Raw genomic sequence first — 72,089 nt, forward strand, 5'->3', positions numbered from 1 at the left:
CATGTAAGAATTAAAGATTTTAAAATTAAAAAAAAAAAAAGACAGAATGATATAGATTCATTTTCAAGGCAAATCATTCAGCATCACAGTAATCCAAGTCTATGCCCCTACCACTGTTGCCAAAGACGTTGAAGTTGACTGGTTCTATGTACAACACTTTCTGGAATTAACTTAAAAAGATTGGAATGCAAACGTAGGAAGTCAAGAGATACGCAGATAATAGGCAAATTAGACTTTAGAGTACAAAATGAAGTAGGCGAAAGGCTAATAGAGTTTTGTCAAGAGAACATGCTGGTCATAGCAAACACTCTTTTCCAGCAACCCAAGACATGACTCTACACATGGAGATCACTAGATGGTCAATACTGGAATCAGATTGATTATGTTCTCTGAAGTCAAAGATGGAGAAGCTCTCTACAGTCAGCAAAAACAAGACCTGGAGCTGACTGTATAGAGTTCCTTCCTGCAAAATTCAGGCTGAAAATGAAGAAACTAGGGAAAACCACTTGGCCATTCAGGTATGATCTAAATCAAATTCCTTATGTTTATAAAGTAAAGGTGACTAATAGTTTCAAGGAGTTAGATCTTCAGAATACCTGAAGAACTATGGAGGAATGTTAATAACATTGTAAAGGAGGTGGTGACCAAAACCATCCCAAAGAAAAAGAAATGCAAGAAGGCAAAGTGGTTGTTTGAGGAGGCTTTATAAATAGCTAAGGAAAGAAGAGTGAAAGACAGGGAGAAAGGAAAGTTATACTCAACTGAATGAAGGTTTCCAAAGAGTAACAAGGAGAGATAAGAAGGCTTCTTCAGTGAAAAATACAAAGAAATAGAGGAAAACAACAGAATGGGAAAGAGTAGAAATCTCTTCAATAAAACTAGAGATGTCAAGGGAACATTTCATGCAAGGATGGGCACAATAAATGATAGAAATGGTAAGGAACAAACAGAAGCAGAAAAGACTAAGAAGTGGTGGCAAGAATACATGGAGAAGAACTATACAAGAAAGGTCTTCATGACCTGGATAACCACAATGATGTAATCAGTCACCTAGAGCCGGATATCCTGGATTGTGAAGTCAAGTGGGCCTCAGGATGCATCACTGTGAACAAAGCTAGTGGAAATGACTGAATTCCAGCTGAGCTACTTAAAATCCTAAAAGATGATGCATTCAGTATGTCAGCAAATTTGGAAAACTCAGCAGTGGCCACAGGACTGGAAAAGGTCACTTTTCATTCTAATCCCAAGAAAGGTCAATACTAGAGAATAATTTAAACTACTGTATAATTACACTCATTTAACCTACTAGCAAGGTTATGTTCAAAACACTTCAAGCTAGGCTTCAATAGTACATGACCTGAGAACTTCAAATGTTCAAGTTGGGTTTCGAAGAGGCAGAGGAAGCAGAGATCAAATTGCCAACATTTGCTGGATCATGGAGAAAGCAAAGGGATTCCAGAAAAATATCTACTTTTGCTTCCTTGACTATGCTAAACCCTATGAATCTGTGGATCACAAAAAACTGTGGAAAATTCTTAGAGACAGGAATACCAAACTACCTTACCTGTCTCCTGGGAAGCCTGTATGTAGGTCAAGAAGTAACAGAACTGGACATGGGACAATGGACTGGTTCCAAACTGGGAAAGAAGCAGCAACAGAGGATGAGATGGGTGAATAGCACCACTGACTAAATGGACATGAATTTGAGCAAACTCCGGGTGATAGTGAAGGACAGGGAAGCCTGGCATGCTTCAGTCCATGGGGTTGCAAACAGTCTGACAGGACTTAGCAACTACACAACAACAAAATAACTGAGTCTGTTTAGTATACAGCAGAAATGAGCATAACACTGTAGATTAACTATACTTCCATGACTGGTTCATATTGATGTTTGGCAGAAACCAACACAATATTGTAGAGGAATTATCCTTTAATTAAAATTATAAAAAATAAAAAGTGCAAATAAAAGAGATGTTAGAGAAAAAGAACAAAAGGGACTCAGTTGCTTCTAATCTCTTGGGTCTGGATATACACGTTTGATTATCAGGTAATCAATATAAATCTGAGCTCATCTACACTAACTGTCCAGAAAAACCGAGACATTCCTGTTAACTCTTGTATGTCCTCCCTTTTAAAAGAGGACAGAACAGACTCTTCCCCAAGTAGATTAACTTAATATGGAATGCTAGTTTTAAGGCTATTTATATAAAGTGGATTGTAAAGCAAAGACAAATTTATAATGCAGTATCTTTCTCATCAATCTACAGCTACTATCAGCTACTTTTTGTAACCTCAGGTCCAAGTATTTTTGGCAGTTATAAAATCAGACATCTCAGTGGGGCCAGGATTGTGACTAAAGCCAGAACAATGGTGGGCAGAACAATTTAACTTGAACACAGGCCAGAGAACACACCAGCTTTTAAAAAGAAGGTGAGAAGTTATCAAGAGTCTTGAAGCAAGCCTATGTCACAGTACAGTATGCCATCTCCACTGGGAAGATGTAAGAAGGGTCATGGTATAAAAGCTAGAGTCAGTGTCCCAAGTTCCAACCAGGGCACTGACATAGGAAGAAATTCAAGTTAAGCATAAAGCTTAAGTTAGACATGAACTTGAGGAAAAGAGAAGAGAGTTCAACTAGGGAAAAAATATACCAGATTTACAATATTATTATCTTCAGCAAAGAAGTATTATTATGCTTAACCTATAGTCAAGACTGTTGATGCTTTAAAAGGAAATTTTTGCCTTCTGAATGGATTTACAGCAGCTTTTCCATTATGGGCAGGTATAGGCAAGATTTACAGTTTGTGTGTGTTTACTCTCAAAGGTTTTTGGAAAAAGGGCAGTTGCTCATATTTTTAAATTGATAGGCTGAGTTTTGTTTCCTATGGTTAAATAATTGCAATGGATATAATTCCGTATGAATTGCAAAGATGGACATTTTAAAATAAAATTGTTACATCACAAATTCAGCCAGTGAAATCTAATCAACCAACAAAGTGGATGTTGACCATAACCCACTCTAAGAATACATGAATAACTTCTGTAAGAGTCAGAAATTTTATATTGTTCATTTTTCTGACTGAACATATATTTCAATGTTATTTCCTCCAAAGAATTTCACTTAATATGTGTTTATGTCTGAAAATCTTTTTATTAACTACTCCATCATACTTCTCTACAAATATGTATGTATAATATAAATTGTGATTAAATGTTTTAAAATTTTATTACTTTATAAAATATATTCTGAGTTGGATCATAATTATATTTAGCACAAAATTGATCATGAAATAAATTACACACTTCAATAACTACTAACTACAATAAAAACTTATCAGAGACCCCCCTTAACTACATTATTAGAAATGATAAATGCTTTCTTAATAGATTCATGTTTTTCTGGCTGTTATTTATTGCTCAAATAAGATAGGATTCAGCATTAAGTTTTCTGTACTAGTTCATTTTTGTAAAGCATTGAAAAAGTTTACTCAAGAAAAGAACTGAATTGAAGTGAGGAATTTTGTATGTGATTTGCACTTGAATTTTTAAAATATTTTCTGACTTATATGACAAAAATCACTTTTTAATCTACTAGCAAAAATTAGCTTTAAACAATCTCTCAGCTCACCACTTGGCTAGGTCCTTCTTAAATTTTATTGAGAAAAAGATACTGTGTCCTCACAAAAATATTTGTTACCTAATTTTTACAGTCATTCCTTTCTCAGGTGATTTTCTTTTTTTTTTTGGATGCTGTAGGAGAAGGCAATGACACCCCACTCCAGTACTCTTGCCTGGAAAATCCCATGGACGGAGGAGCCTGGTGGGCTGAAGTCCATGGGGTCGCTAAGAGTCAGATAAGACTGAACGACTTCACTTTCACTTTCCTGCATTGGAGAAGGAAATGGCAACCCACTCCAGTGTTCTTGCCTGGAGAATCCCAAGGACGGGGGAGCCTGGTGGGCTGCCGTCTATGGGGTCACACAGAGTCGGACAGGACTGAAGCGACTTAGCAGCAGCAGCACCAGAGTAATATAGCTCATTAACATTAGGGGTGGGTGAGAAGTTGTCTTTTATAAATTAGGATGAGAGCTGAGAAAGGAAAATCTAGTCACTCCTCCAACAAGAGGAGGATTCTCAAGCAGGTCATCTCCAGAAAAACGTACCTATGAAAGTTGAAAGTACTTATGAAAGTATAAACGTTGAATAACTGGAACTGGTTTACCATAAACTATCCATGATCACAAACCTTTTGGAAAGCCTTCTCATACCCCCAGGGATTTCAGTAGCCCAGCTTGCAGGCACTTTTTTGGACTGTATCCATGGGCAAGGTCCTCTGTGGGAGCCCTTTACTTTTCAGTACTCTGATCTTGTTGTTTGTTGCTAAGTCATGCCCAACTCTCTGCAATCCCATGCGCTATAACTCACCAGGCTCCTCTGTCCATGGGATTTCCCAGGCAAGACTACTGGAGTGAGTTGCCATTTCCTTCTCCAGGGGGAATCTTCCTGACCCAGGGATCAAATCTGTGTCTCCTGCTTGGCAGGCAGATACTTTACCACTGAGCCGCTGAGGAAACCCCGGGTTTCCAGGTAAATTCTCTCACAACACGACCTCCATCTTCTGTTAGAATAAAATCTTCCTCATTAATACAAAACTTTGAAAATTCTCTCAAGTTCTTAGCTGAATTTCCTCTAGAAATTTAGCTGAGAGGTTAATAATTTCCCATAGTCTATTATAGAGTGTTTTTTTCAGCCTTTATCTAGATAGCAAATCAGTGATTAATTTCACAGGGATCAAATATAACTTTTCAAACAGACAACTAAAGAATAAAAACTGACCCACAGTAGCAAAATTTCATCAAGAGCACAAAAATCCCCAGGAGTGGTTCTGTTTAACCCAGAAAGTTTCTTCATTTTTTTTCATTTTTGGAAAATGTATTTTAGTACTCTCCTAGACTGCTTACACTCCCTTAGTTGGCAACGGCTAGCCAGGTGCAACTTCTTTAATATCTAATGATATTAGTATAATAGTTGAGGTCAGAAACTCTTAGGTCGAACTTCTGGAGACAAAAAGTAAATGTATATAACGGTCTAAAAGGAAAGTTACTCACTGAAAATGAAAAACATGGACGTGGAGATGTAAAGTGCTTATGTCCCAGTATTTATGGATTCCATTTGTATCACACATTTTCTCTCTGCTGGATGAGGTGGTCTACTGAGACTCTCCAAAGTGCTTCGCATGAGATCTAAGAAAGGGCTGGCTGTTTCCTATTGCCATGTTGGACATATGTGTCTCTGCATTATGTCACATTCTTGTCACATGCAGCAAGATAACGTGAATTGTAGAAGCATCAAATCTTAGCACTCCAGTATGGCTTAGTGGATATCTAGTCCAATCTCTGCATATAACTGAGAAGGTTAAGGAACTGCCTCTAGATTACTAAGAAAGCTAGATGGAGAGTCGACATTTGACTGCCTGCACCTTATTTGGCCTTTCAATCAGGAAGTTTGGGTCAGGAGAAGAGACCCATTCTAGGATTTCAATTATGATGAGACTTAATATTTAGTTCAGTTCAGTTCAGTCACTCAGTCGTGTCTGATTCTTTGTGACACCATGAATTGCAGCACGCCAGGCCTCCCTGTCCATCACCAACTCCTAGAGTCTATTCAAACTCATGTCCATCGAGTCAGTGATGCCATCCAGCCATCTCATCCTTTGTCACCCCCTTCTCCTCCTGCACCCAATCCCTCCCAGCATCAGAGTCTTTTCCAATGAGTCAACTCGTTGCATCAGGTGGCCAAAGTACTGGAGTTTCAGCTTTAGCATCAGTCCTTCCAATGAACTCCCAGGACTGATCTCCTTCAGAATGGACTGGCTGGATCTCCTTGCAGTCCAAGGGACTCTCAAGAGTCTTCTTCAACACCACAGTTCAAAAGCATCAATTCTTCAGCGCTTAGCCTTCTTCACAGTCCAACTCTCACATCCATACATGACCACTGGAAAAACCATAGCCTTGACTAGATGGACCTTTGTTGGCAAAGTAATGTCTCTGCTTTTGAATATGCTATCTGGGTTGGTCATAACTTTCCTGCCAAGGAGTAAGCATCTTTTAATTTCATGGCTGCAGTCACCATCTGGAGTGATTTGGGAGCCCCCCAAAATAAAGTCTGACACTGTTTTCACTTAATATTAGGTGCTTACAAAATCATCACAAGTTCTGAAAGAACAAGTGTCAGGGACAACTTCCACCGGCTTCCAGAGAATCAGAAAGTTGCAGAAATTATAGAAAACTACCGACAGTGATTGGACACAGCATTAAAACAGGTGAGTTATAAGAGAATGGCGAGGCCACTTCAAAATCTTATAACTGCCTGCCAAAGCAGCATTCATGTCTGCCTGCCACTGCCAGAAAGAAATAATTATTGTTTCTAACTTTCTTTTACCTTCTAAGTTAGGATGAGTGCCTCTCATCAGCAACATTGAATGAGGAAGACTGTTGTTGAGCAATTGTGAGAAAAGTGGTTTTTGGGTTTCTAATACTTGCAATAAATAAGACAGAACAAATAAGGACTGCCAACAGAAAATCTAGCACAATCAAGTCACTGTGAAACTGCAGTCTACCGTGAGTCGTTGTCATGTTTTGGAATGACTGTGTGATCCACTGAATGGTTTCTCTCTCAAATCCATAACTATGGGTTGTTGTCCATGGATATTGCCAGGATGGTGGAAGAAGGGGAATTGTGGAGGTTAGGGAAACTGTGAAATTCCCCACGGTTCTCATCTCTAAGGATCAAAAATATTTTCCTAGAAATATGAAGAAAGAGAGAGAATTGTATTCACTAGAACTCTTCTCACAAAGAGTACATGACCTAGGACAAAATCCTTGTAGAGAAGAGGAGCTCTAGGAAATCAGATTCTAAAGGGACTGCTGGATTTCTGTTTAGGTGGGCACAGTCAAAACCACCAGTCAAAGACCAATAGGAATACACCAGTATTCATAAATTTATGTCTCAGATTTATTAACTTGATGCAGCAGAGGAGACCTTAGCCAGAGAAATTTTAGGCATCTGAGTAAGGAACACTTGAGTGGGGCTTCTTAGAAGGTTTGGGCCTGTGGTGGATGGCTCTGAAAGATTGGGAAATCAAGGCCAGTTCTGATGTGGATGCTGTCAAGAAATACGGACAGTCTAGTGATTGGTTATATCAAAAGTTTTGATCCATAGGAAACAAGATTAGAGTGGGGCTCAGGTCATCATTGATAAGGAAGCAAAAACTGCTCAAAAGGGATGTTAGTAATTTTTATGGTTGCTTCTCAGCCTTGCCTATGTTCCATTAGGAACAGTTTTTTTTTTTTTTTTTTCTTGTTAGTGACATCGATTATGTTGGCCTTGCTTGCATCTGGTTGGAAACATTAAATTTTGTCAGGAACATTGCAGTCTGATCGCTGGCAAGACAGATTCTCATTTCTTCTATCATTAACTGCCCACCTTTTGCTTTGCTGAGTAGGTATGCCGATGTGGAACCAGAACTGAGCTGCTCAGGAAAGCAGATGCTAATTCCTGTCACACTAGCGGCAACGGCACTCATTCCGACATCTACAGTAACGCTGAACAAATAGTTAAGGGAGTTTAGCTGAAGCTCACTAAAATATTTGACCTGCCTGGGACACCCCATACATCAACCCATGTATGGGAAAGGGATATAGTTTTACTAAAAATAATATAAATTTGCTTTCAGCTTCATTAGAAACTGATGAAATAGATCCTTCCAAAATACTATGATAGGCAAATCAGTAAGTAGGATACATGTATTGATGAGAACAAATGTAACTATGAGTATATCCCAGGATAGAAACCTGTAGTATGGATTCTTCCAGAAACATAAATAATGTATATGGTCACTTTTTAAGTAAACCTTGTGAGGTTCTTTATGACCATATCCCCCCTTCTGTGAGATAAATGCCCTGGTTAGCAGGATCTGACTTATGGTATTGGGATGGGGGCGAGGTAGATAAGAGGAGGGGGAGGGCTTATAGATAGAATGGCGAAAAAGCTCGTTCTGTCCTTTCCTGGGATCACTGGCACAGAGCTGGAAGTAAGCCCACCCTCACATGCCCACTCCATTTTCATTGGAGGCAAAAATCAGAAGAGCTGGGAATTGATAGGATGGGAGTAGCACTGTGTACAGATTTAGGCACACTGCTGGGGAGTTTGCTTTACCCTGAGTGGAGGAAGAAACTGTACTGCATGAGGGCTGTGTTTTTATTTGCTGAGATTCAGCTTTGTGAAAACAATGGCACCCACAACAGGGTGCTTTGTGTTAACTTCTGACTCAAAAAACTAAGCTGTATTTGACAAATTTCTGTTCTTTCCTGAACAGACGAGAATAATTATATCTTAACAGGACTGACACTCATTTTCAAGGAGATGTTCTTGTTCACTAAGTAGTCATCAAATATAACAATTGTAGGGAATGTGTTGTTCTTGCCCGAAATTTCAGCAACACTAGACATGCTGCTGTGATTATATTCATGACGTATCTTGTGTAGGTGCCCTCCAGAAATCAGACAAGACCCACACCACACAATGTTGGCTGTAAAAACAGAGGCACTACTTTATCATTTCTGCACTAAAAGTCAGGCTTTACTGAGGTGGAAAGAGAAGGAGCTTTTGAGCAAACGAGTGTCTGATAAATCCTTTATTTTGCCATCTTCTTGTTCTCTGCTCTGTTCTACAGAGAAGGCATATAACTTCTCTGAGTCTTAATTTCCTCATCTATGAAATGGCAACAATAATGCTTACTTCATGGGTTTTAAACATATAGACACTAATCACCTGGCTATATTTCTCTGGGATTAAATTCTTCTTGTTCATGCCCACATTTGTGTTTTGTAACAAAAATCATGTTGCCAAGAAAGCTTGATCTTTGGTTTTAAAACAGTCTCTTTCAAATGACTGTGCTGTCAATTGAGAATTTAAACTGGTTCATTTGCAACATCAAATTTCCCCTTAAGGCGCCTTCTTCTCCTCCCTCCTACCCTCCTCCTTCCCAGAGTACCAGAGGCAAGAAAAAGTTCACGCAGCACCATGGTGGGGTGGGGGGTGCCCTCAGTACTCTCTGGCCTCCCCTGATCACGCAGCACCATGGTGGGGGGGCAGTGTGCCCTCAGTACTCACTGGCCTCCCCTGATCACGCAGCTCCATGGTGAGGGGCAGTGTGCCCTCAGTACTCACTGCCTCCCCTGAGATGTCTTCTCACTCTCAGTCTTTCACCTCTGTGTCCATTCATCTCTGTCCACGTGCCATGATGGCCTCTGGGCACACATGCTCTGGTGACGGGCATTGGTCACAGTTATGCTTCACGCTGATACAGTTACTGCTGCTGGCTGCTCCTACCGTGGCTCTCTCTATCCCCCGAGATGCAGCTTCATCCTCCAGCAAAACCTTGTCTAAGGGCAGCCCTCTGCTACAGGAAGGCCTCCTTTAACTCAGCTGCTAACCAGTGGGTGCTCTGTTCTTGGCTAATTCCTTCACTCCTTTTCAGGGACTATGGCAACTGTCTGAGGCTTCGGCCAGTAAGACTTCCCATATCCTCTTCTGAAGCTGAACACCAACCAAATGGCTTAATAAGGCCCTCAATTTGAGGCCCTTGTGTTTGATGGCATGTTATAGAGCAAAGAGCATGAGGACTGAACCAAAGTTACCTACATTTCCAGATTTACCACTTGTTAGATATGATCCTGAAGAATTAAGGAGAGAAATATTGATCTCTCTACACCTCTGCTTCTTGAGTAAACCAGATAAAAACACTGTCTACTCTTCAGGGTTCTCAGGGTTAAATGAGGCATTGAAAACAAAGCATCTGGTACACAGTACATGATTAATGAATGTTAATTTTCCCTTTCTGTCTTTCCCTAATCAGGCATTGCAAATTGAAGAATAATTCTACTAAAAGTTTGTGTTCTGCCAGATTGGGATTACTGCTGGACTCCCTTAAGTATCTGTTTTTCTTTGTTGATCTTATTTCAGGCTTTAAGGAAACAAATTCAAAATATGTTAATGAAATTGAAGACATATGCCATTCTCACCCAGGGTAATGAAATCAAAGCTCCTGATGAAGCCGAAAACATCTCTGAACATGGATACATAAAAATATCCTATTAAGTGGACTGAAAATTGTTGAATTAATAACTTGTTGGAAGAATGTGAGATAATATGAAGAAAAAAGCTTGGGAAGATGAAAATACAATTCTGATTGCAAGCTGAATCAGTAATTTATATAAACATTTGGGACAAGTTGCTACACCTTAAACCTACATATTTTAATTTTCTATCATCAGTAAACCAAACTAAAAACACCGTATGAAATATCAGATTTTAAGTAATTAAAAAATGTCTTTTATATATATATATATATATATTATGGTAATAGTAATGGTTTAGTTGCTAAGTCATGTCCGACTCTTGTGACCCCATGGATTTATATATATATATATATAAAGAAAGAAAGGAAGGAAGGAAGGAAAAAAGTGTTAGTCATTCGATCATGTCTGACTCTTTGCCCTGTGGGACTGTAACTCACCAGGCACTTCTGTCCATGGAATTCTCCAGGCAAGAATACTGGAGTGGGTAGCTGTTCCCTTCTCCAGGGGATCTTCCCAAACCAGGGATAGAACTCGGGTCTCTCACACTGCAGGCAGATTCTTACTGTCTGAGCCATAAGGGAAGGCCCTTCTATGTGTGTGTGTGTGTGTGTGTGTGTGTGTGTGTGTATGTGTGAGTTTGTGTGTATAGTATATTGTATATTCATATTATGTAGGTAGTACAATTGTTTTGACTTTGTTATTGTGAAATTAAAGGGTTTATTCACCAAGGCTTCCCTGGTGGCTCAGTGGTAAAGAATCCATCTGCAATGTAGGAGACATGGGTTTGATCCATGGGTTGGGAAGATCCCCTGGAGAAGAGGACAACTACACACTCCAGTCTTCTTGCCTGGAGAATTCCATGGAATGAGGAGCCTGGTGGGCTACAGTCCACTGGGTCACAAAGAGTCAGACATGACTAAGCGACTTTCACCTTCACTAGCCCAAATATCCCCTTCCCGTGCTTCACATATTTCTGTTTCTGATGGTTTCACATATGCTACTTCTTCCTACAAGAGGGCCTTTCCTCCTGGCCCATCCCTATCTTTTACCCTTCAAAGACCAGCTCTGAAGCATGCCCTCCATGAGGTCTCCCATCACTGTCAAAGTGACCTCGGTGTTCCCTTTTCTCAGCTACTCTCGCAGTCTTTAATGCCACTCCTCTGGGCCCTGGACACATAGCTATCTTTGTACTAATGCTTGTGCTTGATTAGCAACACCCTCCCTCACTGCCTCCGTCACACACACAGACACTCTCTGTCCTTTTCTATCCATCTAGTTTATAAATTCTTTGAGGGGAAGAAAGATGTCATCTTTGTCTTTTCTAAAGTTCTCAGTGCAGACCATTCTTTTTACCTAGTGCTTGTTTAGGGGAAAGTGGCCCAAGTAACGGAGAAGGCAATGGCACCCCACTTCAGTACTCTTGCCTGGAGAATCCCACGGACGGACGAGCCTGGTAAACACCTCTCCAGACCAGAGGGGTCACAGTGTATGTGGTAGCCAAAGCCCTCAAGGGGGCACTAAAGGACTATTTGTTTAATACCCACCAGCAGAAGTAACTGGGCGTCCCAGGTGGCGCAGATGGTAAAGAATCTGCCTGCACTGACAGAAACCCAGGTTCTATACCTGGGTTAGGAAGATGCCCTGGAGAAGAGAATGGCAACCAACTCCAGTGTTCTTGCCTTGATAATTCCTTGGACAGAGGAGCATGGTGGGCTACAGTCCATGGGGTTGCAAAGAATTGGACATGACTCAAAGACTTACACACACACAGCAAAAGTAATTAATATTTAAGCTTTCAAGTTTTCTCAGATGGTCCCTGATGGAGTGGAGGATTGTGGGGTGAAGAAAGTAAGTTAAATCCAGAAGGTAGAAGAAGACAAACAGGAATTATTTGGAATTTACTTCAAATAGGATCCGGAAACTGGAACAGAAATCAACCACATGATAACTATCAAATGGGTGAGAAAAAAGGAAGTCTATGCAAAGAAAGACATGAAGGTCCTAAAACACATATGTAAGTGCCCAAATTTAGGTTAGTCAAGAGACTAGGTCTAGGCCAAATTGATATTGTGATAACAGAGAGGTAACTCAAAGTATGGGAAACTAAGATGGAAATATGAGTGGAGGGTGGGGGTGGAGGAAAGGAACTATGGTCTGAGTATATTACCCAAAAACTTTGCTAGACTTTTAAAAATTACATTATAACTTGTTTATAAGTATAAGGCTGAATCTTAAGTAAAATGTTAGCAAACAGAATTCAGCATCACCTTGAAAAACTAATGACAATATATTGTGACTAAATGGGGGTTATTCCAGAAATATGTAAGTATAGAAATACATTTATCATACAAATTGATATTACATATAAGAAGTATTACATGATCTTCTCCATAGATTTTTAAATTACTTTTAACAATATCCAAAACCCATTCTAATAACAACACAATAAAATGAGCAATTTCTTAACACAATTACATCTTAATATAGAAATGATTATCCAATGCAGTTTAAAGAAGTGGATAAATTATAGTCATGAAACTTGGAGAAATAATATCATTACCTTTCTAGATATTTTGATTGTAAATCTGATGATTCTGGAAGATTCAACTGAAAAACTACTATAATAAGAGGTTTCAGCAATAAATGGTGGGATAAAGTTAATATGCGGTCATTAATGTACATCAGAAACGCAAGTAACAAAGAAATGAAAGAGGTAATAAAAGAAAATCTCATCTAAAATGGAAACAAGATAATAAGATAGTTGGAAACAAATTTTCTAAGACCTGTATAAAAGCTTTATAAGAAAAACATGAAAATATTCCTAAAGAACACAAATACACGTGTGCACACAAGATTTTTAGTACACCATGCTTTTGAAGAAAAAGACTCAGAATCATAAAGAGTTGAGTACTAAGGTAAATTAATTCAGCTCTCATTAAAATATTAGTGGTTTTTTTCCTTTGAGTTGCTTTTCTCCTGACTGACAAGTAGAATAATGGCTTTTCAAATTTTTCCTTTCTCCCTTTACTGAGTCAGCACTTGGACTAATTGGACTAATTGAGAGCAAGAAGATGAACATGTTCCATCTGAAGGATTTAAAAAGAAATCAGGGAAGGAGAAAGAGGGGAAGAGAAGGAATGATTAAGGAAAAACACAAATGGATTCTTGAGTTCATACAGAAATTGAAACAAGAAAAGTCAGCCAGGAAATCTCTTGGAAGAACAGTGAAGGTATCACTAGCATGCATGATAAAACCTCCATAGTTACCACAGGGTGGGATGTAAATAGAACAGTACACAGGAGAGAACAGAATATCCATGAACAGACCCGAATACATATTAAGAATTTAATATATAATAAAGATGGCATGTCAAATCAGGGAGGTAAGGATGAACTTTTAAATAAATGAGACACTGGTTGAATTCTGGTATAACTGGAAGTCTTTGGGAAGAGTTATCATTCAAGAGGAAAGCACTTAAAATGTGTTTCATAGGCCATCTCATCAGAAAAATTAGTTACATGTTGAAATGCAAATTCTGAGGCTCCATTTGAATCATCCACAGAATTAAATACCTGAAGGCTGATCCTAAGAACTTGCATATTACGAGGTTTCCCAGCTGAGTCTGATGAACATAAGTCTGGGAACTACTGCTTGAAAGGGTCAGACTTGGCGGAAGATAGCACAGCAATGACAGTCTCTTCACCTGCGGGTGGCTGTATCTGTCCTGCCACCTCAATGCCCCCTCCTTTTACCCAAGTAGGTCGACAGCGTTCACCATCCTGCCCTTACCTTGTGGTTACAGTACACGGGGTCGCAAAGAGTCGGACATGTCTAAGCACATCACAGCAGAGCTTTTAGTAGAGCTTGATTTCATCTTATCTAGCATTTGAGCCCTGTCTCACTGAGCATCTGTGAAGCCTTGATGGCAAGATATCCCCTTTCCCTGGAGCCTACCTGTTCCTAATAATGTCCCTTTGAAGGCTAGAAGCAGATTCCCCATTTCTTCCTAATTTGAAAACTCACCTATCTTTTAAGAATGTCAACAAGGTTTCTACTCTCTAAGGAAAACTTCTGAATCCCAGTCTGTGTAGGAAACAGTTAACTAATAGATATTATGTCTAATAAATTTGCCTTGGATTACTCACCTCTACAAGATTCTCTTTGATGGTTTGCCACCTAAGGAAATGGTTTCAAAGATTGTCATCATCATTCAAAATTCTATCACCCTTGGAGAGCAATAATTAATTCCCAGTCTAGAAAATGTGTTATGTTATTCAGTGTACTTGTCAATTTTCATCATTGGGCTGATAAGCTGAGTTTATTATGCTATAGATGATTGATATTTCTTTCAACGTAGTGTTTAATTATAGCAAATATCTTAAGCAAAGTAAATAATTTCAGTTATCAGTTAAGAAGAAATGATTTATAAGAACATTTGTACTACTTTTGGTGGAATGAAACTGACCAGTCATTGACTTCAGATGATCAATCATTCCATTAAAGACTATTTTATAGGTGTAATCTTCCAAAGTCTCATATGAGTTTACTGAGCAAGTACTTTGAGTGAGGCACTATGACAAATGATTTGCATATTTTGGGAAGAAGTTGTTAAAGCAGCTTATGTATGATGCACACACTTTTTCTATGGCATCTGGGGTAGGCTTGAGAGACTACTCTAGGGAAAAGAAGGCAGTTGAATGATTTTGTCCCCTTCTCAATGGACTTCAGATCAAGAGACTGATGATGTTTGCCAGGAGGAAGAGTCCTTAGTGATAATATGTTCTTAGTAGGATGTTCTTAGCTAAAAGATCACTTGAAGTAAATAAATCCAGAATCTATGGATTTATGAGAAAAGACTCCTTGGACAATATCACATAGGCCAAATTATACTCTGGCATACAGAATAAAGGTATTTTCCAACTGAAATGCTCATTGCATCAAATTGTCAACTTACCAAAACTAACTTGGAGCCCTCATTTGTTTTTCTGGGCCAGAGAGTCCAGCTTCAGCATGGGAAGAAAGAATTCAGAACCACGTGGTCTGCCCCAGACCACTCTTTGCTTTCTGCCTCTTTATTGCTTGCATTCTTAGAATGGTTAGCAAAACAACACCAGATGATATTTCTGATCCATGTGAGTTGATTGGAAAACTTGATTTCATATGATAGCACATGTACCTTTTTAATTCTCACAGCTGCCAAGTTGGATATTATTTATTTCATTTTGCAAATGAAGAGTGAAACTCAGAGAAGTTAAGAAACCTACCCGAAGTTACACAGCTAGTTAAGAAACCCACCCAAATGTACACAGCCATACTTACGGCCATTTATTTCTAAGGCTCTCATTCTCTCTAATGTAACTTTTTCTAGTTTAAATATACTATTAGTTTGAGTGTTAAATGGTATTGCCTCTGGAAAGAAGCCAGATGTTTCAAAAGTAGACATAAAGGGCCCTTAAGTCATTTTCAAATTATTTCTTTCTTCAGTGGTAAAACTCCAGTGGTGGTGGCTAAAAATCAGGTTTTACAAACTGTAGGTGAAAGTATACAATGAAACAAAACACAGGAAATCCTCAAGTGACAGTCTCAGAGGGTAGGTTTAGTGGTGTGGGATGGTATCAAAGAATTCATGGCCTTTGTGCAGAGAGATCACCTTCTTAACACTAAACCTATGTTGGCTTAGCAACCTTGATGGCTATGAATTTGAAAGTACCTGAAACAGAGATACAGTCATAGATAGGAGACCCATTCCAGGACAAAATGGGCAGCAGGGATTTTCAAGGTAGTTTAAGGAATTCGCCCAATCCTGCACTATTATATGAAAAAAAAAAAGTTATGTAAATATAGACAAGAGCGAAAATCTGATAATATGAGAACTCTGAACAGTTATACTTAGAAGGACAAGAGAGACTCTACAATTGAACTAAAATCAATAGTTTAGTGCAAGGACATGGAAGATTAACTGCAAATTATACATAATGAGGAACCAGCAATGAAAAGGAAATGCTTTAAAGAAAAATGAGGTTCTAGTGCTGAAAAGAACAAGAACAGACAATTCTCAGAAACAGAAGTGAAAATGGATAATAAAATACAGCAAATCCATAAAACAAAAATTTTATCAAATTATCAATAATTTTAAAAAGGGAAATAGCTTAATTTTTCTCTTTAGGAGGTAAAACTCATAGTGGAGATTTAGCTCCTAGTGGGATTTTAAACAAGCATCGTCTTTCTAGAAAGCAACTGAGGAACATGTATAAAAAGCCTTACACAAGCTTATATTTTTTGACTAAATCTGGCATGAATTTATCTGAAAGAAAAAAACATACCAGGACATATACTGTGATTTATTTATAATAGTAAAAACTGAAAATAGCTGAAAGAAGCAATAAAAATTATTAAACCTAATCATATATCAAAACATATTCAACAGGAATAAAACATGTTCTCTTTAATAAGGTGTGAGGATGTTCCCAGTGTTTTGTTTTTACAATTAAAATAATACTCTATAAAAATATTTTGGTGGCCCAAATAAACAGACTGGGAATATAATTTTGTCTTTTTCCCCCCCTAAAAGCCTCTTTTAGAATTCTTTTTGGGCAATAGATCTTCCAAGATTGGCTTCCCAGAGAATATTCCAATTGCCAAAGGAGACCAGGGGGATAATGCTGCTGGAATTCAGATTTAGAAAAGAATAACAGACAAGACTAAAAAGATTCTTCATTAAAGGAGACTTTCCAATAAAGCACAATCTGGAATTGCTTCTTTATGGAAGGTAAGAATAGATTATTCAAACTTTCATTTGTAAAAGTGACTTTATTAATAATGGCAACAGCAAAATAGTGAAATCCCATGACAGTAATTGGAGTTCTAATACCCATTACTTTAAAAAATGCATGATGAAAATACTTCTGTGAATTCAGTTATACTTTAAATGACTGCCATTTTGTCAATTGCAATAACATTTATTCAATACATACATTTAAAAGTAGAGGCTTGCATATGCTGAGACCCTGCTTATGCCACATATAATCAAAGCCTGTACTAGTATACGAATTCACAGTTTCCTTACAATAATTCCATGACCTCCCAGAGGGAACAGGAAACACGTGCATACAAGATAAACTGAAAAATCCTCTTTGTCTTCTTCTATCAGAAGCACACTAGAGTCAAGATAGTTTAATTAGAATTGGTGTATCAGGAATGGCATAATTTCTGATATCATAGAACATCAGGAGAACGAACTTTGGCAGCTTATGTGGTAACTAATCATTATAGTTGCTCTGTGGCTCTTTTTTCCATCTAGTGAATCAATGTCATTGCTTGCTTCTGAGGACAGGGAAAGGAGAAGCTCAGATACAGCCTTGGACTAATAGCTAATCTGAAGCAATTAATAGATATATATATTTTTCAACTTCCAGAAGCACACTCACCTTAAATAAAGAAGCTTTAATTTATAAGAACAAGTTTAGGGACTTCCCTGGTGGCCCAGGGGCTTCCCGGGTGGTTCAGCGGTAAAAACAAACAAACAAACAAACTCGCCCACCAGTGCAGGAGACTGGGTTCAATCCCTGGGTTGGGAAGCTCCCCTGGAGAAGAAAATAGCAACCCTCTCCAGTATTCTTGCCTGGGAAATCCCATGGACAGAGGAGCCTGGAGGGCTACAGTCCATGGGGTTGCAAGAGTCAGATACGACCACGACTGGGCATGCAGCCCATGCACTGGTGGTCCAGTGGCCAAGACTCCAAACTCCCAAAGCAGGGGGCCTGTGTTCAGTCTCTAGTTGGGGAACTAGATCCTACATGCCACAACTAAGAATTTGCGTGCTGCAGCTAAGACCGGGCATAGCCAAATAGATAAATACAAATAATTATTTTTTTAAAAGAACAAGTTTAAAGGCAAAGATTTTGTTTTGAAATCCAGAGGGACCTGGCTTAGAAAATCAGGCCAAAGCTTGGAGGGCTAAAGCACAGAGTTCATAAAAAAATTAAACATAACATAGGAAGTGATGAAGGACACACATGAGGAGTTTATGGTACAGAAAGGTACTGTAAAGAAAACACTCCTATTTTTCTGGGCTACAGGGAGGATTCGAAAAAGAAAGAGAAAGGGAGCATATTTGTCTGTGTGGACTGCCATAACAAAATATCACAAATTGGACAACTAAAACTAATAGATCGGAGAAGGCGATGGCACCCCACTCCAGTACTCTTGCCTGGAAAATCCCACGGGCGGCGGAGCTTGGTGGGCTGCAGTACGTGGGGTCGCTAAGAGTCAGACACAGGTGAGCAACTTCAATTTCACTTTTCATTTTCATGTATTGGAGAAGGAAATGGCAGTCTACTACAGTACTCTTGCCTGGAGAATCCCAGGGATGGGGGAGCATGGTTGGCTTCCATCTATGGGATCGCACAGAGTCAGACATGACTGAAGTGACTTGGCAGCAGCAGCAGCAGCAGCAAACTAATAGATATTTATTTTCTCCCGGTTCTGGAGACTTGACGTGTAAAAGCAAGAGGCCAAAAAGGTTGGTTTCTGGTGAGGACACTCTTCCTGTCTTGCAGAGAACTACCTTCTCAATGTGTCCTCAGTCAGTTCAGTTGCTTAGTCATGTCCGACTCTTTGCGACCCCATGAATTGCAGCACGCCAGGCCTCCCTGTCCATCACCAACTCCCGGAGTTCACTCAGACTCATGTCCATTGAGTCAATGATGCCATCCAGCCATCTCATCCCCTGTCGGCCCCTTCTCCTTCTGCCCCCAATCTCTCCCAGCATCAGAGTCTTTTCCAATGAGTCAACTCTGCATGAGGTGGGCAAAGTACTGGAGTTTCAGCTTTAGCATCATTCCTTCCAAAGAAATCCCAGGGCTGATCTCCTTCAGAATGAACTGGTTGGATCTCCTTGCAGTCCAAGGGACTCTCAAGAGTCTTCAACACCGCAGTTCAAAAGCATCAATTCTTCGGCGCTCAGCTTTCTTCACAGTCCAACTCTCACATCCATACATGACCACTGGAAAAACCATAGCCTTGACTATATGGATCTTTGTTAGCAAAGTAATTCTGCTTTTCAGTATGCTATCTAGGTTGGTCACAACTTTCCTTCCAAAGAGTAAGCGTCTTTTAATTTCATGGCTGAAGTCTCCACCTGCAATGATTTTGGCGCCCCCCAAAATAAAGTCTGACATTGTTTCCACTGTTTCCTCATCTATTTCCCATGAAGTGATGGGACCAGATGCCATGATCTTCATTTTCTGAATGTTGAGCTTTAAGCCAATTTTTTCAGCACCCCACCCTTATGATCTCATCTAACATTAATTAGTGTGTAAAGACCTTATTAGACTCATATTAGGGTTAGGACTTCAGACTGTAACAGGTAGAGAAGAGAGAAAAAAATTAGGTTTATGTAGAGTACCTCCATCTACCTCCTCCGAGAGAAGACCTGAAGTGAGGTGTCGAGACTATCAGATTATGATAGAAGGTGAGCAATCAGTCATGTCTATGTGATGGAGTCTTAATGAAAGTTCTGGACACAGAGACTCAGGTGAGTTTCCCTGGTTGGCAATCCTCCATGCATACGGTCACACTTCACTGCTGGGAAAGTAACACACCTTAACTGCGTGGGGAGAGAACATGGAAACTCCACTCATTTTTTCCTTGACTGGTTTTAATTTGTATCCTTTCCTTATAATAAGCTATAACTGCTTACAATGCAGTATGAGAGCCCTCCTAATGAATTATCAGTTTCGAGGGTGGCTTTGGGGACTGTCTGAACTTGCAGTTGGTGTTAGAAAGAGGGTGATCTGTGGGGGTTATGCTGCTCTCTTTAACTCTTCATTTGTCTAACTGATGTAGAGGACACAAGAAGAAAGGTACAGATTAGCAGCAAACGGAGAGCTTACTGGACGGCACACTCCTTCAACGTCTTAAGTCCAACAGAGTTTTCTCTTGTGCTTATGAGAGTGTGTTAACTAGAATCAATATGTGTCCCTTTGCCATTCTAAAATCTGAATCTCCCTGTTCCTTCAATAAGAAAACATACACACGCACACAAAACTTTGTCTGTTTACATAGCTAATGCTTGATCAGACCAGGCCAACTGGATGTGCTGGTGAAGGGAGAGCAAGGCCAGATTGTTTCTGTTAATTTTCAAGTTCTCCTGGCAAAGAGAGTGAAGATGACATTAACTCCTTGAGGTAGGACATAATACAGAGTCACTAATGGCAAGAGGTGGAAATAATGATTCAGAAATGGGAGAGGAGAGTCCTTGACCCATTTTCAACTTAACTTTTATGGCAAGGTCCAAATAAAATTTTAAAGCTTCTAGTTTGCAATTGATTACAAATTCCAAAATAATTTTAAAACTAACAGGACATTTCCCAACTCTCCCTAGAGAAGAGTTTAAATATATTTTTTTGCTCTCCTTAGAATGGTAATGTTTATATATTTTTTTCTGTCTACATGAATGGCCCAATTCTTATGTCCCTCACATTCTAGCAAGTAAAGTGTATTTCTCTTAGTCTTGCTAAGAGTAAATAATATTATCATCAGGCTAAATTATGAATTGTGATGTTGTAGTTCTGGATGAAGAAGTCTATTTACTCATTTTCCCATGTCTTAATACAAAACAGTGGGAGAGAGAAAATAATAAACAGATATATATATTTTTAAAACATTTAAATCATTTTAATTTTTTTTTAAATTTTAAAATCTTTAATTCTTACATGTGTTCCCAAACATGAACCCCCCTCCCACCTCCCTCCCTATAACATCTCAGTGGGTCATCCCCATGCACCAGCCCCAAGCATGCTGCACATAAAGATAAACACGAGTAAAAATGTATAAACATGATAGCAGTGAACAGAAGATTAAAATTTAAACAGACTTGCTAGATAACCTTTAGTATCAGGGAACTGTAGTCAGTCAAAAGACATGTACACAAGCTGGGGAACATGACTCTTGGCTTTCTACATTCACCGACCTTCATTGTTTTATTAACCTGTGTTAGAGCATTCAAAGACTGACTAAGAACTGAGAGCATTCAATGATCAATATCTGTAAATCACAAATGTTCGTTATTTTATTATAATGGCAGTGAATAATAGCTGATATCAGAAGCTCTGCTATATACTTTTCCAGGCTTATCTCATTAAGTATTTTTCAATCAAATCATTCAAATCAGTCTAATGATACAGCCTACTCTTTTAGTAAATATGCTGTATACATTCTTTTAAACAAGAACAATATCTGATGATGGTATCACGATTTAATATATAAGAGCTCTTTTGACATAAAGAACAGACTTCTGGACACAATGGGAGAAGGAGAGGGTGGGATGATTTAAGAGAATAGCATTGAAACATATATATTACCATACGTAAGACAGATAGCCAGTGGGAGTTTGATGTGTGATACGGAAAGCTAAAGGCAGTGCTAACAATCTGGAGGGATGGGGTGGGAAGGGGGATGGGAGGGGTGTTCAGGAGGAAGGGGACACATATATGCCAATTCATGTTGATGTCTGGCAAAAATTATCACAATATTATGAAGTTATTATCCTCCAATTAAAATAAAAAAAATTTAAGAGCTCTTCTGCTTTTACCATCTTACTTAAATTTGCAGCTAGTTGTAAAAGAAAAATCTCTCTACTGTCATTTTAATCTCTGGGCTCAGAAAGTTTGATTTCTGAGTAACTAGTCTAAAGTTGTAACTGACAGAGTATAACTTGAATCCCAATCTTCAAACTCTATTTCAAGTGCCAGCTTCCTTGCACCGCTGCTGTTTTTCTATGGGGCTATGAGTCAGGACAATATTAATTGGTTTAAAATTAGTATAGGTAACACACTTTCCTGGTGGTCCAGTGGTTAAGACTTTGCCTTTTAGTGCAGGGGGTGTGGGTTCAATACCCAGTCAAGGAGCTAAGATTCTACATGCCTTGTGGCCCCAAAACACATAAAACAGAAACAATATTGTAACAAATTCCATAAAGACTTTAAAAAATGGTCCATATAAAAGCAAATCTTAAAAACAATAAAATTAATATAAGTAAAGCTCAGCATGTTTTAGTATATAAATCAATGTGTTAATAAGCCCCAAATAACTAAGATTCTACTAGTTATTGCTCCCTATACTTTTTTCTTTTTAAATTAATTTTTATTGGGGTATAGTTGCTTTACAATGTTTTGTTAGTTTCTGCTGTACAGCAAAGTGAATCAGCCATACCTATACATATAACCCCTCCCTTTTGGATTTCCTTCCCATTCAGGTCACCACAGTGCATTAAGTAGAGTTGTCTGTGCTATATACAGTATGTTCTCGTTAATTATCTATTTTATACATAGTATCAATAGTGTGTCAATCCCAGTCTCCTATTCCTCCCACCCCCCCACACCTTTCCCTCTTTGTATCCATATATTTGTTCTCTTCCCCTGTGTCTCTATTTCTGCTTTGCAAATAAAATCATCTATACCATTTTTCTATACTCCACATGTATGCCTTCAGTTGGGTCCCCAGTGAAAAAAGAGTCAACAGGAACATGGAGAAAACCACATTGATCAGGAACTGGTAAGCTTTTTCTGAGTGGCTAGCTTGCTAGACCAGTTTCCATTGCACCTAATCAGTTTTGCTGTTGTATGAAGGCAATGCAGAAAAATATGTAAATGAAAGGGCCTGGAAATAGTCTAATAAAATTTGGTTTACAAAATCAGGCAGCTGGCTGGATTTAACTGGAAGTGTACAGTTTGCTAACCCCTTAGAGTTAAGAGGCTGAAAATAATCTTCAATGGCTACAATTGTGGTACTTAATAATCCATGACATATTCCTGAGAACTGTAAATTTTTTCTAATGTTGTCTTCTAAACATTGCAGTCATATAAGTCTTAAATGGCCCAAACCTTGTGAAATATAGCTACCAATTTCGGGGAAAAGAATACCTTATGAGTAGAAAGCTAAATTACCTAGCTTTAAAATCAGATTTCTGCTAGAGTTTGCCTTTAAAAATCAGCTAGAACATATCACCTTCATTCTACTTCTCTCTTCTTTTTCTTTACCCTGTGACCTAAAGTTTCCTATTGCTTATTATATGCTTTTGTTTGGCATGTTCTAAAACGGACTTAGTAACCAAGCACACTCTGTCCATTTCAATTCTAATTGGGCTGCTCATCAAGACTCTGATGAGTCACTCAAATTATTTTCCAATAACTGCCTCAGTCTCTCTCTGTTTTAAAATTATCTGCTCATATTCTGTTACTGGCCATTTACAGGGAGGATGCCCAGTCTGTACCCAGGGATAAGGATCTCTACATCTCTCAAGATACCATGTGCTGAGTTGTATTAGATGATATTATATTTCTCACTAATATGTGCATATCTTATTTCCTCTATTGGGCTGTAAGCCACTTTAGGGCAGGATTCATTTCTAGCTTTATATGACAGAGTCTAGGGTAGTCTTACTTATAAATACATTTTGAATGATGGTTGGGTTTAATTTAGAGAGACTGTTAAGTGAAACAAGTCAGACAGGGAAAGACAAATACTGTATGATATCACTTATACATGGGATCTAAAAAATAAAATAAGCTAGTGGATATGACAAAACAGACACAGACTCACAGATGTAGAGAACAAACCAGTAGTTGCCAGTGGGAACAGGAAGTATGGGAGGGGCAAGAGACAGGTAGAGAATAAAAAAATAGGATTATTATGGGCTACCCACTCTAGCATTCTGGCCTGGAAAATTCCATGGACTGTACAGTCCATGGGGTTGCAAGGAGTTGGACACAACTGAGTGACTTTCACTTTCACTCCACTCATTATGGGATTATATAAAAGCATGTGTGTGAAACTTCTGAAAATTGTATGACACTATAGAATTTAAAGAATCATTCATTCAATAAAAAGGAAAACAAAAAACATGACACTGAAGGAAATTTTACTGTTTAAATATCAAAACAAAAAAAAAACAACAACAACAAGAGATGGCAGAGAATGCTTTTAAAGAACAGATAATAATTTTAGCATATTCTACGTCCACAGTGCAGGAAAATGAACTGGGTCAATCAGTGTAGGCATAATTTGAGATGTAAGAGACACAAACTTGACACCACTCTCACAAAATTCTTTTTTATTTTTATTTTTATTTTACTTTACAATACTGTATCGGTTTTGCCATACATTGACATGAATCCACCATGGGTGTACATGCGTTCCCAAACATAAACCCCCCTCCCACCTCCCTCCCCATAACATCTCTCTGGGTCATCACCGTGCACCAGCCCCAAGCATGCTGTATCCTGCGTCGGACATAGACTGGTGATTCGACTCTTACATGATAGTATACATGTTACAATGCCATTCTCCCAAATCATCCCACCCTCTCCCTCTCCCTCTGAGTCCAAAAGTCCGTTATACACAGCTGTGTCTTTTTTGCTATCTTGCATACAGGGTCATCATTGCCATCTTTCTAAATTCCATATATATGTGTTAGTATACTGTATTGGTGTTTTTCTTTCTGGGTTACTTCACTCTGTATAATCGGCTCCAGTTTCATCCATCTCATCAGAACTGATTCAAATGTATTCTTTTTAATGGCTGAGTAAAACTCCATTGTGTATATGTACCACGGCTTTCTTATCCATTCATCTGCTGATGGACATCTAGGTTGTTTCCATGTCCTGGCTATTATAAACAGTGCTGCGATGAACATTGGGGTACATGTGTCTCTTTCAATTCTGGTTTCCTCGGTGTGTATGCCCAGCAGTGGGATTGCTGGGTCATATGGTAGCTCTATTTGCAATTTTTTAAGGAATCTCCACACTGTTCTCCATAGTGGCTGTACTAGTTTGCATTCCCACCAACAGTGTAGGAGGGTTCCCTTTTCTCCACAGCCTCTCCAGCATTTATTGCTTGCAGATTTTTGGATTGCAGACATTCTGACTGGTGTGAAGTGGTACCTCATTGTGGTTTTGATTTGCATTTCTCTAATAATGAGTGATGTTGAGCATCTTTTCATGTGTTTGTTAGCCATCCGTATGTCTTCTTTGGAGAAATGTCTATTTAGTTCTTTGGCCCATTTTTTGATTGGGTCGTTTATTTTTCTGGAATTGAGCTGCATAAGTTGCTTGTATATTTTTGAGATTAGTTGTTTGTCAGTTGCTTCATTTGCTATTATTTTCTCCCATTCAGAAGGCTGTCTTTTCACCTTGCGTATATTTTCCTTTGTTGTGCAGAAGCTTTTCATTTTAATTAGATCCCATTTGTTTATTTTTGCTTTTATTTCCAGAATTCTGGGAGGTGGATCATAGAGGATCCTGCTGTGATTTATGTCGGAGAGTGTTTTGCCTATATTCTCCTCTAGGAGTTTTATAGTTTCTGGTCTTACATTTAGATCTTTAATGCATTTTGAGTTTATTTTTGTGTGCGGTGTTAGAAAGTGTTCTAGTTTCATTCTTTTACAAGTGGTTGACCAGTTTTCCCAGCACCACTTGTGAAAGAGATTGTCTTTCCTCCATTGTATATTCTTGCCTCCTTTGTCGAAGATAAGGTGTCCATATGTGTGTGGATTTATCTCTGGGCTTTCTATTTTGTTCCATTGATCTATATTTCTGTCTTTGTGCCAGTACCATACTGTCTTGATGACTGTGGCTTTGTAGTAGAGCCTGAAGTCAGGCAAGGTGACTCCTCCAGTTCCATTCTTCTTTCTCAAGATTGCTTTGGCTATTTGAGGTTTTTTGTATTTCCATACAAATCTTGAAATTATTTGTTCTAGTTCTGTGAAAAATACAGCTGGTAGCTTGATAGGGATTGCATTGAATTTGTAAATTGCTTTGGGTAGTATACTCATTTTCACTATATTGATTCTTCCGATCCATGAACATGGTATATTTCTCCATCTATTAGTGTCCTCTTTGATTTCTTTCATCAGTGTTTTATAGTTTTCTATATATAGGTCTTTAGTTTCTTTAGGTAGGTATATCCCTAAGTATTTTATTCTTTTCGTTGCAATGGTGAATGGAATTGTTTCCTTAATTTCTTTTTCTACTTTCTCATTATTAGTGTATAGGAATGCAAGGGATTTCTGTGTGTTGATTTTATATCCTGAAACTTTACTATATTCATTGATGAGCTCTAGTAATTTTCTGGTGGAGTCTTTAGGGTTTTCTATGTAGAGGATCATGTCATCTGCAAACAGTGACAGTTTTACTACTTCTTTTCCAATTTGGATTCCTTTTATTTCTTTTTCTGCTCTGATTGCTGTGACCAAAACTTCCAAAACTATGTTGAATAGTAGCGGTGAAAGTGGGCACCCTTGTCTTGTTCCTGACTTTAGGGGAAATGCTTTCAATTTTTCACCATTGAGGATAATGTTTGCTGTGGGTTTGTCATATATAGCTTTTATTATGTTGAGGTATGTTCCTTCTATTCCTGCTTTCTGGAGAGTTTTTATCATAAATGGATGTTGAATTTTGTCAAAGGTCTTCTCTGCATCTATTGAGATAATCATATGGCTTTTATTTTTCAATTTGTTAATGTGGTGAATTACATTGATTGATTTGCGGATATTGAAGAATCCTTGCATCCCTGGGATAAAGCCCACTTGGTCATGGTGTATGATCTTTTTAATGTGTTGTTGGATTCTGATTGCTAGAATTTTGTTGAGGATTTTTGCATCTATGTTCATGAGTGATATTGGCCTGTAGTTTTCTTTTTTTGTAGTATCTTTGTCAGGTTTTGGTATTAGGGTGATGGTGGCCTCATAGAATTAGTTTGGAAGTTTCCCTTCCTCTGCAATTTTCTGGAAGAGTTTGAGTAGGATAGGTATTAGCCCTTCTCGAAATTTTTGGTAGAATTCAGCTGTGAAGCCGTCTGGACCTGGGCTTTTGTTTGCTGGAAGATTTCTGATTATAGTTTCAATTTCCGTGCTTGTGATGGGCCTGTTAAGATTTTCTATTTCTTCCTGGTTCAGTTTTGGAAAATTGTACTTTTCTAAGAATTTTTCCATTTCTTCCACGTTGTCCATTTTATTGGCATATAATTGCTGATAGTAGTCTCTTATGATCCTTTGTATTTCTGTGTTGTCTGTTGTGATCTCTCCATTTTCATTTCTAATTTTATTGATTTGATTTTTCTCTCTTTGTTTCTTGATGAGTCTGGCTAATGGTTTGTCGATTTTATTTATCCTCTCAAAGAACCAGCTTTTGGCTTTGTTGATTTTTGCTATGGTCTCTTTTGTTTCTTTACCATTTATTTCTGCCCTAATTTTTAAGATATCTTTCCTTCTACTAACTCTGGGGTTCTCCAATTCTTCCTTTTCTAGTTGCTTTAGGTGTAGAGTTAGGTTATTTATTTGACTTTTTTCTTGTTTCTTGAGGTATGCCTATATTGCTATGAACTTTCCTCTTAGCACTGCTTTTATAGTGTCCCACAGGTTTTGGGTTGTTGTGTTTTCATTTTCATTAGTTTCTATGCATATTTTGATTTCTTTTTTGATTTCTTCTCTGATTTGTTGGTTATTCAGAAGTGTGTTGTTCAACTTCCATATGTTGGAATTTTTAATGGTTTTTCTCCTGTAATTGAGATCTAATCTTAATGCATTATGGTCAGAAAGGATGCTTGGAATGATTTCGATTTTTTTGAATTTATCAAGTTTAGATTTATGGCCCAGGATGTGATCTATCCTGGAGAATGTTCCATGAGCACTTTAGAAAAAGGTAAAATTCATTGTTTTGGGGTGAAATGTCCTATAGATATCAATTAGGTCTAACTGGTCTAATGTATCATTTAAAGTTTGCGTTTCTTTGTTGATTTTCTGTTTAGTTGATCTGTCCATAGGTGTGAGTGGGGTATTAAATTCTCCCACTATTATTGTGTTATTGTTGATTTCCCCTTTCATACTTGTTAGCATTTGTCTTACATATTGCAGTGCTCCTATATTGGGTGCATATATATTTATAATTGTTATATCTTCTTCTTGGATTGATCCTTCGATCATTATGTAGTGGCCTTCTTTGTCTCTTTTCACAGCCTTTGTTTTAAAGTCTATTTTATTGGATATGAGTATTGCCACTCCTGCTTTCTTTTGATCTCTATTTGCATGGTATATCTTTTTCCAGCCCTTCACTTTCAGTCTGTATGCGTCCCTTGTTTTGAGGTGGGTCTCTTGTAAGTAGCATATAGAGGGGTCTTGTTTTTTTATCCATTCGGCCAGTCTTTGTCTTTTGGTTGGGGCATTCAACCCATTCACGTTTAAGGTAATTATTGATAAGTATGATCCTGTTACCATTTACTTTATTGTTTTGGGTTTGGGTTTACACACCCTTTTTGTGTTTCCTGTCTAGAGAATATCCTTTAGAATTGGGTGGAGAGCTGGTTTGGTGGTGCTGAATTCTCTCAGCTTTTGCTTGTCTGTAAAGCTTTTGATTTCTCCTTCGTGTTTGAATGAGATCCTTGCTGGGTACAGTAATCTGGGCTGTAGGTTATTTTCTTTCATCACTTTAAGTATGTCTTGCCATTCCCTCCTGGCCTGAAGAGTATCTATTGAAAGATCAGCTGTTATCCTTATGGGAATCCCCTTGTGTGTTATTTGTTGTTTTTCCCTTGCTGCTTTTAATATTTGTTCTTTGTGTTTGATCTTTGTTAATTTTATTAATATGTGTCTTGGGGTGTTTTGCCTTGGGTTTATCCTATTTGGAACTCTCCAGGTTTCTTGGACTTGGGTGATTATTTCCCCTCCCCATTTTAGGGAAGTTTTCAACTATTATCTCCTCAAGGATTTTCTCAAGGTCTTTCTTTTTGTCTTCTTCTTCTGGGACTCCTATAATTTGAATGTTGGAGCGTTTCATATCGTCCTGGAGGTCTCTGAGATTGTCCTCATTTCTTTTAATTTGTTTTCCTTGTTTCCTCTCTGATTCATTTATTTCTACCATTCTATCTTCTATTTCACTAATCCTATCTTCTGCCTCCGTTATTCTGCTATTTGTTGCCTCCAGAGTGTTTCTGATCTCATTTATTGCGTTATTCATTGTATATTGACTCTTTCTTATTTCTTCTAGGTCCTTGTTAAACCTTTCTTGCATCTTCTCAATCCTTGTCTCTAGGCTATTTATCTGTGATTCCATTTTGATTTCAAGATTTTGGATCATTTTCACTATCAATATTCAGAATTCTTTCTCAGGTAGATTCCCTACCTCTTCCTCTTTTGTTTGGTTTGGTTAGCAACTCTCCTGTTCCTTTACCTGCTGAGTATTCCTCTGTCTCTTCATCTTGATTATATTGCTGCGTTTGGGGTGGCCTTTTTATATTCCGGTAATTTGTGGAGTTCTCTTTAATATGGAGCTTCCTCACTGTGGGTGGGGTTGTATCAGTGGCTTGTCTATGTTTCCTGGTTAGGGAGGCTTGTGTTGGAGTTCTGGTGGGTGGAGCTGGGTTTCTTCTCTCTGTAGTGCAGTGGAGTGACCAGTAATGGGTTATGAGACGTCAAAGGTTTTGAAGTAGCTTTGAGCTGCCTGTATATTGAAGCTCAGGGGTGTGTTCCTGTGTTGCTGGAGAATTTGCGTGGTATGTCTTGTTCTGGAATTTGTTGGTCCTTGGGTGGAGCTTGGTTTCAGTGTAGGTATGGAGGCATTTGATGAGCTCCTATTGCTTAATGTTCCCTGAATTCAAGAGTTCTCTGATGTTTTCAGGCTTTGGACTTAAGCCTCCTGCTTCTGGTTTTCAGTTTTATTTTTACAGTAGCCTCTAGACTTCTCCATCTATACAGCACTGATGATAAAACATCTAGGTTAAAGATGAAAAGTTTCTCCACATTGAGTGACAATCAGAGAGGTTCACTGAGTTACAAGGAGAAGAGAAGAGGGAGGGGGTAGTTAGAGGTGACTGGAATGAGATGCGGTGAGATCAAAAGAGGAGAGAGCAAGCTAGGCAGTAGTCACTTCCTTATGTGCGTTCCTTAGTCTGGACCGCCCAAAGGTATTTACGGAGTTATACAGGGAAGAGGAGAGGGAGGAAGTAGACAGAGGTGGCCAGGAGGATAAGAGAGAGGAATGAGAAGGAGAGAGACAAATCCTGCCAGTAACCAGTTCCTTAGGTGTTCTCCACTGTCTGGAACACACAGAGATTCACAGAGTTGGATAGAGAAGAGATGGGGGAGAAAAGAGACAGAGGCCACCTGGTGGAGAAAAAGGAGAGTCCAAAGGAGGAGAGAGTGGTCAAGGCAGTAATCTCGCTCTCAGGTAAAATTGGGTAGTGAAGTTTGGGTTTTTAAATGTACAAAATTGACAACAAAAACCAAAGAGCAAAGATTAAAAATCTAGAGTAGAGGTTGGATTTTCAAAAATACAATATTAAAGAAAAGAAGCAGAAGGAAAAAGGAAAAAAGAAAAAAAAAAGCCACAAGAATTATTAAAAAAAAAAAACAAAACACCAATAACCACCCAAAGACTATATATGGTGTTTGCCTTAAAAAAAAAAAAAGTCTTTTTTTTTTGAATAGTAATAATAGGTTATAGAAATAAAAATAGAGGAGAAATAGAAGACTCGACTATTAAAAAAAAGTTAGAAAGAAAAAAAAAAGAATGATTTTAAAAATAGTAAAAATATATCTGGCCCTTCTCTGATGTTGTGGGCAGTGTGGGGTCACTTCCAAGGCGGTTCCCTCTGTTTAACTTCTTCTTTATGCTGGTTTTTTAGGCTCACTAGTTCAGTCGCGCTGTGGGGAGGGGGGATGCTGCAAACAAATAGCGCTGTCGTGTGCACACAGTGTCTCAGCCCAGCTGGACCTGTCCCTTCTCGCGGTGTACAAACCACTCTGGCTCTACAATGCTCAGCTGGGAACCGTCTGAGGCCGGCCCTAGGCTGTGTGCACTTCCCCGGTCTAAGCCGCTCAGGTTCGGCGCTCAGGTAGTCCTCAGAGGCACAGATTCGGTTGGGACTGCGTTTTGTGCCCTTCCCAGGTCCGAGTAGCTCAGGAGTTTGGCGAGCGCGATTGCTGCAACTTGTCGCCTTTTCTGCCGCTGCTGCTCAGTTTTCTGAGTGGACCGCTGGCGCCCCTTGTGAGGCAGATGGTGACTGTCCAGCACCCCCAGAAGTCTTAGCAAAGAAGCCTGCTTGCAGTTTGGTAAGTGAAGTCTCTCCGGGTCTGCAATTGCCCCTTTCCAGCCCTTACGGCTCTGGCTGCCTGTCCCTGGCGAGGGATAGTCTGCAGCCGGCTTTTTCCGTTCCGTCCTTTGTTCTGTGCTCGGTCCTAGCGGTGTCTTATGTTCGAGCTTTTCGCGTGGTAGCTATCCCACAGTCTGGTTTGCTAGCCCAAGTTAGATCGTTCTGGTTGCGCGTGAGGCGTTCCTGCCCGATTCTTACAAAGCACTGCAGCCTGGGCCTCCTGCGCGTCCCTGCCTTGCCTCCACTTCCCAATGGCGGATGCAGGCGTCTGTGCTGCTTTTCTGCTGGGGGAGTTACTGTTGGGCTTGTAATCTGTTGGTTTTAATTATTTATTTATTTTTCCCTTCCTGTTATGTTGCCCTCTGTGTTTCCAAGGCTCGCCACAGACTCAGCAGGGAGAGTGTTTCCTGGTGTTTGGAAACCTCTCTTCATAAAATTCCCTTCCCGGGACGGGCTTCCCTTCCCGGGACGGAGCTCCCTCCCCACCTCCTTTGTCTCCTTTTTCGTCTTTTATATTTTTTCCTACCTGTTTTTGAAGACAATGGTCTGCTTTTCTGGTTGCCTGATGTCCTCTGCCTACAGAAGTTGTTTTGTGGAGTTTGCTCAGCGTTGAAATGTTCTTTTGAGGAATTTGTGAGGGAGAAAGTGGTCTTCCCATCCTATTCCTCTGCCATCTTATGACCGCCCCCCTCACAAATTCTTCAATGGAATTGGAGAGGCTAAGCCTACAAAAATGTTGAAAATATAAATAAACATAGTATGCTTCCAGAGGTTTCTTCCAAAATAATGTCTCTAGGGTAAACTAACATGAATCATTAAGCTACATTTTCAATGATTGCTAAATAATAAATGTATCTTAAGTCTTCTGACAAATATTTATTGACAATTACTATGCACCAAGGACTGTTTAAGGCGCTGGATTTATGGCAGTGAACAAAAGACAAAAAAGACTTGCCTTCATGGATCTTACATTCTTGTAGGAAAGACAGACATTGAAAAAGATTTAAAAGGCAGACATTAAAAAAGGACAGTAGATTGTGAAGGGTATCAAAATATGCTACCCCAAACTATGTCAAGTATGCATATGGATTATTTTGAGCCAAAGGCTATTGAGAAGTAGCAGATGCAAGAAAAACTCTAAATACAGGGCATGAGTTTTCCTTTTGTAAAGGAAACTTACATTTATAATGAAATTTCTATTTGTAAAGATGCCTCCCACTCCTCTACCTGAAAGACAAAGACTCAACTTTTATAAATGGAGAAGGCACTGATTTAAGTCTGCATAACAAACATTAGTAAAAAAAAAAAAAAAAAATCCTTGTTTATCATAGCTTTCCTGGTAATCTTCCCCAAAGTTGTCTTCACCACTCAAAAGCCCCAAACCTCTTTTCCATTGTGTTAGTGTAAGATGGTGTATAAGTCCAAGTTCTACCCATGCCTTTTGGGTCACTCATTGCTGGGTGCTCTTGTACATGCACAATGCATGTATTAATAAACTTCCGTTTGCTTTTCTCTTGTGAATTTGTCTTCAGGCAGTCTAATTTACAAGGCCCTTGCTGGGAAACCTAATTTTTTTTTCTAGAGTTGTATGTACTACAGAGAAATATAAGTACAAAAAAAGTAAAAGGTGGTTTTAGGGGAGTAGTGGAATTTACAATAAGCTTGTCAGAGAAAGCCTCACTTAAAAAGTGTCATTTCACTTAAAGACTTGAAAGAAGTGAGGAAGTGAGCCATGCGGTTATCTGCAGAATAGCGTTCTAAGTGGAGGAAAGAGCAAGTGCAAAAAACCTGAGGCAGCAGCTTGACAAGCATTTCCAAGGAATGAAAAGGTATCCAGGGTGGCTGAAGCCTAGTAAGCAGGGAGGTAAAATTATAGAAGTTGGAATCAGAGAGGCAATGGGCTTTCTAGGTCTTTGTAAAGGTTATGACTTTTTCTTTCTGAAAGATATGGAAAGACACAGAGAGTTTTAGGAAGAGGAGTAACATGACCTAATAACACGCAAGGTCCTCAGAAGAGAAGTATGATGTAGGAGGGGACATTGGAGGTATAAGGAGAACAGAGTGGAAGAGTGAATGAAGCAGGATTCCTCAATAGGATCAGTCTGTCTACTGTGTTAAGGCAAATCCACCAAGAAGCTAATACAATGACCTACATGAGAAATATGGTGGTTTGCACCAGACTGGTGACACTGGAAGTTAAGAGAAGTAGTTGGATTCTGTATTTATTTTGAAGGTAGAACGAGTGGAACTCGCTTAAGGTAAGATATGGATTGTAAAATAAAACCAAAGATAATACCAAGGCTTTTTTTGTTTTTACCTAAACAACTGGAAGAATGAAGCTGTCATTTACTGAAATAGGAGAGATGTGAAATTGCTGGTTGTGGAGAGGAGTATATCAGGAGATCCTTCCATACGTGTTAAAATTGAGATATCAACTAGGCATACAGATAGAGATGTTGGAAATATAAATTGATAGAGATGAAAAATGAGATGGATATTTACATTTGGAATCATCAGCATACAGATTTTTAAATTTTGCAGGGTTGGATGTAGTCAACAAGGAGAGAGAGAGTTGGCTACAAAACTTAAGATTATGGAGAAGAAAAATACGACAAACCTCAAGCAGAAATGCAAAGGGAAGTCCAGTGTGGCTATAGATCAAGCTGTGAGAGTTTCAAGGACAGAAAAAAGCTGATCAGAGCAGCCAGGAAGCAAAGTTATCTTTTATGAGATATGTTCATTCTTTCCCTCCTCTTCCTAAAAGACCCTTGCTGATTCTAGATTGGTGGATCTTAACAACTTCTCTCAGTACAAGAGTATAAGACAATAATCATAAGTCTCACTCCAATCACAATGTTGGAAAAGTATTTGGTTTACTTAATTTAGATTATGCTTATCAATTCAACTGGGTTTCCCAGGTGGCTCAGTGATAAAGAATCTGCCTGCCAAAGCAGGAGACACAGGAGACAATGGTTCTATCCCTGGGTTGGAAGATCCTCTGGAGTAGGAAATGGCAACCCACTCCAATATTCTTGCCTGGAAAATCCCATGGACAGAGGAGCTTGGTGGGCTATAGTCCATAGACTAAGAGAAATGGTCACAGGAAGAAACAGTACCGATATGGCTATGGCTTCTAAAACCCAGTCCTGAATTGTATGAAAGTTATCACTCAGCCTACATCAAAATATTTTCCCACCTCAATTCATGATTTCAGGGTTCCAACAACCCTGGACTAGTTTGTAAATTAGTTGCTTTCTATTCGTTGGTTATTTTCACAAAATTATATGTTCTATTAAATCATACTTTTGTATATTTTGAGATTCTGTGAATATTCTAGAAAATTATACTTTTAACATCCTCCCATGACGTGCTGAGAACTTTTGTAGACAGTACATGAGGGCAGAGTGAGGTGCCCCAGAGAACTTAGAGATAAAGGAGACGAGTTTTTCTTCTGAGAAACAAATGACTTAAGTCAACACAAGATTTGAGGAGACAGACTGTCTCCCAGCCACAGAACAGCTCCACGACCAGGGACAGCTAACTTGGCTCAATCTGACATTTTTATATCTAAATAAAAAAGCATCAACAGAACTTGGGGACATGCAGAGACAATGAAGCAGTGCCTGAATTTAGGAAACTTGAGAATTCTAGAGCCATATTTTGCTGTGAGGATAGCATATTTCAGAGGGTCAATCCTCCTTAGGACTATTCACCTCCTTTTACCTTATTCCTTGTTAAAATAGCCACATTCTGATCAGCATTTCAGGGAAGGAGGTGCTTCGAGGTGTAATTGATCCTTTTGGTCCCTGATAAAGGATTATAAGACTTTCTATGAAAGACATACTTGCACTGTGGTTTCCATGGAAGTCTGGAGTGAGGGGCCTTAGTCCATTAACCAGACACTGATAAGCAGCTTGGTGCTGAGAAGTCAAGTTTTAGAGCATGTAGTGCTGAGGATCATGGAGAAGGCGATGGCACCCACCCCAGTACTCTTGCCTGGAAAGTCCCACGGATGGAGGAACCTGGTAAGCTGCAGTCCATGGGGTCACTAGGAGTCGGACCCAACTGAGCGACTTCACTTTCGCTTTCACTCTTATGCACTGGAGAAGGAAATGGTGACCCACTCCAGTGTTCTTGCCTGGAGACTCCCAGGGACGGCAGAGCCTGGTGGGCTGCCATCTACGGGGTCGCACAGAGTCGGACACGACTGAAGCGACTTAGCAGCAGCAGCAGCAGCAGCAGTGCTGAGGACCACAGCAGACTCTGACACCATCATCAAGTCAGCCCACCCAATGAAGTCTTACAGGCAGTCGCAAATCGTCTCCAGGTGACTCACCTTCAGTTTCTCCCCTGCGGCCTTTCTCATCCACATGTAACATCTGTATAACCACTAGGTGAGTTATTAAACTGCAGAGCATTCTGTGAGAGAAGCAGACCACAATTATTAGTGGACACTTAATACAGGTGTGTGGGTCAGTGAATTAATCATTAATTTCCTGTTGGGAAACAGAGATTAAGATATTAGGTCACATGGACAACCAATCACAAAGGCACAATTTAATGATGTCATATTCATGGCCTTTTTAATGGGTTCCCCTAACCCTCTCGGCAGAAAGGCATATCAAAGGCACTTTCCTGTAAAGCCTGTGAGAATAATCTGATGCATTAGATTAATTTAATGCATTCAAAGAAATCCCCCAAAACACATTTGAACTTATTGATTCTGGATCATCCCTCCTTTCACTACAATGCTACTTAATGAAGATTAATAGAACACTTAAGAAAGCACAAAGCAATTTCTTCCAAGAAATGGAGTTAGGTTATCCAATAAGTATTCTTGGCAATTTTTTCATTTTAATGTTTTTTATCTGAGTCTTAAGAAAGGAAAATAAGTAACTTCTTTGTTTTGTTTATTTCCAAAATTCACTGACTGACTCTAAAATGCAGATAGGGTAAAAAAACAAGATGTAAACCAACCACTAAGTCCATAATCACCATCTATATCATCAATCTTTAAATCTTGTAAAAGCATAAAAATGTAAAATGATCCTTTCTCTAATTGTTTTAAATTGCAAAGTTGTATATTTAGGGAAAATGTCAGAATATGTTTACTATCACACCTTGTAATTTAAAAGTTTTTCATATTTATTTTAGCAACATTCTCTGGTATTTGGACAGTGATGGAATAATTGCATTTCTAAAGTGAAAATAAATTAATACAGAAGTGAATAGGACAATACAGCATTTAAGATGACAGTTGACTCAAATAGAAGGATATTTCAAGGTGAATGGTGCCTTTTTAGTCATATAGTTGAACTAAGCTTTCCTTGATTTGGCATAGAAATCTAAACACTCATTCATGATATGGTCTAAAATTTTTCAGGTTGTTTGAGAACTTGCCTATGACTCAAATATGCTGTAATCTCAAACAGACATTCTCTAAACCATATGCTTGTGCAAGGAATTATCAGAGTATTATCACATTCTAATTTTATTAATTGTTTTTAAATGACAATTTTCTTTGTTATTTTCCAGATAGAAAAAATATATATATTTTAAATTATCTTTCTTCTCTTTCCCAACCTCCTTCCTAGATTTTGGATGAGTCCAGATGATATTTTAGTAAATCAAATTACGGTGTTTTGGTTTCAAATATAATCATATTTACTGATCACAAGATTTTAAAATGTGTTTTAATTAGAATGATATTTTCAGTTGTTGGGAAAATTTTAAATTATTTAACAAAACTTTAACACTGAAAAGGACCTTTGGATCTATTTTAATCCCCTTATGTAAGAGGGCAACAAAATATAATAGAAGTTTAGCAACTTATTCTATGTCACACTACAGTTAGTAACAGTTTTACAACTGAATTTAGGTTGTTTGACTTCAACTATCATAATAATGTCATCACAGTATATTTATAAAAATATAATCTTTTTAATTTCCAAATATAATATATTATGAGATATTTTATTTTCCTTATACATTCTTAACTGAATGTTACTTCTAGGAATTTCCTTACTTTTTCACCATCAGAAGCCATTTAGTAAGCTCTGTCTGATGAGTTACTATGATGCCTTGTATTACAAGACCTTGGGGAGAAACAGCTTCCATGATCAATACCCACAGTACCTCTCCTGGGTGGGAACTGTTTTGTAGCAGTGCGCTTAACTTACTCAGTCTCAACACAGAATCAAATATATGAGCATGAGAGTATTAAACTGATTACTGTCTATGTTTCATCCCTAGAAGTGTTCCAAACCATGGTTAGAGCTTAGCCATGGAGCTAAACTGCATGTGTTCTTATGATTCTATGATTCCAACTCAGGAATCTTAGGCTAGTTACAGAGTGTTTTGGTATCTCAGTTTCCTCATCTTTAAAATGGAGTTAATAAGAGTAGTGACCTCATCGTTCTCCATAAATGAATAAAATTAAATATGTATAAATATAAGTAAATATGTATCAAGTTATATGTTGCTGCTGCTAAGTCTCTTCAGTTGTGTCCGACTCTGTGCGACCCCATAGATGGCAACCCACCAGGCTCCCCTGTCCCTGGGAGTCTCCAGGCAAGAACACTGGAGTGGGTTGCCATTTCCTTCTCCAATGCATGAAAGTGAAAGGTGAAAGTGAAGTCGCTCAGTCGTGTCTGACTCTTCGCGACCCCATGGGCTGCAGCTTACCAGGTTCCTCCATCCGTGGGATTTTCCAGGCAAGAGTACTGGAGTGGGTTGCCATTTCCTTCTCCAAGTTATATGTTGAGTATAGTATAATTGCTCAACAAATGTTAGCTTGAATTATCATCATTAATATCATTAATCTGACTTTTATTGCAAAATTTCACAGGTAAATTACTTAATCTCTGCAGAAAATCTGTTCCACTCTCAATCACAGAAAAATCGTAGACTTTCAGGCAAATAGCTTTACAGAATTAGAGTCAAAAAACTGCTAAGGGAAAAATGCAGAAGTATCCCAGTACAGCTGTATAAAGTTATTAATATCAAATCTTTTTTTTTTACCTTGAAGCAGACTACACAAAATGAAACCTGTATTTTATTTTCTTATTAAAAGTAATTGTTCTAGAAGCAATTTGCTACCACTAGCCTATAACTTGGGTCCCAGGCAAGTAGCTTATTACAACGCTAGGCTCTGCAATATGCATTAATATGAGAATCTTTATGGAAAATATATGTATTGGCTTAACCCAGAGTGATGAGCTTTTTAAAAACACATATCACATCAAATATCCCAAGTTATCTATTCAAAAGTGACTCAGCAATATATACTTGGATGAAGTAATAAGTAATTTCCCCTGTAAGCTAACGCACACTGTCAACATACAGATTAAATATAACTTTAAAATGTTGAATTGTCACTAAACAGTTGGGTATTCAGCAATAATGTTAGCTTTCCTATTGAAATGAAGGTAATAATGGATTTTAACCTTAGAAAAAGAGGTAAAGATTGATGAATTAGACATTTTTTTCATAAGATAATGAATAATTACAAAATCCGCAGTGATTTGTAGGATCCTATGATTCTACAAATTGAGAGCACCCTTGTATTATATTAGAGATACATTAATAGATCAAGTTGTCAAAAGTTAATAGAAATGAGAGAAGAAATACATTAGTGTGTCTAAATGAGAGGAGGTTTTAAATTGGAATAGACTGACAGTATCATTAATCCATGACTTTATGTCTTAGAGATCCAACGGACTTGAGAAACTGCTAGAATTGATACTCACAATAGAAGCAAAAATAAGTAAAATACTGTTTCATCTTTTATAATTTTAATTTTTCTGACTTCAAAAGTTACTTTTCTTCTCTTTAAAGTTTAACCATTAGGGAATATTTATCTTAAAATTCTGTTATATTAGTCTCATGAATAAATTTTCAATTATCACAAAAGGAAAAGGATGGTGATTAAGTATGCATTCAAATTATTAACAGTTAACCAAAGTAAATTTATGAGTTCCACTTAATAGTCTGAGGAAAAATAAATGAACATCCTCCTTCTCTGATTCAGGTCAAAGATCCTACTGAAAACTATCAAAAGGAAATGAACTTTATCCACATACTGACCTTGCTTGAGAAAAATCTCTAAACTTTTACAAGCCTCATTAAATTTTATATCATCAGATGACCCCTATTCCAAGTATTGTCAACTCTAAGTGAAAAGCTCTGAATGTAAGAAGTAACTAATTGAATCTTTGGATTCTATTCTAGTTATGAGTAGTAGGTAATAAAATAATTTCCATTTAGCAATTTTTTTAAAAGTCAGATTTGTTGAGGTAAAATTCACATGAAATAAAATTCACTTTTATAGCATACAGTTCTATAAGTTTTGTCAGATGCATATAGCTGCATAACCATCATCACCATTAAGATATAAAACAGTCCTTCCACTTCCAAGATTTCCTCATTTCTGTTTTTAGTCAACCTCTCGTCCTTTCCTCTATTACATGATAACCACTGATTTGTTTTTCTACCCTTATGATTTTTCATTTCCCAAACTGTTTCATAATAGAATCATAGAATATGTAACCTTCTGAATCTGACATCTTTCACTTAGGATAATACAATTGGGATTCATCTTGTAGTTGCATGTATTCATAGTTCATTCTTTTTTCTTGCTGAATAGTATTTTATTGTATGGATGTACTACAGTCTATTATTTGTTTGAGTTTGAATCCATTCCCATTTGATTATATCTTTAACATTTTTGAATTATATAACATTTGAATTAAAATAATGGAGAGATACAGAAATATGACTTATGAAGAAAAAACCCTTGCTTAGTCAGCTCTATCATTTTCTCTTGTATCTTTCTTTATCCTAAGGATAAGAGATCCAACCAGTCCATTCTGAAGGAGATCAGCCCTGGGATTTCTTTGGAAGGTATGTTGCTAAAGCTGAAATTCCAGTACTTTGGCCACTTCATGCAAAGAGTTGACTCATTGGAAAAGACTCTGATGCTGGGAGGGATTGGGGGCAGGAGGAAAAGGGGATGACAGAGGATGAGATGGCTGGATGGCATCACGGACTCGATGAACATGAGTCTGAGTGAGCTCCGTGAGATGGTGATGGACAGGAAGGACTGGCGTGCTGCGATTCATGGGGTCGCAAAGAGTCGGACACGGCTGAGCGACTGAACTGAACTGAACTGAACTGAAGGATAAGAAGTGTCTCTGCCTCCTCCACTCGTGGAGGGTGCACACAAGGTCTCATGTGCACTGAGACCCAGCACAAAGCAGTACCTTCACAGGAACAAAGGCTAGATTAACTAGGGGTCTTAGAGGGCTACTGGGGAGGAGGGAGTTAGCTGTAGCTCACTGCGGGTACAAGGAAACTGGTAGTGGGAGTCCCAGAGAATTCTAATCGGTGTGAGCTCTCCTAGAAGTCTTCATTTTGGCAGGAAGACTCTCCCACGCTGAACAGCCTGCAGGCTCCAGTGCTGGAATGCTTCAGGCTAAACAACCAGAAAGATAGGAGCTCCACCCATCAGCAGACAGGCTGCCTAAAGTCATACGAAGCTCACAGACACCCCAAAACACACCCACTGACGTGGCCCTGCCAACTGAGAGACAAGACCCAACTCCACCCACCAGAGGGCAATCACCAGTTCCTCCCACCAGGAAGCCTGCTCAAGCCCCTGGACCAAATTCACCCAGCAGGGGACAGACACCAGAAGCAAGAGGAATTATGATCCTTCAAAATGAGACAACATAGAAATATGAAACCACCAGTCAGATTTCTCTGGTGGCCCAGTGACTAAGTTTCTGTGCTCCCGATGCAAGCACCCTGGGTTTGCTGCCTGCTCAGGGAACTAGATCCCACATGCCAAAACTAAGAGTTTATGTGCTGCAACTAAAGATTCTGCATGCTGCAACGAAGATTGAAGATCCTGTGCACTGCAACTAAGACCTGAAACAGCCAAATAAATATTAAAAAAAAAAAAAAAAAAGAAATGTGCTTCAGATGGAGGAAAAGATAAGAAGCTACAAGAACAACTAAATGGAGATAGGCAATCTACCTGAAAAAGAATTCAAAGCAATGATAACAAAGATGATCCAAAATCTGAAAAAGAAAAGAATGGAAGTACCGACCAAGAAGATGCAAAATACGTTTAACAAACAGAAGATTTAAAGCACAAACAAAGATGAACAGCACAAAAGCTGAAGTGAAAAGTACACTGGTGGTTTAGTTGCTAAGTTGTGTCCAACTCTTGTGACCCCGTAGACAGAGGAGCCTGACAGGCTACAGAACATGGGATTCTCCAGGCAAGAATACTGGAGCGGGTTGCCATCTCCTTCTCCAGGGCAAAAGTACACTAGAAGGAATCAATAGCAGAATAAGTGAGACAGAAGAACCAATAACTGATCTGGAAGACAGTGGTGGAAATCACTGCCACAGAACAGAATAAACCAAAAAGAATGAAAAGAAATGAGAGTAGTCTCAGAGACTTCCTGGACAGCATTAAATGCATCAATACTCACATTACAGGAATCCCAGAAGAAGAGAAAGAGAAAGGGCCTGAGAAAATATTTGAAGAGATGATAGTCAAAAACTTTTCACACATGGGAACAAAGTCAGCTAAGTCCAGGAAGCTCAGAAAGCCCCACACAGGATAAACCCAAAGAGGAATCCACTGAAGCACATATTAATCAAAGTAACAAAAAATTTAAAACAAGGGAACCGCAACAAAAAGCATACAAAGGAATCTCCATAAGATTATCAGCTGCTTTTTCAGCAGAAACTCTGTAGGCCAGAAGGGAGTGGCATGATATATTTACAAATGGAAGGTTTCTGGTAACCCTGTGTCAAGCATGTCCACCAGAAAGATTTGTCCAACAGCATTTGCTCACTCCAGGTCTCTGGGTCACATTTTGGTAATTCTCACAAGATTTCAAACTTTTTCATTGTTATATATTTGTCATCATAGTCTTGATCTGTGGTCAGTGATTTCTGATGTTACTGTTGTGATGGTTTTGGGGCACCATGAACTATGCCCACATAAGACAAGAAACCTAATTAATAAATGTTGTGTATTTTCTGACCACTCTACTAACTGGCCATTCCCCTCCCTCTGTCTCCTCAGGACTTCCTATTCTTGAGACATAAGAATATTGAAATTAGATCAATTAATAACCCTCCAGTGGCCTCTAAGCATTCAAGTGAGAGGAAGAGTTTCTTGTCTCTCACTTTAAATCAAAAGCTAGAAATAATTAAGCTTAATAAGGAAGGCATGTTAAAAGCTGAGATGGACAGAAACCTTGCACAGAACAGTTGACCAAGCTCCGAATACAGAAAAAAGAGTTATTTTTTTTTTAAAATTTTATTTTTATTTTATTTTACTTTACAATACTGTATTGGTTTTGTCATACATTGACATGAATCCGCCACGGGTGTACCTGAGTTCCCAAACATGAACCCCCCTCCCATCTCCCACCCCATATCATCTCTCTAGATCATCCCCGTGCACCAGCCCCAAGCATCCTGTATCCCTCATCGAACACAGACTGGCGATTCGTTTCTTACATGATAGTATACATGTTTCAATGCCATTCTCCCAAATCATCCCACCCTCTCCCTCTCCCTCAGAGTCCAAAAGTCCGCTCTACACATCTGTGTCTCTTTTGCTGTCTCGCATACAGGGTCATCAAGGAAACTGAAAGTACTGCTCCAGTGAACATCTGAATAATAAAGAAAATGAAACAGCCTTATTGCTGTTACAATAGGAAGCTACCAGATGATTTCATTATGAATGATCCCATCTGCAATAACAACAAATTGATATTTATAAGGCTGATAGGAGGATGCACTCAATACTCTAAATTATTAGTATGAGTTTCATATAACACTCAGCCTTGTAAGTCCAGAGACTTAATGTTATCAATGCCCAGGTTTTATCTGACTTGGAAGAGCTGCCATTACTGATCTAACACACATAAAACTGATAGGTAAGCAAGGATGCTACACATGTGCTCTGGATGCAATGCTCATAATTACTTTGGTTCAAATCACATCTCCAAGACTTGTTAGTATTACATTTGAAAAGGTTTTCTAATCTCTTTGAGTTTCCATTTCCCTGTCTTTTATATATAGATAATAATGACTAGTTTATAGAATTTTTATGGGGATGATGTGAAATGACAAAATAACAAGAAGCAAGGAAGCATCATACTAAAGAACAGGGACTCTATAAGCCAGACTTTTTGAGTTCAGAACCTGTCTCTACTACTTACTAGCTGTGTGATTTTAGGTAAATCATTGAAATTTCTTATGCCTCAGTTTTTCAACTAGAAATGGTGAATAACAATAGTTCCTCTCACTAAGTTGTTTTGATGGTTAAATTAATCAAGAGGCATAAAGTGCTTAGAATAGTGTGCCTGACACATACTAAATTCTGAATAATCATGACTATGATAATATAAAGTGCTGAATCCAGTGTCTAACACATAGGAGGTATTTTTGAGTAGAATTCTATCCATTGACTATATAACTCAAGAATCTAAATGTACAATGAGCTAACACAATGACAGAAAAAATCATGCAGGAGGGAATAGGAGAGGATGCAGATATTTTGGAACAGAAGTTTTCTAGTAATTCTTCTAAAACTTTCAACACCTTGTTTCCCTAAAAACCACTGATAGATAAGGTCATTATCATCCACTGGTTCACTGAACAGTATATAGTTAATGGATTTTGAGATCAGTTAGATTGGGGTTGGTATCAGCTCACTCTTAGTAGCTCAAAAAGTGAAAAATTATTACATGAGAAAATGAGAAATAAAGCTGTCAAGAATACTTAGACAGTCTAGCTGGTTCTTACTTTCTCATGAATAAACTATTGTAGATTTGTTGTTATTTAGTCACTAAGTCTTATTGGACTCTTTTTGCAACCCTGTGAACAGTAGCCTGCCAGTTTCCTCTGTCGCTGGGATTTCCCAGGCAAGAATACTGGAGTGGGTTGACATTTCCTTCTCTAGGGGATCTTCCCAACCCAGAGATGGAACCCATGTCTCCTGCATTGGCAGGCAAATTCTTTGCCACTGAACCACCAGGAAGGTTGCATAGTACACCTGCATTCAGAACATGGGGAACTGTTTGGAAGAATCCAGGTTTTCATGTCCCTCACTAGAATGTAAGCTCTATGAAGACACTTCAATGTCTGTTTATTTCACCTTTGCATTTACAGAAACTAAACAATGCACATAATAGGTGCTCAATAAATTATTTTGATTGAGTGAATAAAAGAATATGGACAGATTTTATTCGAGTCAAGAAAATTTTGTCCTTGGAAATTGCTTAGGTAAAGCACTGCCAGTTTGTGCCTCTTTGACTACAATTTTTCTTGTTTCCGTTGCTCTCCTAACACTATTTTGACTGAGACATTTGTTCTTTAAATATTTTAGTATACTCAAACTGATTACTATGTTACTTGGCCTAGAATTCATGCAATATTTTTAAGAAGTTTTTGCAGATATAGGTCATGATCAGTACTCAGTTAACTGTATAATTTTGCCCTCAGAGTATAAACTTAGTTGTTAGTTTATCAGAGGTAGAACATGTAGGAAAATTACCCTTGTGCTCATTTATAAAATCTACCCTCAACTGTCTAAACTGATTTTTTTCTGCTTATATAACATTTGCATATTGTGGTGGTGCCTTGAAAAGTATTCTTAAATTTCTGAGTGCATGCTTTTTCAGATTTTTCCTGAAACTACCATGTACAAAATGGGCTACTTTTCATCTTGTCACTTTCAAATATCTAACAAAAGAACAAATTTCCATTTTAAATAAAGTAAAATTTGTAACAAAACTGTGTTATCAAAAAACTGATATAAAGAGACATCCTGGGAGGGAGATTCAAGAGGAAGGGGATGTGTGTACACCTCTGGCTGATTCATGTTGACTTACGGCAGAAACCAACACAATGCTATAAAACAATTACCCTCCAATTAAAACATAAATTGAAAAAGAAACATCCCAACTTAGATTTTCCAAGATAAAATAAGTAAAAGTAAATAGGTAGCTAGATCATTTGTTATTAATCTTTAATTTTAAAGTACTGTGGTACAAATTTGTAGTAAATTAACATCAGTAAAATGTGGCAAACGGTATCTGTTGTAATTCCATCAGAGATGGCTAATATGAGGTTAATATGTGTTTTAGCAAGGCAATCAAAGAGCAATGTAGTTATTAAAGAGGAAGCCCTCAAGCTTATATAACTGACTCATATCTATAAGTTTATATTTAATACTTTATGGAGGCAATGAATCAAAGGAAAAAACAATGGTATTTAAATTTGAAACTGCATACCAATGGCTTCTAAGCATCAAGGTTGAAAAGCTTCCAAACAAGGAAATTTTAGATAGCTAATTTAGCAAAAGTAAATCACTTTGCTCTAAACCATAAACAAATACCATACTGTAAATCAACTATACTTCAATAAAATTTTTTTAAAAACCTTCCTTGTCTCTGCTCCCCAGGCCTCTCTACACACAGACATGTTAAACTGCCACTGAATGCTCCATAAAACAATGGAAAGAGGGTCATTGGTGAATGTTGAATATCTGAAATGTTAAATATTTGCTGAATACTCAACCCACTTACTCTACCCAGACTAGAATTTAAGGGGTTTCTCCCAGGAGCCTGTGGGGGACCCAGGCAATGGGTGAAGTTCTGTGGTAATAGAAAAGTGACTCCAATTCAGAGACTGCCTTCAAGTAGCTTATCCTCTGGAAAAGGACAATGGCAGGGACTTCCCTGGTTGGCCAGTAGTTCAGACTTCACCTTTCAATGCAGAGAGTATAGGTTTAATCCCTGGTTGAGGAGTTTAGATCCCACATGCTTGCAGTCAAAAAAACCAAAATGTAAAACAGGAGCAATATTGTCACAAATTCAATAAAGACTTTAAAAATGGTCCACATTAAAAAAAAAAAAAATGCCATTCTCCCAAATCTCCCACCTTCTCCCTCTCCCACAGAGTCCAAAAGACTGTTCTATACATCTGTGTCTCTTTTGCTGTCTTGCATACAGGGTTATCATTACCATCTTTCTAAATTTCATATATATGTATTAGTATACTGTATTGGTGTTTTTCTTTCTGGCTTACTTCACTCCCTTTAATAGGCTCCAACTTGGGGCTGGTGCACTGGGACGACCCAGAGGGATGGCACAGGGAGGGAGGAGGGAGGGGCGTTCAGGATGGGGAACACGTGTATACCTGTGGTGGATTCATGTTGATGTATGGCAAAACCAATACAATATTGTAAAGTAATTAACCTCCAATTAAAATAAATAAATTTGTATTTTAAATAAAAACTTAAAAAAAAAAAGGTCAATGACATACATGCTCATTAAAAAAACAACAAACTTGTAACACTGAGACATGAGTACAAGGTTCCTGTTCACAAACTACGAATTCTGTGTAGAGAGATTTTTTGGAGTGAGGTAAGGTAGGATCCGAAAAGAGTCCATAGAGATGGCAGGGAGTGAAAGTTGATATGGATTTATGAAAATACCAGGAAGGGATAGCGATCTTGTATGGTAACTGCTGCTGCTAAGTCACTTCAGTCGTGTCCAACTCTGTGCAACCCCACAGATGGCAGCCCACCAGGCTTCCCCGTCCCTGAGATTCTCCAGGCAAGAGCACTAGAGTAGGTTACCATTTCCTTTTCCAGTGCATGAAAAGTGAAAAGTGAAAGTGAAGTCACTTAGTTGTATCTGACTCTTAGCAACCCCATGGACTGCAGCCTACCAGGCTCCTCCATCCATGGGATTTTCCAGGCTAACACCCCACTATTTTCTCTCCAACCCTTTTGTCCTCTATGCTTCCCATGCTGGTCTGTACACAATAATTAGCAACATCAATTGATCTTTTTGTCTCGTTCCCCTTTTCTTTGCAGTTGCATTGGTTTTTTAAGCTCCCAACCTAATAGCATTGTTTTCTTGTATGCATATTTTGTTCCACATAATTTTTGTGAGACTCATTCATATAGGTACATGTATCAATATTTTATTTTAAAAATTGTTGAATAGCCTTCTCTTATAGGATACATCACAATTTGTGTATGTATTGATGAGCGTTTGGGCTCCTTCCAACTTTGAGCTATTATATATAAAGCTGTCTGGGAAACAAACTGAGATCATTCTGCTGTTTCTGAGACTGTGCCCAAGTACCGCATTTCAGACTCTTTTGTTGACTATGAGGGCTACTCCACACTCCACAAAACTAATTCCTTGTGGCCAAGGGATTCTTGTCCATGGTAGTAGTCACCTGAATTAAATTTGCCCATTCCCATCCAAATAGAAGGGGGGAAAGTGACAGATTTTATTTTCTTGGGCTCCAAAATCACTGCAGACAGTGACTGTAGCCATGAAATTAAAAAACGCTTGCTGCATGGAAAGAAAACTATGACAAAACTAGACAGCCTATTAAAAAGCAGACATCCCTTTGCTGACAAAGATCTGTATAGTCAAAGCTATGGTTTTTCCAGTAGTCATGTATGGATATGAGAGGTGGACCATAAAGAAGACTAAGAACCAAAGAATTGATGCTTTTAAACTGTAGTACTAGAGAAGACTCTTGAGAATCCCATGGACTTCAAGGAGGTCAAACCACTCAATCCTAAAGGAAATCAACCCTGAATACTCAAGAATCTTCCTAATGCAAGAGACATGGCTTGGATCCCTGGGCATGAAGAGCTCCTGGAGAAGGAAATGGGAACCCACTCCAGTATTCTTGCCTGGGAAATCCCTTGGACAAAGGAACCTGGCAGGCTACAGTCCATGGGGTTTCAAAGGAGTTGGACACGACTTAGCAACTAAACAACAATTGTATAGAGTACAGTAGTACAGTAACTTTATTTCAAGCCCAGGATATACAGAAGCAAGCCTAAAAGCATCGGTATATAGCCGACTATGTTAGGCAGGTACCTAAGTTAACTTTGTTGGACTTTTGAACAGATCAGATTTACAAATGTGCTCTCAGAATGAAACTCATTTGTACATAGGGAACTTACCATATGGAATTTTAGAGCCACTTAAGAAAATTGACTTCCAAAAAGGGGAAGTGACCTGGGAATTGCTACACAGCTGGATATCAACCAAGCCCCTATCTCCCAGTCCTGCATTCTTTACACGTACAACGTCAGTCTATATTTTGAACAAGTGTGAAGTCTATTTTTGCCTCTATTACATTTCTTTCATGGGAAGTTTTATCTTTAACAGAGTCATTTGGTCATATTTTTAATAACCATAGTTTAAAAGTACTCAATCTGAACACAGGCCTTAACTCATTTGAACCACACTTTGTGGTTGTGGTGCAGTTGCACTCTCTTATTTTCACTTTTCTGCATGTTCCACACTTTCTGAAATGAGTTTATCCTGCTCTTATTTTCTTTATCCATTCCTCTGTTGATGTTCAGTTCAGTTCAGTCGCTCAGTCATAACCGACTCTTTGTGACTCCATGAATCGCAGGACGCCAGGCCTCCCTGTCCAACAACAACTCCCGGAGTTCAACCAAACTCATGTCCATCGAGTCGGTGATACCATCCAGCCATCTCATCCTCTGTCGTCCCCTTCTCCTCCTGCCCCCAATCCCTCCTAGCATCAGGGTTTTTTCCAATGAGTCAGCTCTTCGCATGAGGTGGTCAAAGTACTAGAGTTTCAGCTTTAGCATTATTCTTTCCAAAGAACACCCAGGACTGTTCTCCTTTAGAATGGACTGGTTGCATCTCCTTGCAGTCCAAGGGACTCTCAAGAGTCTTCTCCAACACCACACTTCAAAAGCATCAATTCTTCAGCAATCAGCTTTCTTCACAGTCCAACTCTCACATCCATACATGACCACTGGAAAAACCATAGCCTTGACTAGACGGACCTTTGTTGGGAAAGTAATGTCTCTGCTTTTGAATATGCTATCTAGATTGGTCATAACTTTCCTTCCAAGGAGTAAGCATCTTCTAATTCCATGGCTGCAGTCACCATCTGCAGTGATTTTGGAGCCCCCAAAAATAAAGTCTGACACTGTTTCCCCATTTATTTCCCATGAAGTGATGGGACCAGATGCCTTGATCTTTCTGTTGTTCCATGTCCAGTTCTAACTATTGCTTCCTGACCTGCATACAGATTTCTCAAGAGGCAGGTCAGGTGGCCTGGTATTCCCATCTCTTTAAGAATTTTCCATAGTTTACTGTGATCCATGGAGAAGGAAATGGCAACCCACTCCACTCTTCTTGCCTAGAGAATCCTATGGACAGGGGAGCCTGGTGGGCTGCTGTCTATGGGGTCGCACAGAGTCGGACACAACTGAAGCAACTTAGCATGCATGCATGCATTGGAGACGGAAATGGCAACCCACTCCAGTACAGTCAAAGGCTTTGGCATAGTCAATAAAGCAAAAATAGATGTTTTTCTGGAACTCTCTTGCTTTGTCAGTGATCCAGCGGATGTTGGCAATTTGATCTCTGGTTCCTCTGCCTTTTCTAAAACCAGCCTGAACATCAGGAAGTTCACAGTTCACGTATTGCTAAAGCCTAGCTTGGAGAATTTTGAGCATTACTTTACTAGCATGTGAGATGAGTGCAATTGTGCAGTAATTTGAGCATTCTTTGGCATTGCCTTTCTTTGGGATTGGAATGAAAACTGACCTTTTCCAGTCCTGTGGCCATTGCTAAGTTTTCCAAATTTGCTGGCATATTGAGTGCAGCACTTTCAGAGCATCATCCATCACCTCCACTAGCCTTGTTCGTAGTGATGATTCCCCACTAAATCACTGCTGTTCGTGGAACAGTTAATCTGCATCACACCACCCTAGGGGCTTATTGAAAATAAAGATGCTTGGGTCCATCTCCACATCTACTGAATCTAAATGAGTGAGAGTGGATCTTAGAAATCTGCATTGTAAACTCAAGTTTGGGAAGCACTTTTGCATAAACTGAGCTCCTTGGAGATACCTTGCTTATCATGGTATTTCTAGGTTTATTATACCACCAAATAATAGAACAGGGGCTCAAGATATCAGTATTGGATAATGAGGTAAATGAATAAAGTTACATACCTCATGTACTCTACTGTAATATGTGTTAACAAAAGAAGACAACAAAAAATTTCAGTTTCCTTTTTTCAACTTTGCTTAGTCTAGGGAAACAGTGTAATGTTTTATGAAGTCTTCCCATGAGTTTTTCCTCTAGTTTTTCTATCAGAATCCTAAAAAGAAAAATTATTTCAATGAAACATAAGAAAATGTCTCATACTATGAAAATTCTGTATCGAAAGCACTTAACTTGGAATGTCTCTTAGTGAATGAAAATTATTTAGTTCCAGAAGTGCATTACCAGCAATCTGTTGTCAGTAAATTCTAAGAGATTTAGATTTAGCCAAGACCTTTTCCCTTAGCTGGAACAGAAGGAGTTTACTGCAATAACATAATGTTGCAAAATACACTGGCACTGGAATCTTTCAGACATATGTTTGACTCATTTCTGTTTCTTGTTATCTGAAAGTCGTACATTTTCAAGAGCTGTTGTGATGATACTACAGTGTGATAACACATGTAAATAATTAAGTATGGAGCATGTACCAATAAGTTATAATGATTATTTCTAAAGTTATAAATAATATGAGAATAAAGTACAAGTAAACAATTATGTCTGAGAGGCACTGTAGTTTAATAATTGCAGGTATAGGCAAAGATAATTTCAGTATAAAATATTAACTATGTGTGTGTGTGTGTTAGTCACTCAGTCATGTCCAACTCTTCGGGACCCCCGTGGACTATAACTTGACAGGCTCCTCTGTCCATGGAATTCTCTAAGCAAGAATACTGGAATGGGTTGCCATTCCCTTCTCCAGGAGATCGTCTGGGCCCAGGGACCAAACCTGCATCTCCCACATTGCAGGCAGATTCTTTACCATCTGAACCACCAAAGGTCCTTATATAGAAAAATATATGAAGTTTGTAAGCATGATCACTATAATGAACAAATGAAAAAGTGAGTAAAAGTGTAATACTGTCTGCAACCCCATGGACAGTAGCCTGCACCAGGCTCCTCCGTCCATGGGATTTTCTAGGCAAGACTACTGGAGTGGGTGGCCATTTCCTTCTCCAAAAGTATAATAGAGTAGTATAAATCCAAATTTACCAATCAAAGTGTTTTAAATTAAAAGGATTCTGGGAAATAGCTTGAGGTTCATTTCAAGTGCCTGGACAGTGATCATGAAAGAAAGGAGGATATTGCTTAACTTGGCTGAAGATCCTATTCTGGTCAACAAGAACAATCATAACATCAATCAAAACAATTACTGGAATGTGTTGAAAGTTCAGAGTCACAGGGCTATAGAAATCCTAGTAGCTTTAGCACACATAAGACTATGAAGATCTCATAAAGGAACCAAGATAGACTATAGAGCCAAGCTCCACATCACTATGAAGACAAAATTCTGCCATCCATCTTTATTTCACTTTGACTGGGAATTTGGTCCCTGGCTAATGGTGCCATTTACAATAAATATAAGAATCAAATATAAAACTTGGTAATAACTTTGAAGGATTGTGTGATGGAATTAGAACATCTAATAAAACTTTGTGGTCAAATCTGTCTAAGCTTTTCCTTGAAATTTAGTCTTGCAAATATCACATTTTCAAACATCTATTTCAAACTTTCAAAATGTCTATTAGCTATGCTTTGACCAGAAGACTTCCCTGGTGACTCAGTGGTAAAGAATCCACATGCCAATGTGGGAGATGAGGGTTCGATCCCTCAATTGCAAAGATCCCCTGGAAAAGGAAATGGCAACCAATTCCAGTATTCTTGCCTGGGAAATCCCAGGGACAAAGGAGCCTGGTGGGCTACCATCCATGGGGTCGCAAAAGAGTTGGATACAACTTAGTGACTAACCAACAACAATGCTTAGGCCAATTCTACTGTACCATGAAATTTTAATGCCAAAACAATTATATATTGATAGTTAACTGTTTGATTAATCATTTTCTTTTAATCTCTTAGGGAAAGTAAACATATTTTAAGCTTTCAGTTGAATTTATACAGAGGCTAGATGCAGATATACTTTTCGTCTTCTGCATGTAAATTTCCATTTCCTCAGAGAATACCAGATGTGATAGATTGGTCATTCATTCACATGCCTGCTATGTTCTACCGACTTTTCTCTTTCCATTAAGCTTCATTTTAGAAAGTACATGAATGTTGTGTGGAACAGCCCCCACAGAGGACTTCTTTCCTTTCTTCCTCCTCACTCTACCCCATCCCATGGTTTAACTGCAAAAGTGACATGCAAATTTAGCACTGCAACAAATAAATATGTTCTTTCAATAAAACATCATATTGCTTTCTCAAACACACAAGTTTCTCCAGGCCTGAAAATCATCAACTTGATTGAAATTTACATTGTGCTTTAATATTTCAGTGAGAGAGTACCCATAGAGATGCAAAGTTTCTTAGAACTACTGTATTCACACCTCCTCTAGGTCCAAGTTTACTCTAAAATGTTTTCACTTAGAAGCACAATTTAAATTCAGTGTCTCTTATCACAACAATTTCTAACACACTTCAGTTCAGTTCAGTTCAGTTGCTCAGTCGTGTCTGACTCTGCAACCCCATGAATCACATTACACCAGGCCTCCCTGTCCATCACCAACTCCCGGAGTTCACCCAAACTCATCTGCATCAAGTCAGTGATGCAGTCCAGCCATCTCATCCTCTGTCTTCCCCTTCTCTTCCTGCCCCCAATCCATCCCAGCATCAGGGTCTTTTCCAATGAGTCACCTCTTCGCATCAGGTAGCCAAAGTATTGGAGTTTGGGCCTCAGCATCAGTCCTTCCAATGAACACCCAGGACTAATCTCCTTTAGGACGGACTGATTGGATCTTCCTGCAGTCCATGGGACCCTCAACAGTCTTCTCCAACACCACACTTCAAAAGCATCAATTCTTTGGCGCTTAGCCTTCTTCACAGTCCAACTCTCACATCCATACATGACCACTGGAAAAACCACAGCCTTGACTAGACAGACCTTTGTTGGCAAAGTAATATGTCTGCTTTTGAATATGCTATCTAGGTTGGTCATAACTTTCCTTCCAAGAAGTAAGAGTCTCTTAATTTCATGGTCAACACCAAAATCAGATTGATTATATTCTTTGCAGCCAAAGATGGAGAAGCTCTATACAGTCAACAAAAACAAGACTGGGAGCTGACTGTGGCTCAGATCATGAACTCCTTATTGCCAAATTCAGACTGAAATTGAAGAAAGTAGGGAAAACCGCTAGACCATTCAGGTATGACCTAAATCAAATCCCTTATGATTATACAGTGAAAGTTAGAAATAGATTTAAGGGACCTGATCTGATAGATAGAGTGCCTAATGAACTAAGAAAATCATTAGAGTCATAAAAATTTGCATTCAGTATTATGCACTGCAGCATTATTTGTAATAGAGAAAATTGAATGATAAGAAAATGTAAGTAAATTACAGTTATTTACACAATGAAATATTCTACAGCTATTATATCAATGGGCTTCCCTGGTAGCTCAGATGGTAAAGCATCTGCCTGCAATGCAGGAGACCCAGGTTCGATCCCTGGGTCTGGAAGATCCCCTGGAGAAGGAAATGGTAACCCACTCCAGTACTGTTGCCTAGAAAATTCCATGGACAGAGGAGCCTAGTTGGCTACAGTCCATGGTGTTGCAAAGAGTCAGACACGACTGAGCAACTTCACTTCACTTCACTGCATTATATCAATGACTAGAGATAATAGGAGGGTTTCCCAGGTGGCAAACTGATAAGGAATACGACTACCAATGCAGGAGATGCAAGAGATGTGGGTTTGATCCCTGGGCCAGGAAGATCCCCTGGAGTAGGAAATGGCAACCCACTCCAGTATTCTTGCCTGGAAAATCCCATAGACAGAGGACCCTGGCAGGCTACAGTCTATGGGATCGCAAAGAGTCAGATATGACTGAGCACTTGCTCATTCCCACTCAGTGATGGTAGAAAATGTTCCTGTTTTGCACAGCAAAGGAAACCAATGACAAAGCAAAAAGATAACCTACTGTGAGAAATGGGAAAAAATATTCGCAAATGATGTAGCCAAAAGGGGTTAATATTTAACTATATAAACAGTTCAGATAAACTCAATATCAATATATCAAACAACTCAATCAAAAAGTGAGCAGAAGACCTGAATAGACACTTTTCCAAACCAGACATACAGATGGCTCACAGGCACACAAAAAGATGCTCAACACTCCTAATCATAAGAGAAATGCAAATTCAAATCACAACAAGGTATCACTTGACACCTGCCAGAATGGCTGTCATCAAAAAGTACTCAGAAAACAAATGTTGGTGAGGATATGGAGAAAAAGGAACCCTTGTGCCCTGTTGGTGGGCATGTTAACTGGTGCAGCCACTATGGAAAACAGTATGACATTCTTCAAAAAACTAAAAACAGAACTACCATACAGTGCAACAATTCCACTCCTTTTACTGGAAGCAAAACTACTTAAGATCAACCGCTTTGTAACCTACTGCAACAAAATCCACAGAAACTGCAGATGACATTACATTGCACCATGTCTTCTCTCGGCATATATAGCATGGATTATAGCTTCTGTTTCCCTCAGGCTAGAATTTATGGCTTCCCATGTTTTCCCCCCATTGCCTCATGGAGGCTGAGTTGTGACCTTATCCACTGACCGTCCCATTTTCCTGTTTCTCTGTTTCATCTACATTTCCCTGTGCACAATCTAAACTTAGGCAACAATTAAATCAATGATACAACTTTCTTTTGATATTTCACAATCCTCAACAGAATAATTAGTCTAGAAAATATAATTATAATTATATATCGCATACAGTCCTTTTATATGCCAGGCAAATTTTTATGACAATTTTAATATTTTATTATCATTAAATTTTAATATTGTATTATTATTAAAAATGATAATTGTGGAACAATTTATAACCTTAAGGTGATGGATGATTTATTTAAGCTTCATATCTTACACAAAAGTCTCATAAAACAAAAGTAATAAGACAGTCAAAAAAGGAATTTATGGATTCAGAAGAACTACTGTATACTGAGTGCCTGCCTACACTAAACTCATTACCATATTTCAAATTTAGTGAATTTGTCCCCAAATCACACAACTATTGAAAAGAAGAGCCTCAAAATTCAGGCCTATTGATTCTAAAGTCCATCCTCTAAAAAAATAACTTTATGATTTCTCATTTACTGTTTCTGGGTTCAGATAATTACTGTAAGATTTGGGCAAGGAGCATAAGGATCACTTTTACCAAAAACTAAAATCAAGGGAATTGTTTAGTTTACTGTAGGGAGAAGAGACAATCATTCATGTAATTCTTTCAATTACTGATACTTTTATGCAGGTGGAAAAAAAATGATCTTAATGTAAAGTCCATGTTTGTATTATTAATACTAAATTGTTCTCAAGTGTTTATTCATTAAAATGAGGATTCCAAGTAACATAAAATGATGAAACCAAATCAGTTGTTGAGACATTAACTGGACTGTTTTCACAACAATGCAGTGAATTAGGTATTGGTATTAGCTTAATTTTATAGAAAAAGAAACCCAGACACAAAGTGAATTAACTTGACCATAGCTAGTGACTGGTGGACTTGGGGTTAAACCCACATACCCACTTTATTGACTCCCAAGGTGATGATGAAAACTGATCTCAAGTTTTAATTGCATGGAAACTCTTTCATGTAAACTTTAAAAATATACTGTGCTATGCAATTTATGCTAGCTGTTGTTCAGTCACTAAGTCATATCTGAATCTTTGTGATCCCATGGACTGCAACATGCTAGGTTCCTCTATCCTCCACTGTCTTCCAGACTTTGCTTAAATTCATGTCCATTGGGTAATGATAAGTAAACATCTCATCCTCTGCCACCCTCTTGCCTTTAAACTTTGCCATCAACAGGGTCTTTTCCAATGAATCGGCCTCTTCACATCAGGTGGCCAGAGTATTGGAGCTTCAGCAGCAATCCTTCCAATGAATATTCAGGATTGATTTCCTTTAGAATTGACTGGTTTGATCTTGCAGTCCAAGGGACTCTGAAGAGTCTTCTCCTGCACAGTTCAAAAGCATCAGTTCTTCTATGCTCAGCCTTCTTTTTGATCCAGCTCTCACATGACTACTGGAAAGACCAGTAGTCTTTGACTATATGGACCTTTGCTGGCAAAGTGATGTCTCTGCCTTTTACTATGCTGTCTGTTTGTCATAGCTTTCCTTCCAAGGAGCAAGCATCTTTTCATTTCATAGCTGCACTCATCATTCACAGTGATTTTGAAGCCTAGGAATATAAAATCTGTCATGGCTTTCAATTTCTCCCTATCACTATTGCCATGAAGTGACAGGACTAGATGCCAAGATTTTAGCTTTTTGTATGTTCAGTTTTAAGCCAGCTTTTTCACTCTCCTCTTTTACCCTCATCAAGAGGATCTTTAATTCCTGTTCACTTTCTGCCATTAGAGTGATATCATCTGCATATCTGAGATTGTTGATATTTCTCCCAGCAATCTTGATTCCAGTTCATGATTCACTGAATCTAGTATTTCCCATGATGTTCTCTGCATAAATTGCTTCCCTAGTGGCTCAGACAGTAAAGAATCTGCCTGCAATGCAGGGGACCCGAGTTCACTCCCTGGGTCAGGAATACCCCCCCAGGGAAGAGCATGGCAACCCACTCCAATATTCTTGCATGGAGAATCCCATGGACAGAGGAGGCTGGCAGGTTACAGCCTGGAGGCACAGAGCTGGACACAGCTCAAAATTCTCCAAGTCAGGCTTTAGCAATACGTGAACCGTGAACTTTCTGATGTTCAAGCTGGTTTTAGAAAAGACAGACGAACCAGAGATCAAATTGTCAACATCCACTGAATCATAGAAAAAGCAAGAGAGTTCCAGAAAAACATCTATTTCTGCTTTATTGACTATGTCAAAGCCTTTGACTGTGTGCATCACAAGAAACTGTGGAAAATTCTGAAAGAGATGGGAATACCAGACCACCTGACCTGCCTCTTGAGAAATCTGTATGCAGGTCAGGAAGCAACAGTTAGAACTGGACATGGAACAACAGACTGGTTCCAAATAGGAAAAGGAGTATGTCAAGGCTGTATATTGTCACCCTGCTTATTTAACTTATATGCAGAGGACATCATGAGAAACACTGGACTGGAAGAAACACAAGCTGGAATCAAGATTGCCGGGAGAAATATCAATAACCTCAGATATGCAGATGACACCACCCTTACGGCAGAAAGTGAAGAGGAACTAAAAAGCCTCTTGATGAAAGTGAAAGAGGAGAGTGAAAAAGTTGGCTTAAAGCTCAACATTCAGAAAACGAAGATCATGGCATCTGGTCCCATCACTTCATGGGAAATAGAGGGGGAAACAGTGGAAACAGTGTCAGACTTTATTTTTGGGGCTCCAAAATCACTGCAGATGGTGACTGCAGCCATGAAATTAAAAGGTGCTTACTCCTTGGAAGAAAAGTTATTATCAACCTAGATAGTGTATTCAAAAGCAGAGACATTACCTTGCCGACTAAGGTCCGTCTAGTCAAGGCTGTGGTTTTTCCTGTGGTCATGTATGGATGTGAGAGTTGGACTGTGAAGAAGGCTGAGTGCTGAAGAATTGATGCTTTTGAAGATGTTGGAGAAGACTCTTGTGAGTCCCTTGGACTGCAAGGAGATCAAACCAGTCCATTCTGAAGGAGATCAGCCCTGGGATTTCTTTGGAAGGAATGATGCTAACGCTGAAACTCCAGTACTTTGGCCACCTCATGTGAAGAGTTGACTCATTGGAAAAGACTCTGATGCTAGGAGGGATTAGGGCCAGGAGGAGAAGGGGACGACAGAGGATGAGATGGCTGGATGGCATCACTGACTCAATGGACGTGAGTCTGAGTGAACTCTGGGAGTTGGTGATGGACAGGGAGGCCTGGCGTGCTGCGATTCATGGGGTTGCAAAGAGTCGGACACGACTGAGCGACTGAACTGAACTGAAGCGATTTAGCATGCATGCATGCACTCTGCACCTAAGTTAAATAAGCAGGGTGACAATTTGCAGTCATGACACACTCCGTTCCCAATTTGGAATCAGTCAGTTGTTCCATGTCCTGTTCTAACTACTGCCTCTTGCCTTGCATACAAGTTTCTCAGGAGATAGGTCAGGTGGTCTCATATTCTCATCTCTTTAAGAATTTTCCAGTTTGTTGTGATCCACACAGTCAAAGGCTTTAGCACAGTCACTGAAGCAGTAGATGTTTTTCTGGAACTCCCTTGCTTTCTCCATGATTTAAGGAATGTTAGCAATTTGATCACTGGTTCCTCTGCCTAATCAAAACTCAAGTTGGACATCTGAAAGTTATTGGTTCACATACTACTGAAGCCTAATTGAAAGGTTTTGAGCATTACCTTGCTAGCATGTGAAATAAGCACAATTTTACAGTAGTTTGAACATTCTTTGGCATTGCCCTTCTTTGGGATTGGAAGGAAAACTGACATTTCCAGTCCTGTGGCCACTGCTGAGTTTTCCAAATTTGCTAGCACATTGAGTATAGCACACTCATAGCATCATCGTTTAGAATTTAAAAGAGCTCAGCTGGAATTTCATCACCTCTACTGGCTTTGTTCATAGTGATGCTTCCTAAGGTGCACTTGACTTCACATTCTGGGATGTCTGGCTCTAGATGAGTGACCACACCATCATGGTTTTCTGGGTCATTAAGACCTTTCTTGATAGTTCTGTGTATTCTTGGCACCTCTTCTTAATCTCTTCTGCTTCTGTTAGGTCCTTACCGTGTCTGTCCTATACCATGCCCATTCTTGCATCAAATGTTGCATTGATATCTTCAATTTTCTTGAAGAGATCTCTAGCTCTTCCCATTTCATTGCTTTCCTCTATTTATTTTCATTTTCCATTGAAGAAGGGCTTCTATCTCTCCTTACTATTCTTTATTTTTTTTTTTTACAATTTATTTATTTATTTATTTATTTTTTTAAATTAAATTTTAAAATCTTTAATTCTTACATGTGTTCCCAAACATGAAACCCCCTCCCACCTCCCTCCCCATAACATCTCTGTGGGTGATCCCCATGCACCAGCCCCAAGCATGCTGTATCCTGCATCGGACATAGACTGGCGATTCAATTCTTACATGATAGTATACATGATAGAATGCCATTCTCCCAAATCATCCCGCCCTCTCCCTCTCTCTCTGAGTCCAAAAGTCCGTTATACACAGCTGTGTCTTTTTTCCTGTCTTGCATACAGGGTCATCATTGCCATCTTTCTAAATTCCACATATATGTGTTAGTATACTGTATTGGTGTTTTTCTTTCTGGCTTACTTCACTCTGTATAATCGGCTCCAGTTTCATCCATCTCATCAGAACTGATTCAAATGAATTCTTTTTAACGGCTGAGTAATACTCCATTGTGTACATGTACCACAGCTTTCTTATCCATTCATCTGCTGATGGACATCTAGGTTGTTTCCATGTCCTGGCTATTATAAACAGTGCTGCGATGAACATTGGGGTACATGTGTCTCTTTCAATTCTGGTTTCCTCGGTGTGTATACCCAGCAGTGGGATTGCTGGGTCATAAGGTAGTTCTATTTGCAATTTTTTAAGGAATCTCCACACTGTTCTCCATAGTGGCTGTACTAGTTTGCATTCCCACCAACAGTGTAGGAGGGTTCCCTTTTCTCCACACCCTCTCCAGCATTTATTGCTTGCAGATTTTTGGATCGCAGCCATTCTGACTGGTGTGAAGTGGTACCTCATTGTGGTTTTGCCTGACTTCAGGCTCTACTACAAAGCCACAGTCATCAAAACAGTATGGTACTGGCACAAAGACAGACATATAGATCAATGGAACAAAATAGAAAGCCCAGAGATAAATCCACACACATATGGACACCTTATCTTTGACAAAGGAGGCAAGAATATACAATGGAGTAAAGACAATCTCTTTAACAAGTGGTGTTGGGAAAACTGGTCAACCATTTGTAAAAGAATGAAACTAGATCACTTTCTAACACCGCACACAAAAATAAACTCAAAATGGATTAAAGATCTAAATGTAAGACCAGAAACTATAAAACTCCTAGAGGAGAATATAGGCAAAACACTCTCAGACATAAATCACTGCAGGATCCTCTATGATCCACCTCCCAGAATTCTGGAAATAAAAGCAAAAATAAACAAATGGGATCTAATTAAAATTAAAAGCTTCTGCACAACAAAGGAAAATATAAGCAAGGTGAAAAGACAGCCTTCTGAATGGGAGAAAATAATAGCAAATGAAGCAACTGACAAACAACTAATCTCAAAAATATACAAGCAACTTATGCAGCTCAATTCCAGAAAAATAAACGACCCAATCAAAAAATGGGCCAAAGAACTAAATAGACATTTCTCCAAAGAAGACATACGGATGGCTAACAAACACATGAAAAGATGCTCAACATCACTCATTATCAGAGAAATGCAAATCAAAACCACAATGAGGTACCACTTACTATTCTTTAGAATTCTGCATTCAGTTGGGTATATCTTTCCCTTTCTCCCTTGCCCTTTGCTTCTCTTCTTTCCTCAGTTATTTGTAAATGTTCTATTATGCCATGAAAGTGAAAGTGTTAGTCGGTCCATTGCGTCTGACTCTTTGTGACCCCATGAACTGCAGCCCACCTCTGTTCATGGAATTCTCCAGGAAGAATACAGGAGTGGGTAGCCATTATCTTCTCCATGGGATCTTCCGGACCCAGAGATTGAACCTAGGTCTCCCACACTGCAGGCAGATTCTTTACGATATGAGCCACCAGGGAAGACCATGGAACATTGTAAATAAACAAATGAGAAAAATATCTACACAAGCCTTTAATTTGGGCTACATGTAAATAATAATTGAAATATTGTGTAATTATATAAATGTTATATGTTCCTGCTTTGAGAATATTTCAAAATTTATCATCTTAGTAAAAATAAGTATGTTGATTTAGTGGTTCTGAATTTCCAATATTTCTTATTTTAAGTTTCTTCAATTAATTTTAAATTTGTAGGTAGAATATAAAACACATAGGCAAAATCAATACATGACTTTTTTTGAAAAATCTTGGCTATGAATAATTAGAATTAGATTAAAGTAGATTCTGAGGATACTATGCATGTACACACTGTCAATTTTTAGTAAAAGTAGAAGATATATTCTGAAATGACCCAGGAAAGTATAAGGACACAATTTGCAGTAAAGAATTAACCTCAAGTTCAGACAGTGCTCAAGGTTAATATTGACACAGAATATCAAATCGTGATGAATTCTCTTATCATTTTGTTTGATTCTGGAGTGCATCAAGGGAATTTTTTTGCATGATATTTTCTCTCCTGATTTGGGTTTTCTAAAAATCAGTCTAAAGATAAATTTCTGTTTTCTGGGTCAGATGAACTGATGGTAAGGGAAAGCAGTCCAGCTGTATTAAAGGCAAGAGATCAGTGGGGTATTTACATTGTAGTTATCATCAGCCTGTCTTCAGAGTCAACAGTATTTGTGCTTTATACACTCAACCACATTCCCACAGGAATGAACAAGATAGAGAGGTATTGCTTTAAAACAAACTGACCAAAACTGCTATAAGGAAATAGAGGAAACAAAAGTAGCAGTTCCTTTTGTTACTTTTTCTTTGATACCAACACATCAAAAGATATGGCACAACTTACCGTCATCAGTGGGTCACCAAAACAGGGATTTCATGATGGACAAAGGGACCTGAAAGGGGTATGGAATGGAATGGAAGCCATATGTGCTTTTAAAATCCCACCAAAGGGGTTCAGATACACTGCCCAGTTCATCTTAGAAAATGGCTCCGTGAGAAAGGAAATTCTAAGGAGTAAAATTCCATTCATTCAGTAAACAGTCTATAAATATTCATCATAGATAATAATGGCAGTTATTATTGTCACTAATAATAGTGCATCCTCTAAATTATTTTTACGTTTAGTACTATTATCATTCTGAAGAATGGTGCCTCTGTTCTATGTTAAAAGATTGTTTTGGCTTTCAAGTTTATGAGGGCCTTACAAAATAAGAACCTATAAAACAGTTGAAAGATAATTCCTGTTTCATCTTGTTGATTTCTTGCGTCTATTAGAGATTTGGAGAACCAAATGGTCTTTTTCAATTATACTACATGCACTACCAAGGAAAATTGTCTTAGTTTGGGCTGCTGTAACAAAGGACTACAGACAATGGCTTGAACATCATTTATTTCTCATAGTTATGGAGGCTGGGAAGTCCAAGATCAGGTATAGGCACATTAGTGTTTGGTAAAGGCCCCTTCCTGGATTGCAAATAGCTGTTTCCTCACAAGGCAGAGAGAAAGCAATGGTCTTCCTCATCTTCTGGGGACACTGATACCATTATGGACTCTCCATTCTCATGACATCATTTAACCTGATTGTCTCAAAATCTCCATCTCCAAATACCATCACATGGTGATTAAGCCCTTAACATATGAATGGGAGGGGGGATGCAAACATTCTTTTAGTCCATAGCAACAGTTCTTTCAGTCCATATACAAAATTCAATAATAATGATGTTACTTGCCTATAAAATGTCATGGATAAAGAAGCTTCTACCTGTAACTCCATCACAGTTTCTCCTATCATTTGTGATGGCATCTTCCATAAGGCCTTAGCCAGAGAATGTGAAAAGAGGAAAATACTAAAGAAAAGTATTCAGGTCCTTGGAGACTTTAGCAAAGCTTAACATTATGACAGTGCTGCCTTTCCAGTGAGGTTTTTTGAAATTCAACTAAGTAAATGACTTTAAGTTTATGAAATTAAAAGACACTTGCTTCTTGGAAGAGAAGCTATGACAAACCTAAGCAGCATATTAAAAAGCAGAGACATCACTTTGTCAACAAAGGTCTGTATAGTCAAAACTATGGTGTTTCCAGTAGTCATGTATGGATGTAAGATTTGGACCATAAAGAAGGCTGAGCACAGAAGAATTGATGGTTTTGAACTGTGGTGCTGGAGAAGACTCTTAAGAGTCCCTTGGACAGCAAGGAGATCAAACCAGTCAATCCTGAAGAAAATCAATCATGAATATTCACTGGAAGCACTGATGCTGAAGCGTCAATAATTTGGCCATCTAATGTGAAAAGCCTATTCATTGGAAAAGACCCTGATGCTGGGAAAGACTGAAGGCAGGAGGAGAAGGGTACACAGAGGATGAGATGGTTGGATGGAATCACTAACTCACCGACATGAGTTTGAGGAGACTCCAGGACATGGTGAAGAATAGGGAAGTCTGGCATGCTGCAGTCCATGGGGTTGCAAAGAGTTGGACATGACTGAGCAACTGAACAACAACAAAAAATATAGACTAGACTTATTATATAACTCTGAAGAACTTCCTCTTATTAATTGGAATTCTCTCACTTATTCATTCTTCTTTCCTCCTCCTCCCTTTTATTCTTTTCTCAGTCTTTTCTCTTGCTTGCTTTTTTCTTTCTTAAACTTTTTGGAGGGGATAATAAATGATGTGTCTGATGAGGATGAACACACTTCAGCAAGCTCCATGTAATTTAAGACTATCTTTCCAAAGTGAAATTGCAGTGGTTTCCAATGATGTGTTAGACAGTAACACTACATATTTAGAAGGGAACACAAGGAAGTTACTTCAATTTAACTGCTTCCCAGAAAATATTCTATCTTCTTGTTTCCTCAACTATCTCCTAAGCAGTTTCTATTAAGAACAGGTGAAATCAAGGGATGTGAGCAATGGGTAACATGACCATGTGACCTAATGCTTTGTAAACTAAACAGAGATTTCCAAATATCTCAGGTCTTTCGCAAGAGTAGTATGATGTTCAAGAGCTTTTCAAATTCTCTTCTGACTAAAATGAGGGTTAGAACGGCATGAGAAAAATGTAATTGTTTCAGTTATTTCAGTCCACCCAAAATTTTAGTGTCTCTCCAACCAGTCCATTCTGAAGGAGATCAGCCCTGGGATTTTGGAGGGAATGATGCTGAAGCTGAAACTCCAGTACTTTGGCCACCTCATGCGAAGAGTTGACTCATTGGAAAAGACTCTGATGCTGGGAGGGATTGGGGGCAGGAGGAGAAGGGAACGACTGAGGATGAGATGGCTGGATGGCATCACTGACTCGATGGACGTGAGTCTGAGTGAACTCTGGGAGATGGTGATGGACAGGGAGGCCTGGCATGCTGCGATTTATGGGGTTGCAAAGAGTTGGACACGACTGAGCGACTGAACTGATATAGAGATGGCAAGAGCACACATGTATCATTTCAGGATTACCTCAGATATGTCTTCCTTTGGGATTAATGTAAAATCACTTAAAACAAGTAAACAAACTTTCTTACCTAAAACTTGAGAGACTCAGAAAAACTCAATTTGAGAAAACAAATGCTGTAACTTATTCAAACAAATTATCTCCACTGATAAAGTGGGTGATGGATGTGCTCAGATCACTTGTCCCTTGAACAGGACCCCAGATATTTTTGCCCATATATTTTCTTCATCATAATTCTAAAAATCACATATGATATTACTGTGACATTTTGGAGAATTAAGCATCTTCTTTGCTCTTCAAGATATTGTACATAATCCTAATTTTTTTTATTTTTGATTGGTACATTATATTATTATTCCCTGTATCTACTTAAATAATTCACTTTAGTGATTATTAGAGATTCAGAGATTATTAATCCTGTTCCTATATAAAGAAGAAATAATCATAGACAAAAATCAAACATACATACTTTTTGTTTTATTATACTTCTAATGTAGCCTTGTATTTAATTTTTCTTATCCTAAGCTAAGTGTCTTTAAAAAAATTATTTAGTGCTTTGATAGAGGTTGTTTTATCTATATTATTAAATTAGGCAGTGCTCATCATGCCTAGACCAAGGGTGAATCTAAAATATGCTCTTTTTATATGACCAACCTAGATAGCATATTAAAAAGTAGAGACATTACTTTGTCAACAAAAGTCTCTCTAGTCAAAGCTATGGTTTTTCCAGTAGTCATGTATGGATGTGAGAGTTGGACTATAAAGAAAGCTGAGCACTGAAGGACTGATGCTTTTGTACTGTAGTGTTGGAGAAGACCAGACGACCTGACCTGCCTCTTGAGAAACCTGTATGCAGGTCAGGAAGCAACAGTTAGAACTGGACATGGAACAACAGACTGATTCCAAATAGGAAAAGAAGTACGTCAAGGCTGTATATTGTCACCCTGCTTATTTAACTTATATGCAGAGTACATCATAAGAAACGCTGGGCTGGATGAAGCACAAGCTGGAATCAAGATTGCCGGGAGAAATGTCAATCACCTCAGATATGCAGATGACACCACCCTTACGGCAGAAAGTGAAGAGGAACTAAAAAGCCTCTTGATGAAAGTGAAAGAGGAGAGTGAAAAAGTTGGCTTAAAGCTCAACATTCAGAAAACGAAGATCATGGCATCTGGTCCCATCACTTCATGGGAAATAGATGGGGAAACAGTGGAAACAGTGGCTGACTTTATTTTTGGGGGGCTCCAAAATCACTGCAGATTGTGATTGCAGCCATGAAATTAAAAGATGCTTACCCTTGGAAGAAGAGTTATGAACAACCTAGATAGCATATTCAAAAGCAGAGACATTACTTTCCCAACAAAGGCCTGTCTAGTCAAGGCTATAGTTTTTCCAGTGGTCACGTATGGATGTGAGAGTTGGACTGTGAAGAAGGCTGAGTGATGAAGAATTGATGCTTTTGAACTGCGGTGTTGGAGAAGACTCTTGAGGGTCCCTTGGACTGCAAGGAGACCCAACTAGTCCATTCTAAAGGAAATCAGTCTTGGATGTTGATTGGAAGGACTGATGCTGAGGCTGAAACTCCAATACTTTGGCCACCTCATGCGAAGAGTTGACTCATTGGAAAGACTCTGATGCTGGGAGGGATTGAGGGCAGGAGGAGAAGGGGACGACAGAGGATGAGGTGGCTGGATGGCATCACTGACTTGATGCACATGAGTCTGGGTAAATTCCCGGAGTTGGTGATGAACAGGGAAGCCTGGCGTGCTGTGATTCATGGGGTCTCAAAGAGTGGGACACGACTGAGAGACTGAACTGAACTGAACTGAACTGAGCAGCCAAGAGGAGCAACTCCATGTCCAAGGAGTGGAGGCTGTGCAGGTACAGGAGGGCCAAGAGGAGCTACTCCACGTTCAAGGTCAGGATGGGTGACTCTTCTAAGGTAAGGAGCAGTGGCTGCACTTTGCTGGAGCAGCTGTGAAGAGATACCCCACGTCCAGGGTAAGAGAAACCCAAGTAAGATGGTAGGTGTTATGAGAGCACATCAAAGGGCAGACACACTGAAACCATAATCACAGGAAACTAGCCAATCTGATCACACAGAACACAGCCTTTTTTAACTCAATGAAACTAAGCCATGCCATGTGGGGCCACCCAAGACGGGCGGGTCATGGTGGAGAGGTCTGACAGAATGTGGTCCACTGGAGAAGGGAATGGCAAACCACTTCAGTATTCTTGCCTTGAGAACCCCATGAACAGTATGAAAAGGCAAAATGATAGGATACTGAAAGAGGAACTCCTCAGGTTGCTAAGTGCCCAATATGCTACTGGAGATCAGTGGAGAAATAACTCTAGAAAGAATGAAGGGATGGAGCCAAAGCAAAAACAACACCCAGTTGTGGATGTGATGGACAGGAAGGCCTGGCGTGCTGCGATTCATGGGGTCGCAAACAGTCACACATGACTGAGCGACTGAACTGAACTGATAGAATGCATTAACCATTTGTTCATTCAAAAATACCCAGTGAGCATCTACTATATGCAGGCACTATTCTAGACACTGGGGATACAGTAGTGACCCAGATCCTCATTCTCAGAGGGAGAGACAGACAATAAATGAATAAATATATAATATGTTGGGTGGTAAGAGGTTTCATGAAGAAAAACAAAGCAAGTGAAAAACTCGAACTGGGAAAGAGGTGCTTTTTAAAAATGTAAGATTAGTTGGAAAGAGGTCCTGTGTTAAGGCTATATGTGCACAAAACCCTGAATATAGTAAGGGAAAGAATCATGTGGATATTTGCAGAAAGAGTGAACCTGACAGCTAGAACAGTTTAGCAAGACCTGAGGAGAAGATGCATGTAATCTGTTCAAAAAAGAGCAAAGAGTTAGTGTGGGAAGTAGAAGAGAGAAAGAATGATAGGAGATGAAATCAGAAATGTAGCCTCCAAGAGTGTCCCACTAGCACCTCTGACACCCACACCGTTGTGCTAGTCCTTCTCACAATGAACAGAGGGACGTATGGAAAAAGTAGGATGCTGTGGAGATTATGATGTTCAACTTACAATAAAAGACACTGAGATTTTCACCTGGCTCACTGAGGAAGCACTCTAGGGAAGTTGGTGTCAAGTTAAATTTATCAGTGGAATTAATTTGTTTGAAGAAGTTATACAGCATTTGTCTCCTTGAATTAACCTTTACTGAGTCTTTCAAGTTTTAGGTAGGAAAGTTTGTTTACTTGCTCTAAGCACCACATGGACAATCAACAGTCCCAAGGAGAGCCCACGTGGTGACGTACTGCCTTTGCCCCAGCAGCCAGTTTTAACTTGCCAGAGCTGTGAGTGAGCGTCATGTGATGGCAGTCCCAGCTGACGTCGTTACTGCTTCTCATAAGAGATCCTCAGTCAGACCTACCTGCCATAATTTCTGACTCACAGTAACTGTGCAGGATAATGGATTGTTATTCTTATGTAAAAACAGTACGTTTGGGGAGTAATTTATTCTGTAGCAATTGATGACTAATACAATGGAACTTTTACAGACCATGGCAAGGATGTTGGATTTTATTCTAAGATGGGAAGACATTGGCTTGGTCTATTTTAGGTTTTTAAATAATCACTTTGATTACTATATAAATAATAGACCACAAAAGGGATAAACCAGAGAGACCAAATAGAAGGTTTTTGGGTAATGTTTCAGGTCAAAGATGATTGTGACATAGATTTGGATATGAAAAGTAGTCAAAGTGGTTAAAGGAGTCTGATCTTGGATATATTTTGAAGGTAGAGCTGGAAAAATTTACTGGAGAGTAGTTCTGAATTTATCACTATTACTTCTATGTATAAAATAATTTCTCCAAAAATTTAAATGCAGAATTCTTCAAAAAGCCGATCACTCACAATTTATCCATCATAAATCTTCGCTCATCATCATATCATTTTTTTTGAAAATTATAAATGGCAAATGATAAAAGGATTTAATGATAATTGCTGCATGTTAGAGTTGTAGTGTCTGGTAGAAAGTTAAAATTGATTCTGTACATCAATATAGTGGCAAGTGGCATGGTTTAATAGAACACCTCTGAATAATAATTTTGTATTCAATGGAATAGAATCAGTCTTCTAAAAATATGCCAATGACTCTGGATTACCAATGTTAAATGATGAAAATAATATGAATTAATTACAGTAGTTTTCACGGTTTAAATATATTTAATGGTGGCAATTAGTTTAGCATGTATATTTTAAATTACTGTAGCAGAAAAGATGAATATCAATTTTTTTCATTAAGCACAGTGAGAATTATCCTATAAATAAAATTAGCTTAGGAATCACCTAAATATTACCTACCTAGTTTGAAACTAGGACTGTTTAAAAAGGAAAGAAAGAAAACACTTAGGTAAAATGAATAAAATATAACAAAAGAAGAAAACTCTCTTTCATTTTAATTTAATGCTTCTGGGATGGAGAAAAGACTGCTACTCACCCTCAATATTCAGTCTAGGTAATAGCTTTCCCTACCTTTTAACTGGACACATCTCAATCAACCTTATCAACATATTAACTATCTTTCCTTGAAGTTGAGTGTGACTGTGTAAGTTTGGACAATGATATGTGAATGGATTCTGTGCCACCTTTTTGCCTGCCACCATATCCTTCCCACAGGCTAGAAAGCTAATGGGGAGGTGAGCCAATATCAACCACATGACCAAGAATGACATTGGGTCTGGTGGAGCAGTAAGGTGGAAGAAACCTGTGTGCTTTCCAGTCCAGGGAAGCTCAACTCCCCTTTGATTATTTCAGAAGAGAGAAAAAATTTTTCTCTCCTAGATAAACCACTATTATTTCAGTCTCCTTGTAACAGAGAAAGAAGAACCCAAAACCCCAAAGTTAGTAGGAGGAAAGAAATCATAAAGATCAGACCAGAAATAAGTGAAAAAGAAATGAAGAAAATGATAGCAAAGATGCATAAAATTAAAAGTTGGTTCTTTGAAAAGATAAACAAAACTGATAAACCATCAGACTCATCAAAAAAGAGGGGGGGGGAGAAGACTCAAAAATCAATAAAATTAGAAGTTAAAAAGGAGAAGTTACAACAGAAATGCAGAAATACAAAAGATCATAAGAGACTGCTACGAGCAACTATGTGCCAATAAAATGGACAACCTGGAAGAAATGGACAAATTCATAGAAAAGTAAAACCTTTCAAGACTGAACCAGGAATAAATTGAGTCTCTTTGTTGTACACTAACTTCCACAGTTGAGGATTTAAAAAAAAAGTCTTGTTCAGTTCTCATTGTTTGAGTGGCTCCTAGTGCTGTTAGGCACCATGGCATAAAGTGGTGACCAAATCTAGTCTCTGCCATCATGAAAATTTAAGAACAGTGGAGGAGAAACACAGTAAAGAACTAATTACACAAATAAATGTGGAACTGCAAGCTGTGACACTAGTCTCATTATTCAGGGACATTCAAGTCCACTTAATTCCCTTTCAACACGATTACCCTCAAAATATTTGAAATCTCAAGGTGCTTGCTACTTCCTAAGAGGAAATAGTTATTTCCAACATCCCTCTTATATGGTTTGGGGTTTTTCTCTGTAATTGAGTCACTCCAATAGACTCTCATCCTTTCTGATATACAATGACTCAAATGGAATTTACTAATTAGGATGTGATCCAACTGAAATAAAATTTGAGCCTGTATTAGTTTTCTATGAAAGCTATAACAAACTGCCACAAATTTAATGGCTGAAAATAACACAAGCCTATTCTCTTACAGTTCTAGAAGTCCAAACCTCTGGGTGGGTGTTAAATGTTCTTCTAGACATTTCTGTGCAAGGATGTTTTGGGGGTGTTTATATAATTGCTTTTCTACTGTATATACAATTTTATGTCCCTTTTGTACTTGCCAGATAAACATTTTTTTCTGTTATGTCATCTTAAGAAGTCCAAACAAGAGTCTTATAAGAGTGAAATCAAGGTGTTGTCAGGCATGGTTCCTTTGGAGGCTCTAAGGAACAACCTTCTCTCTTGTCGTTTCTATTTTCTGGAGACCACCTACATTCCTTGGCTGGTGACCCCTTCCCGTATCTCATTGCCTTTTCTCTCTCTGCTTCTGTTGCCACATCACATTTTCTCTTTTTTGTAGTCAAATTTCTTTCTGTGTCCTTCTTATAAGGATCCTTCTTATTAATTACATTTAAGGCCCATCTCGGTAATCTAGGATCATCTTCCCATCTCAAGATCCTTACTATAATTGCATCTGTAAAGTCCCTCTTCCGTGTAAAGTAACATTCCCTGGTTCCAGGGATTAAGATTTGAATATCTCTGGGAACCATCATGCAGTGATCATACAGTTGCACATCAAGCTAGAATTAAATTTACTGGCAGATAAAACTTCAAAATTCCTTACACATGTTGTTAACAGGCATTTCTCTTACCCTGTACTTATTTATGGACTTGGATTTTTGTACTCAAATGAAAGACTAAATTCTCAACGCTGTACTGTGCTTTGCAAAGTCACTTCAGTCATGTACCACTCTTTGCGTCTCTATGGAACTTAGCCTGGCAGGCTCCTCTGTCCATGGACTTCTTTAGGCAAGAATACTGGAGTGGGTTGCCATGGCCTCCTCCAGGGGATCTTCCCGACCCAGGGATTGAACACTTGTCTCTTACATCTCCTTCATTGGCAGATGGTTCTTTACCAGTAGTGCCATCTGGGAAGCCCCAATTCTCCGTATATTTGCTTAGATGCCCAGTCGTGTCTGACTCTATGTGACCCCATGGACTATAGCATGCCAGACTCCTCTGTCCATGGAATTCTCCAGGCAGGAATACTGGAGTGGGTAGCCATTCCCTTCTCTAGGCAATCTTCCCGACCCAGGGATTAAACCCAGTTCTCCCACATTGAAGGTGGATTTTTTACCATCTGAGCCATCAGGGAAGCCCAAGAATACTGGAGTGGGAGCCTATCCCTTCTCCAGGGGATCTTCCTGACCCAGGAATCAACCTGGGGTCTCCTGCATTGCAGGTGAATTCTTTACCAGCTGAGCTACCAGGGAAGCTCAATTCTCAATACCCTTATTAAATTCTACTTGTAGGATTTAATCCATCGAGCTGGTCATGAAACTTTTGAATCCATATTCTTATATGTTATATATTTAAGTTATCCATTTAATTTTTAAATGCCAAAGGATTTCAACACTACACAGTTTTGTCTGTTTTGAAAAGTCTGATATGATGAAGTTTCAATGTATGTGTGCAGGGATTATCATAGTTCAACAGTCCTAAGACCAAGACTGAGGAAATTAACCAAGCTAGCAGAAATGGTGATAAAGACTGGGCAAAGTATCCATTCACAGTCGCCCCGGGGGAATGTCCTGCTCCAGTCTAGTGTGGGGCCTGTGGAATGGAGG

Source organism: Capricornis sumatraensis, chromosome 4, assembly GCF_032405125.1.
Source record: "Capricornis sumatraensis isolate serow.1 chromosome 4, serow.2, whole genome shotgun sequence".
In the NCBI taxonomy this organism is placed as follows: Eukaryota; Metazoa; Chordata; class Mammalia; order Artiodactyla; family Bovidae; genus Capricornis; species Capricornis sumatraensis.